General features: G+C 47.4%; 2 protein-coding genes across 2 annotated transcripts in view; both read right to left on the reverse strand.

Moving 5' to 3' along the window:
- Positions 1–1,922, reverse strand: part of LOC8029388 (cytochrome P450 2J4) — a 7,369-nt gene extending 5,447 nt beyond the window's left edge. Inside the window, exon 1 of the mRNA XM_029976810.3 lies at positions 1,789–1,922. Coding sequence (XP_029832670.3) covers positions 1,789–1,894 — 106 coding nt within the window. The 5' untranslated portion in view covers positions 1,895–1,922. The remainder of the gene's footprint in view (positions 1–1,788) is intronic.
- A 19,874-nt stretch (positions 1,923–21,796) lies between these two features.
- On the reverse strand, positions 21,797–42,732 carry LOC121835923 (cytochrome P450 18a1-like). The gene is made up of 6 exons (XM_042290472.1): positions 42,687–42,732; positions 41,956–42,256; positions 39,469–39,698; positions 38,404–38,528; positions 22,501–22,607; positions 21,797–22,135 (listed from the first exon to the last, which is right to left on the reverse strand). The coding sequence occupies exons 2-6, from the start codon at positions 41,989–41,991 to the stop codon at positions 21,797–21,799; spliced, it is 837 nt and encodes a 278-aa protein (XP_042146406.1). The 5' UTR covers positions 41,992–42,256; positions 42,687–42,732.
- Between the last annotated feature and the right edge of the window lie 29,357 nt (positions 42,733–72,089).

The following is a 72,089-nucleotide window of genomic DNA, read 5'->3' on the forward strand; positions in this document are numbered from 1 at the left end:
AATCCCAGCATTTCGGGAATCCTCTCTTCGCTGGTCGCCCGGGGCGGTCGACAGTGGTCTAGGGCAGGGCACCACCGCATCACATGGGGGGCGTCCTCGCTTGATTGCCCGCCTCACTCGCACGGGGATAGATGGCGCCCAAGTATGTCGTCCCTCAGAGCAGTATATGAGGTGAGTTTGGCCAGTCATTGTGGCGACGAAGGTGCCGAAGAACAGAAAAGTGAAGAAAAGGGAGGAGAGCGCCGAAGGAGCTTGAAAGAAAGAAGAGGTCAAAGAGAAGACGACCGCCAATTTGACGCAACGCTGTCGGCGCCTAACACTGTTGAGGCTACGCGTCGTCTGTTACAGGCGTATTTCTTTTTTGCCTTAACAAAAGTTTGCGTTCAAACGTGGAGAAACTTAAATTCATGCCATCCATACATCCCTTGCATTTCGCCGGGCAAATGAATGAAAATGGCGGCCCTCCCCGCTCAACTCGGAGAAGCCGGGAGTTCACGCGCATGAGCTCACGCCTCTCGCTCTGCGCCACGGGCTGATTGGCTCACTCGGGAGCGGGGCTTTACGGTGGCGACGCCATAGACTGGCAAACTCTCCGCATACACGACTCTGGCGTCTCTCCCAAACCAACTCCTCCGGTTGTTCGTTTCAGCGCTGGTACCGTATTCCCTCGCTCAACCCTTCTTGTTGTAGCTGACCTCCTGCACGCCGCCACCAAGTCGCCAGAGTTCGTAAAACTTTGTTGTCTTCTTTCTTTTTCTTCTACTTCTTCTTCGGGTTAAGGCTCAGCTTCGTGCACGATGGTGGCGCCTGTGATCGGCACAGCAGCAAAGCAAAACACGAGTCCAGCCACCGGCCGCATACCCATGCCACACGACCCCACCGCGAAAAAGGCGACCACGCAACGCCGCCGACACCATGGCCGCCGAGGAGGTATTCCATACCGCAGCGTCCTCCGCGGCGGCGTGGAACTAACTACTCCTGGTTCGAGGCTAGCTCCGAATACCATCTGGTCGCTCGCTCCCCGCGGGAAGAGCGGCCAGAGTCATTATTTAAATGTGTTTCTTCCACGGTGGACAAGGCTCACTGCCCATGCAAGGTCGGAGTGAGACAAGGTTCATAGCTCCTGAAATAGGTCCGAGTAAACCCCAAGTAATACAATAACCTCTAGGCCCAAATAAGGCCCATGTAAAGCATAGTTCACAGCCTATGCAATAGGTCCGAGTAAGGCCCAAGTAAAACGAAGCCCGCGATCCAAATAAAATGTCCAGTTACGAGAAGGAACACAGGACATGTAATCGGCCCAAGTTGAACAGAAGTATGTCTCATGGTCGAAGTAAGACAAGGCTCGCGGCTTAAGAAATAAGAACTAGTAAGATCCAACTAAGAGAGGGTTCAAGCTCCAAGTAGTAGACACGAATAACGTCCAAGACAAGGTTCAAGGCACAACTAGTAGGCACAAGTAAGATCCAAGGAAGCCGAATCTCCCGGTACAAGTAATAATTGCACGATTAAGACAATGCTCAATGCACAAGTGATTGGCACAAGTAATCTCAAAGACAAAGTTCATGGCACAAGTATTAGGCACAACACAGCTTCAAGCAAGACAAGACACCCGGCCCAAGTAATAAGCCAAAATAACACAAGGTTCAAGACCCAAGAAAACAGGCACAAGTAATGTTTAAGACAATGTTCATGCACAAGTATTTGGCACAAGTAAGACGAGGCTTAAGGGCCAAGCAATATGCACATGTAGCAGGCACAAGTAAGGCGCAAGTAAAAAAGACTCACGATTGAAGCTTGCGTTTCCACCGTTATTCTCGTTGATTTTGTTCCAGTAAGCACCCATCAAATCTTTGCTAACATTTGCATTCAGGGCATTAGAGCGCTCTCGCATCTGCTCACTTTAAGTGAAAAGGACGATGCTCGATCAGCACATCGGGCTAAAGAGTTACTAAGGTACGTGTGTGTGTTCAGTTCCAGACATACCTGACCTAGTTATGAGTCTCCTTTTGTGAAAACAAAACACTACATGTAACTACAAAATTTGTGTGTGCGTACTGTCGAGGGCAAAAGTTTGGATAACACCGTAGCGCCGACCAAATTTCATCGCCGCATGCTGTTGTGACCCTTGCGGTTCGCACGCGCATCCTCGCTTATCTATTGGCTTGCTCGTTTGCTCGTTTCAACACGATGCGCTGCGGCCAGACTGAATCGGCGATGGACGCCACTTCAGGGACACTAAACTCGTCAAACACAAAGTTGGGGTCGAAGTTCACGTAACGTGCCGATTAGACTATCTCGACGATGACTTCGCGCTTTTGTCGCCGGCGTTCCATCGGCACGCTCCGCGATCTTTCGGGTACACCTCTGTGCTTGGCGAGTTTAGGTCCCCAGCCGCCGTGACTCCACAAACTTAGCTCATCGCTCTGGACAGTGGCCGCGCGACGGAACTTTCGTGCTCCGTGGCATGGGCAGTTTACACTTAGCGACCAACAGTACCATTTTTTCCTTGCATTTTTAATTCTGGATTGTAAAAATGGTATACAATTGTCCTGCGTTGTGTAGTGTCCTTGATTTAGCGTAATCGACTAAACGGATTGGCAACAGTGGTGTATCAGAAAATGGCGGATTAAACGAACGTGAATTACCATGCTGCAGTCCTCAATCCAAGCAATCCCTAAATACTCCAACACCACAATGGTGTCAGAAGTGCCGTCCGTGGAAACAGAAGACCCCTCGAACCCGTGCCCCACGAAATCATCGGCGAGCACCGCAACAACAATCAACGGAACGGGTCGACAAGCTGCGCAGCGGTCCTAAGCTTTGCAGCAGCATCGAATCTTGGTCTTGTTCGAATCACATACCAAGTCGAAAACTCCCCAACAGAAAAGTCGATCGTGGAATCATTCCCTAACTTGTTCAAAGGAGTTGGCAAACTCAGGGAGCAGCAAATCCACCTCTTCGCGGATGAAACTGTTCCTCCCATCGCTCAACCGCACCGACGCATTCCATTTGCAGTGCGAGCACTTGTGGAGACAGAACTCGACCGTTTCCTGTCAGAGGACATAATCGAGCCAGCAGTTGGACCCACACCATGGGTGTCTCCAGTGGTTATTGTACCGAAACCACACATCCCTGATGAGATCCATATCTGCATCGACATGCGCCCTGTGAACACTGCCATTTAACGAGAACGACATCTGTGTCCAACAGTTGATGACATCATCGTAGCTCTCAACGGAGCGACCATTTTCTCAAACCTTGACCTGAAAAACGGCTATCATCAGCTGGAACTGGACGTGTCTTCGAGACGACGAACAACATTTTCTACGTACACTGGTTTGTTTCGGTACAAACGTCTCAACTTCGGCATCAGCAGTGCAGCAGAGATCTTCGAGAACACAATTCGCTCAGTGCTAAACGGCATCCCAAACGTCCTAAATGTCAGTGATGATATTCTGGTCTTCGGAAAGACGAAAGAACAGCATGACACCGCTCTAGATGCAGTCCTACGTCGACTTCAGGAATCAGGACTAACGCTCAATGAAAAGAAGTGTCACTTCCACCAGCTAGAGCTGACCTTCTTCGGGCTCATTTTTTCATCAAAGGGTGTTAGTCCAGACCCTAAGAAAATCGAGGCTTTCCTACAAGTAAGAGTACCAGAGTCTCCTCAAGAGGTGAAGAGTCTTTTGGGAATGGTCAACTACTCAGGTCGGTTTTTATGAAACCTTGCTGACCTTACTCAGCCACTGCGTGAACTGACGCTAAAGAATGCAACGTGGGACTGGACGGAACGTCTCCAGAAAGCCCTCGACGAACTGCGGCGCGTCATGTCAGACGCATCTACCCTGTCCTACTTCGATCAAGCCAAGCCGACAGAGCTGGTTCTAGATGCAAGCCCACACGGACTTGGTGCCATATTAACACAACGAGATGGTGCACAGGTTGCAGTGATAGCTTATGCAAGCAGAGCATTAACACCAGTGGAAAGCCGCTACTCCCAAATCGAGCGAGAAATGTTGGCAGCAGTATGGGGCATGGAACACTTTCGGCTCTACTTGTGTGGTGCAGACTTTGTTTTATTGACAGACCACAAGCCCCTGGTGAGCATCCTGGGAAACCCGAAATCTTCACCATCTGCCCGCATAGAGCGCCTTGCTCTCCGCATCCAACAGTATCCATTTGACGTACAACACACTGCAAGAAGCAGCAACCCCTCGGACTACCTTTCAAGACACCCAGTGCCACTACAGGAGACAGGCACTCGCATCGCCAAAGCTCCTGATGAGTATGTAAGCTTCATCCAACGCCAGTGCATCCCAAAAGCCTTCTCGGTCGAGGAAGTTGTGGAACAGACTAAGGCAGACCAACAGCTGCAGCTACTGGTGAGAGCCATCCAGCATCCTCTACGTAACGACTAGCTGCTACCAGAACTAAAGCCATTTGCAGCTATGAAGGCAGAACTCACTTTAACACCAGAAGGTCTCATCCTTAGAGGGACACGCCTTGTGATTCCAACTGGTCTCCAGAAACGTGCAGAGCAACTCGCACACCGAGGTCACCGGGGAATCGTAAAGACGAAACAATTACTACGAGAAAAGGTATAGTTTCCGGGCATAAACAACCTTGTGCACATGCTGGTGAAGAGTTGCCTTCCATACCCCGGTACCCCAAACAACTCAAGAGCCACTTGCGATCACCGAACCTCCCAGCAGTCCCTGGGAAAAAGTATCCCTCGACTTTTGTGGTCCATTTCGAGATGGGAAATATGCAATGGTGGTAATAGACGACTTTTCGGGATACCCTGTGGTACAGCTCCTCAATTCGACAAGCGCACGCAATGTACTGAGCGATCTCCGAGCAGTGTTTGGCCAGTTTGGCATCCCAGAACAAGTGAAAACGGACAACGGGCCACCGTTCCAAGGCACAGAGTTTGCTGAGTTTGCCCAAGAGCGGGGATTTCGACACCACAGAGTCACACCGCTATGGCCTCAGTCCAACGGTGAAGTGGAGCGATTCATGAGGACATTAGAGAAACAGGTGCACACCAGCGAACTCGAAAACAAGGACTGGAAGGCTGAGCTAGATACCTTCTTGATGTCTTACAGATCTACAAAACAAGGCACAACAACAAAAACGCCTTACAAATTGCTGTTTGGAAGACCAATGAGGAATCTCCTTCCCCTCTATGCAGCCCCAACCCCAAGAACAGTGGACTCCGGAGGACTGAGGTCAAGGGAGCTCGCAAGAAAGGCTTGCAACAAGCATCGAGCTGACACACGGAGAGGCGCTCGTCGACATCGCTTCTGGGTGGGTCAGCGAGTCCTGTGTAAACAAGACCAACACAACAAGTTTACGTCGTATTACCGATCCGACCCCTTATACCATCACCAGCATTCATGGATCTCAGATCAAAGCATCCCAAGGCAACCGAATTACCACACATAACGCTAGTTTTTTCAAGGATGCCTCCCGGATCAACCGAGTGCCACGCAGAGCAGAGACCGACATAGATGACACCATGCCACCGTCATCCAGCACGGACAGTCGCACCTCAGCACCTGGGCCATCAGTGCCTGCAAGACTACAGAGCCCCCTTCGTCGACTCTACCCCGTCAGAAACCGCGGCATCTTGCTGACTTTGCAACATAATCCCTTTTAAATTCTTTGTGAAGAAGAGTGAACTATTACAAAATGAAAGAACTCATCTCAGCAAGTGTTCAGCTGAATATCGTCAGCATGTAATTTAGTTAATTTTGTTTTGTTACTTTGCAACATTTTATTTGATGTATTAGATACTTAATTTCACCTTCCCACAAGGAAGGTAGCTGTAGTGTCCTTGATTTAGCGTAATCGACTATACGGATTGGCAACATTGATGTATCAGAAAATGGCGGATTAAACGAACGTGAATTACCACGCTGCAGTCCTCAATCCAAGTAATGCCTAAATACTCCAACACCACACGTTGTATCTCGGTTTGTGCTTCAGTCTTTTATCACACGTGTATCTAAACCAATCTAAACTATCGATCGTTCGGAAGGAAAGCGTCACCAAGTGACTTCGCTTCAGCATTCCAGGTTCGCAATGATGTAAGAGCTAATAGGAGGTATTCACTGGACGCCATATTTGAGGGCGATGTTTAGAGCGCATGCTCAGAACGAGCTCATATCAATAGGCTGCTGAGGCCGCCACTCTCGATGGTGCGAAGTGCACGTTGCAAAAGAACTGCGTAAGCTCGCCATCTGCACGCGCAAAGAATTCGCGCACACAAATATGGCCGTCAGTGAATACTTCCTATATTCCGATCTCTGTGAGCGTTCCGAGCATGCTTGACACCGCCATAACTGTAGTCCGCAGGAGGCAGGCGGCAGTGCATAAGACGGTTTGTGCCGTCTCGTGCTCTCCTTCTGCAGACTTCCATCGCGGTCGTCATGTGAGCCGAAAGACTCCAGTGCCCACAATTATACTGTATGTGGAGGCGTCACGAAACTGGCTGGCTAGAGGGGTCTATGCACCGAGAAAGTGTGATAGAGGATGAGACAAGAGCGGGCGGGTCCGTCAGAACGCCGAGATCCGATTCGAATGATTAGTGGGTAGACTTAAAGCCCGCTGCTTTTGTATCCACTGCATTCGACGAACGCGTTAGAACAAGGAACGCCGGCGTCCGGTGTCTGGCCATAGCCTCGTCTATACTGTCAAAGCCTGGCAGAGCGCCACGAGACTCGGCCGCGGAATGTGAAAAGGGAGAGCGGAAGACAACGGGTGAGAGGAGAGGAATGTAACGGGCGCCTCGCTGCCGCGAGATGCCGAAACATACTTCTCCCGAGCGATGGAATGTCCGCTCGTGCTCGTCGCGTTCCTCGGGCTACCGCTTCTCTTCTCCTCGGGCTGTATAACCAGGTTCCGGGTCCACGCCGCTAAAAACGCTGTGCGCTGAATACGAGGTTCACCGAGCAATGCTCTCTGCTACCATATCCTCGCGCTCTAAATCTGCGACCGGACACTCTATGGCTGTGTTCCAAAATTTACTCGATCCGACTCCGGAGTAAAAGTTTCGTACCGTGTCGTTCCAAAACTTACTCGAGCTTACTCGATGACGTCAGAACTCGCGTTCCAGAAGCGGGCTGTTTACTCCGGAGTAATTACTCGCGCTACCCTCCTCGATCGGGGGGTAAAGTCGGATCAAATCGAGTAAATACGTCACGTGATCTGTTCGTCGTCTGCTTTCTGCGCCGACAGCCGTCAAAGCTCGCTTGCTCCGTTGGTTTTGGTGGCGGACGTTCGAAATGACAAAGAATTAGGTGCAGCATGTGTGCTTATTGCGATTTGCTGTTGTCAACGCAGGAATTGACTGCATTAAGCCGGGAACACATTTGCGAAAAAAAGCCGAATTTTGTGCGAAAACCGCACACGAAAATCGCACGGCAGCTAGGCTCCTCCCCTTTTCCGAAAATCGGGAGCGGTTCGAAAGATCTGCAGCGCCAGATATTTTCGCACGGCGCCTCCGAATTCGGGGCGGAGGAGCTCGGTGAGCGAAAGCCCGGAACAGGACGGAACGAAAAGATACGATCGGCTCGCAACATGGCGGCTCACGCAGCTTCGGAAGCAGCGCAGGCAACATCGTATGCCATCCCTGCGTTCTCGTCTCAACCTTCTTAGAAAACCCCTTCTGTCTCTATCAAAGGGTGGTGGTACAAAGGCTCGCGTGGCATTCAACGAGCTTTTAATAGCTAAAGTTTTTAAGAGGCGCGAAATGCGGGACGCCAGTTCGCCAGACTACCGCACAGCCTCCTAAAGTCGGAGCTCCGCGCCGCGCATTCCAACTGATGTGGCTCGTCTTCCGAAAATCGCAAGCTACGATTTTCGCAGCCTCCGATTTCTCTCCGATTTTCGGTTCGTTTTTTCACAAATGTGTTCCCGCCTTTACATCCAGACCGTCCACCTTCCCCGGCAACGTGTACTTGTTATTATCTGAGTGCGAGCGTAAACAGGAGCTTCTCCGCATCCTCGCCCTCGGCGTTGGGGGAATGCCGTAATCTCACGTTCAAGGCCGAAAATGTTTGAACTCGGTATATAATAATGTAATATTGTCACGGGTGGTGACTAATAAACAAGAAATAAACAGGAACAAATAAACGTTTAATGTGGCGAACTTGTGCCAAAAATAAAGGAGACAGAAGAAAGCAGAGCGTCGCGGGCGTCGAAGTCGGCGTGTCAGCAGAATCGAGCGCTAGGGCGAGACTGACTCGACAAGGTCGCGGGCGGCCTCTTATCTAGAGTGCGCCGCTATCTCGAAGATTCGGCGAAAGCGGTTCGAGCGTCGCGTGATCGGGGCGAGAATGAACACGTACTTTCTAGAAAACAAAAGCAGGGATAAATGATAGAAGTTACGTGCGGTACATGAATAAACGGGAACTTTCTGGAGGACCGTGACCGAGCGTTTCTTTCTCAGCCTTGCGCGCGGCATTACTCCCCCCTTTAAAAGTGCATCGCCCCGATGCAGTGTAAAACAAATCAAAATAAAAAAGAACGATAAACTAAAGAGTCTTTTGGAGCACAAAAGGTCCACAGTCCTATCGAGCGTAGTACGGCTTCAGGCGCACGACGTGGACGACCTCAGGTCGTGGTGGGCGGCGTGACGATGTTCGTGTTCCGTCGGGCATCACCTCGTAGTTCAGCTCGCCGAGGCGACGAAGTACCTTGTATGGTCCAAAGTACCGTTTCAGCAGTTTCTCACTGAGGCCGCGGCGACGGATGGGCGTCCAAACCCACACCCTGTCTCCGGGCTGGAAGTGAACGTCCCTGCGACGAAGGTTGTAGCGGCCCGCGTCGGCGCGTTGCTGGTCTTGAATCCTGAGTCGGGCGAGCTGGCGGACTTCTTCGGCCCGTTGAGCAACCACCTGGGCGTCGTCGCTCTCACTGTCAGCTGGCTCATGGGGCAGCATCGCGTCCAGCATGGTCGTTACTTTGCGCCCATGCACCAGTTGAAAGGGTGTCACTCCGGTGGTCTCTTGTACGGCCGTGTTGTAGGCAAATGTGACGTAAGGCAACACCTCGTCCCATGTCTTGTGCTCCACGTCGACGTACATGGAGATCATGTCGGCGATGGTTTTGTTGAGTCTCTCCGTCAGCCCGTTGGTCTGCGGGTGGTACGCCGTGGTGCGACGATGGCTGGTGTGGCTGAGACGAAGGACTTCTTGCGTCAGCTGGGCCATGAATGATGATCCACGGTCTGAGATCAGGACTTCGGGAGCGCCGTGCCGGAGGACAATGGACTCGATGAAAAACTTGGCGACTTCAACAGCCGTTCCTGATGGAAGGGCTATTGTCTCGGCGTACCGCGTGAGATAATCGGTTGCGACGATTATCCATCGGTTTCCTTGCGTCGACGGTGGGAAAGGTCCGAGTAAATCCATACCGATTTGCTGAAATGGGGCAGATGGCGGCGCAATAGGCTGAAGAAGTCCTGCCGGTCTCGTCGGTGGCTTCTTCCTTCGTTGACACTCGTGGCAAGATCGGGTGTAGTGGTGTACTGTCTTCGCAAGCTTGGGCCAGTAGTACTTTTCGCGTATCCTCGCAAGAGTCCTGCTGTAACCAAGGTGTCCCGCCGTCGGGTCATCGTGGCAGGCTTGAAAAATTTCTTCTCGAAGACTGGAAGGGATCACCAACAGCCACGCCGTGTTGCTGTCGCTGAAGTTCTCCTTGTACAGTACGCCTTGTCGGATGGAGAAGGTTGGCAGTGTTCGAACAAAACCGCGGGGAACGGCGCTTTCTTGCCCCTCTAGGTGTTCGATGAGTGCTCGCAGCTCAGGGTCGTCTCGTTGGAGTGCTGCCATGTCGCTTACATCCAGAGCGCCGAGGAAACACTCATCGTCGTCCTCTTTGGTGCAGGCAGGACCGGCCTCGACTGGGGCCCTTGACAGGCAGTCGGCGTCATTGTGCTTCCGGCCGGACTTGTACACCACGGCCATGTCGAACTCCTGCAGTCGTAGGCTCCACCGAGCGAGGCGTCCGGAGGGGTCCTTCAGATTCGCCAGCCAGCAGAGCGAGTGGTGGTCTGTGACTACGCGAAAAGAACTTCCATACAAATATGGGCGAAACTTTGTTATTGCCCATACGACAGCGAGGCACTCCTTTTCGGTCGTTGAATAGTTTCTCTCCGCTTTAGACAGCGTCCGACTTGCGTATGCGATAACTCGCTCGGCTCCGTCCTGCACTTGGACTAGTACCGCACCGAGTCCGGTGTTACTGGCGTCGGTGTGGATCTCGGTTTCAGCAAACTGGTCGAAATGGCCAAGAATCGGGGGCGTCTGGAGTCTTCGTTTGAGCTCGTCGAATGACCTCTGGTGTTCTTCTGCCCACTCGAACTTTACGGCGTCCTTCGTGAGGTGTGTCAGCGGTGCGGATAGCTTGGCGAAGTCTCGAACAAAGCGCCTGTAGTAGGCACAGAGTCCGAGAAATCTTCTCACGGCCTTCTTGTCAGACGGCGGCGTAAATGCAGCTACGGCGCGGGTCTTCTCGGGGTCAGGTAGAACACCCTTGTTGTTCACGACGTGGCCAAGGAACTTTAGTTCCCCATAGGCGAACCGACACTTTGTTGGCTTGAGTGACAGGCCGGCGGTCTTGATGGCTTGAAGCACGGCTCGAAGTCGTCTGAGGTGTTCGTCGAAATCTCGTGAGAATACCACGACATCGTCCAGGTAGACGAGGCAGCTCTGCCATTTCAGACCTGCCAGCACGGTGTCCATGACGCGCTGGAAGGTGGCTGGTGCTGTACAAAGTCCGAACGGCATCACTTTGAATTCTTATAGTCCGTCGGGAGTGACGAAGGCAGTTTTCTCCCGGTCACGTTCGTCGACTTCAATCTGCCAATAACCACTCTTCAGGTCCATCGACGAAAAATATCGGGAGTGGCGCAGTCGGTCTAACGTATCATCGATGCGGGGGAGCGGATAGACGTCCTTCTTTGTCACGGCGTTCAGTCGACGATAGTCCACGCAGAACCGCAGGGTTCCGTCCTTCTTCTTTACAAGGACGACTGGGGACGCCCATGGGCTCCTTGAGGGTTGAATGATGTCGTCGTCGAGCATCTCCTGGACTTGATCTTGAATCACTTTCCTTTCCTTTAAGGAGACCCGATACGGCGACTGGTGGACAGGAAGTGCGTCGTCGTCGGTAACAATGCGATGTTTCGCCATTGGTGTTTGGCGAATCTTTGATGTCGTGGCAAAACAGTCACTGTATTCGGCAAGGAGATCAATCAGTTGCCGGCGCTTCGTAGCTGGGAGCTCGGGGTCAATGTCGAGCGGCGGCGGCGTCGTGCTTTTCTGCTGTGGCGACGAGGTTTCCTCGGAGATTGCGGTGACCACCGCTGGCGCTTGAAGCTCCTCGACGTGGCCCACGGTGGTACCCTTCGTTAAGTGCTGCGGCTCCTCTCGAAAGTTCGTCACAAGAACAGTTGTACGTCTTTCTTGGAGATCCGTTACGCCTCTTGCGACGCCAATTCCTTTTTCGAGGAGCAGTTGGACGCTGCCTTCCACAAGAGCTTCACCGTGCATGGCGGCGTCGGCCATAACGGTGACGAAAACACTCGACCGCGGCGGTAGGTTCACATGGTCGGCGATAACTCGGATCGCGGTTGATGTTGTGTTGGTCTCTACCGGCGGTAAAACAGGTTTCCGCAGCGTCAACTGGTTTGCCCCGAGGTCGATGACGGCGCCATATTCGCAGAGAAAGTCCATTCCGAGGATAACATCCCTCGAACAGTCTTGCAGAACGACGAACTTCACAGGGCACGTTTCACCGTGGCTCTCGACGCGAGCAGTGCATCTCCCGACTGGCGTGATGAGATGTCCTCCGGCGGTTCGTATTTGGGGTCCATCCCACGGCGTCATGACTTTTCGCAGGCGGCGAGAGAGCCTCCCACTCAAGACTGAGTAGTCTGCTCCGGTGTCCACGAGTGCCGATGAGTCGAGGCCGTCAATTACAACGTTTAAGTTGTTGGACACCGAAGCAGGAGCGTCGTTGTGATGCGTATCGTCGGGAGAGTGGGAGCGCTCCGTCGTTCGTGGAGGCTCTTTACGTCGGTCGTCTTCGGCAACTCCACCTGCAGGGGTTGCCGCGCCTAGTTTCCCCGGCGAGGAGCGAGGGGCGACAGGTTTTCACGTCGGGGTCGGTGCATCGGCGAAGCTGGACGTCGCGGTGACGGCGACCGGAACTCTCGGCGGGACGCAGGCTCGGGGGACTGAGGTCGTCGCAGGTACTCGTCGATCTCCCGAGGGCGTTCACCATACCGGGGGCGCGGGTCGCTTGGGTGGAATCCGCGCAGCCCGAGTCGACGGTATGGGCATCGGCGGTAGGTGTGGTCTTCCTCCCCGCAGTGGAAGCACAGAGGGCGTCGGTCGGGCGTTCGCCACACATCGGTCTTCCGGGGTGCACGGGGCTCCTGGCTGGCGTACTGGGGCTGGTCGTCGTGGCGTCGGTCGTGCTGCGGCGCAGGAGACTGGCGTCGGGGCGGCGCGACATAGGCGCTAGGAGGAGGCGGTGGCCGTCGGGCCACTGCGGCGTAAGTTAGCGCGGGTTCTTCGGAGACTGCTGCGCTGATCGGAACCTCTGGTTGAATGGCTCTCTGCACCTCTTCCCGCACGACCTCAGCGATGGAGAGCGAAGCTGGTCGGTCCGCGGCGGGTAGTAGCTTTCGCAGCTCCTCCCGGACGACGTCGCGAATGATCTCGCGAGTGCTTGGGATGCTGGACCCAAGGTCGCAAGCGGACGGCGGAACCGCGCTGACGCCGGGTAGCCTCTGGTAGTGGCTGGCTCGGGCTTGCAGGGCACGCTCGATGTTCGTTGCCTCGGCGACAAAATCTTCGACAGTTGTCGGAGGGCTGCGGACAAGGCCACCAAAGATGTTTTCTCTCACGCCCCGCATGAGGATTCGTAGCTTCTTCTCCTCTGTAGCCCGAGGGTCGGCGCGGGCGCTCAGGCGCAGGACGTCCTCTACGAAGCCGGTGACACTCTCGTTGGGGCCCTGGGTTCTGGTTCGCAGTAGGTCCTCGGCTCTCTCTCGGCGGTGGTGGTTGATGAAGGTAGCCTTGAGATCGTTCTTGAAAATGTCCCACGACGTCAGGGAGGACTCATGATTCTCGTACCAGTGCTTGGCAGTCCCCTCAAGCGAAAAATAGACATTGTGTAGGCGCTGCTGGTCTGTCCAGCAATTGTGGCGGGCAACGCGTTCATACTGGTCAATCCAGGCTTCGACGTCTTCGTACTGCTCGCCGTGGAATGGAGCCGGTGTCCGAGGAGCGACGGGTAGGTAGACGACGGCAGGAGCGGCGGGGGTCTGCGACTGGTTGGCCATCGTCGGCTGCCTGGTCCTGGGTGGTAAAGGTCCGTATTCCGGGTGTAGCCCTTGGGTTCGGCGACTTGATCGAGTCTCGATCTGGTCTTCGTTGGGTCCTCGGGAGCTTGGGTTCGGACTTGCAGTGCGGGAACTTGGGGGGCTCCGCTGCACGAACATGCGGTACCCCGCACCTCCACCAAAATGTCACGGGTGGTGACTAATAAACAAGAAATAAACAGGAATAAATAAACGTTTAATGTGGCGAAGTTGTGCCAAAAATAAAGAAGGAGACAGAAGAAAGCAGAGCGTCGCGGGCGTCGAAGTCGGCGTGTCAGCAGAATCGAGCGCTAGGGCGAGACTGACTCGACAAGGTCGCGGGCGGCCTCTTATCTAGAGTGCGCCGCTATCTCGAAGATTCGGCGAAAGCGGTTCGAGCGTCGCGTGATCGGGGCGAGAATGAACACGTACTTTCTAGAAAACAAAAGCAGGGATAAATGATAGAAGTTACGTGCGGTACATGAATAAACGGGAACTTTCTGGAGGACCGTGACCGAGCGTTTCTTTCTCAGCCTTGCGCGCGGCAATATTTTTGTTTCCACCAGAGTGTGTGTAATGAGAGAATAACGTTTGTGAAGCAGTGAAGGCTTCGAAAATTTCACTGTAATCACATTCGCGTCAAAGCGAACGTGAGTTTTATATCATTCTGGAGAAAACACCCTCGCGCTGTACCGCTACACCGTGTGGAATATATTTCCGCAAAACATAATCGGTGCAAATTACAGTGCGTGGAATATATGCGTTTAGGGCACCGTGACTAGAATTGCAGCGATCGCGCTGATTAATAAAAACATTTTTTTATGTCTAGCTGTAAGGAGTAAGTAATTTTGATCTCAATATACAGCTCAAAACGAAGGTGAGTAAAAGGAGCTGGTGGATCCACGTCAAAATACACCGCGTCGTCATTAACATTACCGTTCTTCGGGTGCTTTCTCCATGATCAAAAGGATCGTCTGCTATTTTCTGCCATCGCTGCTGTTTTCTTTTTGCCGTCGCCCAAGACGAAGCCAATCCGCGTAGTATCCAGGTGATTATCCTGGCCGTTCCAAAATCGACTCGCGGATCGTTTACTCGCGATGTCACGTGGTATTATTCGCTGACGTAGGAGGCAGGTTACTCGGGTAAGATTTGGAACATAGCCTATGACTCCGTCGTGGAACTGCCAGGCTTTGTGAGTATAGAAGAGGCTATGGTCTGGCTCTCGCATTCAAACGCGTTAGGCGAATGCAGTGGAGACGAAGGCTTTAGCTCTACCCACTAATCGCTCCAATCAGAGCTCGGAGTTCTGACGTCCCCGCGTGCACTCGTCTCCCCCTCCCCTTACTTTCTCGGCGCATTGCGGAAGGTAAGTGTTCAAAAGTATGAAACGACAGTGTTGAAAGGGGCCGTGAAACGATATTCGTTTGGGATGTCTTTCACTTTAGACAAGCACTAGTGGGACCCAAGTACAGTCGCACGCAACGCCACTTACCATTACCATAGCCTCCTCTATACTGACAAAGCCTGACCTGGCAGATCGCCCCGAGACGTGGCCACCCAGACTAAAAAGTTAGAGCGGCAGACGATGGATGAGAATCGAGTCATGTAACGGGCGCCCCGCTGTGGCGACACGCCGAAACACACTTCTTCCGAGCGATGGAATGTCCGCTCGTGTGCCTCGCGCGCCTTGCACTATCTCTTCTTTTCACGTCGCTTTTGAAAAACATGTTTGAGGTCCTCGCCGCTGCAAAAGCTCTGTGCTGAATACCAGCTTCCCTGAGTTGTGCTCTCTGCTACCAGATCCTCGCGCTCCAAATCTGCGATCGGGCACTCTATGGCTCTGTCGCCGAAACGCCAGTCTTTGTGAGCATAGAGGAGGCTATGCCAATCCACTCCTTTGTTGCAGTGTCATTTCGAGCAGAAGAGCGAGCGTTTTCTTTCAATCTCTACATTGCAAAAGTTGATGACATGGCTGTGGGATCGCAGTATCCCCCAGCGACGATATTTGAATGTGGCTCATATACTGTGCCCGAACATGGCTTTAGCTCCCGATTTTGGGTAAAGCCCCTCTACCCTGGGAAAAGTGGTGCTATTCATTGTTGTGGAAATGCTCGAGACACGCGCCGCGCGCCACTTCTGGGAAGAACTCGGTGTCTGAAATATAGCTCAGTGTAGCTAAACTCGTGGAGCAAAACATTCTTCGCTTTCTGACGTAGCGGGGGGAGTGACCAAAGAAACGCCACAAAGTTTCCTCCTCCCTGCGCACGCTGAACTTCGAAACTTTTGACGAAAAATCCCCCGCGATCTCTAGGCGGTGCACGAGAGCACGAGACAGCGCGGGGAGGCGAGCGTTCACGCCGCTCGCTGGAAGTTGTCCTTGAGCTCTCTAGCGCCGACAATCCCGTCATGCCTAGCCCAGGCGAGGAGCGAGAGCAGACGACGAGAGTTCATCTGCTACGATGCGGCATTCGCACAGCGAAACTGAAAGAAAAAGTGAGTTTTCTGCCCGAAATCGAGTCCCGCGGCCCACAAACTCAAACGCGAGCTTGAATTGTAAGCGTCTGATATTTCACAAAGGAAGGAATCGACGACCCGTGTTTTATTTGCAAAATTTGAGTCACCTTGTTGCCGTATAGACGCTGAAACCTACCAGTGTGTTATGAAAGGCCCAGGACGAACACAGAGGCCACGAGATCTCGCATCATCTGTGTGCGGGTGAAAAGTGGAACATTTTTCGACAAAGCTCCCGCAGCAGAAACCTGTGACGCATTTACTCAGCGTTCGGGAAGGCTAAACATGAAGACGTTGCCCGAGGCTAAAGCAAAGCCTTATTTGAACGGCAGCTATCTTGCCCCGTTGTATTTTGTTTGAGAAAGCTCTCGTTCTCAATGCCCTCACCAGGGAAATAAAAAGTCTTACGAAACGTATTGCTAGATGCTCCAAAAAACTGGTTTCCTCATAATACTATGCTTAAAACGAAGCAAGCTCTTGCGCGTACAGTGCCATAATTTTTCTCAAGTGTATGCTGTTTTGCAGTCAGCTGGTTTCGGAAACTTACGCCGTCTGTAGTTATCTGTGACAGACGAGCTCCTTCATTGGAAGTCATTGCAAATATAAGTTACACGTTGCAGCAACCAACGTTCATAGATAAACGATGGCAGCGACTGACGCTCTCGCATTCCTACCCATCACGTCGAACAAAAAGGCGCTAGTTTCGGTTTAAGGTCGGTACTTTTCTACAACAACTATGGCGACAGCATCAGTCTGCGCTCGGTGCATTCGGAAAGTTCGTTCGGGGCCTGTTCTCTGTGCAGCACTCCGCGGGTGCAACGCATTAGAACTCTCACTGCGCAAGTCTGGATCGCGGATCGGGAACCCGTCAGTGGCCTCACCGGCGTCCATTTCTTGACAACAGGCAATACGCCGCGCCCTGTCTAGTTCTTCCTTCGTGTTCGTATTTGTTGTCTTGGCGTATTACACCATGAGGCAATACACGCAAGTCTAAGGGAGAAACACGCAAAAATAGGAAGCTTTTACGTGGTGCTCGAGGGCGAGTATTTTATGACGTGCTGCGATGATTATGTCCGGTGCTTGGAGATCAAATAGACATTCGTCAAACGTTCGAACATCGATTTAAAATTAAAAAAAATTGGCCGGAGCACCACCGACTTTCCCGACGTCGCAACTGCTTCGGCTGCTAAATAAATGGCACGTTCAGCGACTGAACGGCACGCTCCGAGTTTCAGTTTGTCACGGAAGCACTCACAGCAGTTCAAAGAAAACGCTTTCACCATGAAGTACTATGTACATGCGGTTCAAACGATGCGAATGTCCCCAGTAAAGGCCTTCTAACTTATCGTTTGCTGAGCTCTGATGACTCCGAGATCAGGGATGACTCCACAATAACTCTCGGTAGCCCTTGTCTCATTAAACACATCACAGTTAACGCCCAACAAAGTCGCCCTCGACTCCTCAACCAGACAACATTTATTTAAAAAAGATTAGCATTCTCACGCGTTTAATATTCTTGCCCACAATATTAACTGTTGTTTGCGGAAACACGATAGAAGTTTCATGATCGAGAACAACCTACTAACGTAATAAAAATTGAGTTTTCCCGTTTCTCCTATAGCATTCATTAGCTCGTGTCAAGCGATGACTGCCGGTGGTGCCGCTCGACCCCAGCAATACAGGCCTCTATCCGCGATCCAGCTTACTAAGAGATCAGTGGTGCCAGGGCTATTAGACACAAATCGTTTATTTGCATCGGTACACCCATACCTGCCGGATGTCGGGACGAGGCGCAAAACAGTACATCCGGCCAATATTGAAGCCGGTTTTCGGCCGAAATTGCATTGACACTCGCCAAGAAGCGACGTGCCGTTTCGGGGACTCGTTCGTGTAATTTGTTTGTTCACTCATTTTATTGGATCCCGGACCACTTAGTACACCCCAAAAAAGAAATGTACTGTGGCAATTACACCTTGACGAGAAGCAGACTCGTAGCCAGGATTTTGTTTTCGGGGGGGGGGGGGGAGGGGGGGGGGGCGGTCCTTATGCTCCTCGCCTCCTGGCTACGTTCCTGGCGAGAAGGGGTATTGTAGTTTTACATCTTTATAAAAAGGTGTAGTGCATTATCACACGTTTTAAGACAGGTGTTTAAAAAATCGCACATTTTTAAAAGTGTGAGGCTTACATTTTTTTATGAGGTCTATTGATACACTTATTGGTGTCTTAGTTATGGGACACCCCACTTGCATGTATAAAGGTGTGAAAATGTTTAAAGGGGCGATAAAACAATTTTCGTACTTTGCGCAAATACCGCTTAGAACGGATCCCTCACGTTAATGACCTATAAAACAAGAGTTCGTTATTCACCCCACGCAACAGAAGTCCCAGAAAAAAATCAAAGGAAAACGGGCAGCGTTCAACCCCTCACTTCGCAACCAGAAGAACCGGCCACGCAATCTGGAGCCGATTTTCAATGTTGATCATAGCCACGCACTGGGGTTGGCCAAGCACAGGACAGGCGCTGAGTTCCAGACATTGTTATGGCTCGGCTATTGTCGTCGTTGCAGCGATTGGACACGGGTCACTACCCGAATGCTTCTCGAGCTAGTAATTATCCCGAGCCCAAATTGGGTGACCACGCAATGCTCGGGTTCAATCTATGAACCGCATTCAAATATCGTCATTGGGGTGCGCTGCGATCCCCACGTTACGTCATCAAATTTTGCAAAGGAGAGATTGAATGAAGATGAGCGCTTTTGTCCTTGAAATTACACCTCAACAAAGGAGTTTCTTGGCTAGTGACGTAGCGTGCGAGTTCCTTCAGTCCCACTAGTGCCAGTGAGCACTAGTAAAGTGAAAAACATTCCAAATAAATATCGTTGCACCGCTCCTTTAATGTGTATATACCTCTAACGGAAGAAAATCTCTTTCATGTGATTACATCACGTGCCGATGAAACGATCTGTAGATGACACGTCGTTCGATGAACTGATTTGACCGCCAATGAGTGACGACTGCCAGTAGAATTTCGGAGAAATAATTTTGCCGGCTTCCGGGAGACTCCACCCTACCCAAAAGGTACCCCGGTTTTTGTTTGTTTTCCAACATTCTAAATTGTATACCAGCTTATTAGTACCCCTTCGGATATTACAGAAAAAAACGATGGCAGCCGCAAAAACTCTGACCGCCCGGCTCACAGTCTTGTGGGAGACTGACAGGTGCTCGTCAGTCGCCACCATGCCTTGAAAGCTACCAGTTCCGAAGAACCGAAGCGCGCAGAGAACTTGTGGTTCCACGGTCATGGTAGACGCGATTGTCCGCCGCCTCGAAGTCCGGGCGCCGAACGAAGCTCGTCGCAGACTCAACGCACAACGGCTTCCGATAGCCGGTACTGTCGCCGAAAGTCGTCGTCGGGGAGTTGAAAGGCGTCCCCGGTGGTCTCGGTAGCGACGCCTACGGTGGCGGAAGATATGCTCGACCGCAGCGTACGGCACCGCCATGTTGACAAAGTTTAACTTCGCCTCGATCCGAAGCGAAGAGCTCGAGCTCAAACCACGGCTCTCGCAAAGCTCGGAAACGTCACTTTGACGTCACCGACAACTTCGACAAACGAGGTTTCTAATCACTTTTTTTTTACACAAACTTTGGAGGGATGTGGAGCGTCAGCAGGTTGCCTAGGGACAATCTGGAAAGCATTAATTTTAGCTTGGCGTAGGGATGTAGGGACAAACGGGCGCTACGTCATCGGCGAAGCCGTTCAATCAGCGGGCTCCTCGCTACCCTCGCGCGCTGCACGCGCGCCTCGATGAACTTTCCAACACTCTGCCTCTCTGAAAGAAATGAGCGTTCAAATGATTGACACCTCGCTCGGCGCGACGTCAGCGTCGCGAGAGTCCAAATGGCGCGTTCCGGAAACTTCGGGTGCAAAGCTGTGCTTGACGAGTTCAGCGACCCAGTGCTGCGCTGTTCCGCCACGATCTTCACAAGGGCTGCACGTCGCACGTGCGTCGTGCATCGACGCACCTTGCGCTTCTTCTGAAACATGAAGGGGCTTTAATTTTGTGACGTGATAATCAATAACTCGACAAGCATTCGGGTAGTGAGCCGTGTCCCATCGGTGCAACGACTACAATAGCTGAACCGTAACAATGCCTGGAACTCAGTGCGTGTCATGTGTTTTGCCGATCCCAGGGCGAGGTGATGAATAACGTTGGTGGAATGAAATTGATTCCAGACCACGTGGGCCACTTGTTCCGGCTGCAAATTAAAAACGTGACGGCCGCTCGTTTTTTTTTTCGTCTGGGACGTCTATTGCGTTGGGACGTCTTTTCGTATGTCTTGTGGGAGCAAGTCTCCCACCTCGGCCAGAGGCCGCTGCCGAATGCCCAAAGTGGACAACGGCCGAGGCGCGCAATAGCGCACGTATAGGAAAGCACAAAAGCCTATAAAAGAAGGCACACGCCCACAGAGAAGGGATGACGGACCGTGGCCACGGAGGCGTGCAGTTCGAACGCTCCGGCAATGTTTTACGTTGAACTTGATACTAACAATCCATTCCTGTTACTTTAATAAATGTAGTTTCTTGTTTTTGGAAACCCCGGCTTCGTGTTGTTCCTCCCGGATGGGCATGCAACAAGGCAACCCTACCACAGTCTTTAAAGCGATTCGTTCTAAGCGATATTTGCGCAAAGTAAAAAAATTGTTGCATTGCACCTTTGACTCGTTTATCGAGTCGCGCGAACTGCCCGTGCCGCACGGCACGTGAGCTTGGCCACCCGGCCGCTGTCCGGAGCGATGAGCAAAGATTGTGTAATCTCGGCTGCCGGAGCGGCGCTTATCGCTGTTCCAATCAGACCGGAGCACGTCGTGTTGAGTTGAACAGGCTAGCATATAAGCAAGGATGCGCGTCCGCACTTCGCAGATCTGTGCAGCAGGCGGCGCGCCATCAGGGAGCGTGGCCGTGCAATTTGGTCGCCGCTCCGGTGTTATCCAAACGTTTGCTCTCGACAGTACATAGTAGACGCCATGCCATTAACAAAAATAAATAAATACATCGCACGTTTGACATCAAACAAGGGTTTCATTTTTGCAATTAAGATCCTAGCACAAAATTTTAAAACAGAGTATTTGGTGAAAAAAAAAATAAACTGTTAATAAGGAAAAAGAAAAACCCTACAAAACATTGTTCTTGCACTCGATACCGCCAGTCTTCTTTCTGCTCGGCTACAGCCGTACAATCAGGACAGAATTTCGCTGAGGGTATGACAGTGTTACCGTGCCCTTGTTTACGTACAATGAGATGATAACATCAACAAAAAAGTGAAAGCCGTTTACAACTCCCTGTAACGCCGAATTCGAGCGCAGCTCTTGAGGAGGAGGAGGGAAGGGTACTGAGGGGAGGGTAGACCCCTCCTCCTCCTCCTCCTTCTCCCCTCATTATTTAATATGCTCTGGGGGGTCACCTGACCTCGGGGGGGGGGGAGGGGGTCACGTGACCTCGTGTGGGGGGGGGGTCACGTGACCTCGGGGAGGGGGGCCACGTGATCTCGGGGGTCACGAGACCTTGGGGGTCACGTGACCTTGGGAGGGATCACGTGACCTGGGGGTCACGTGATCTAGGGGTCACGTGACCTTGGGGTGACCTTGGGAGGGGTCACGTGACCTCGGGGGTCACGTGACCTTGGGGTGACCTTGGGAGGGGTCACGTGTCCTGGGGTTCCCGTGACCTTGGGGTGACCTTGGTTACGCCGACGGCGACGGCGACGGCGACGCCGACGCCGCTCAAGCCGGAAACGGGCGCCTAAGAGCTGCGCTCTAAAACAAAATAATCGGGAGCCAAGTGGTCAGCGAGCACGTAACAAAATAGTTGACCGTACCAAGTCCGACATGAAATGTCAAGGGGGAACTTCATCCGGTCACGTTAACTGCCGAACACCGTACTTGCCTGATGAAATCGTGCACATCCTTTAGTTGCTCTTCGGCGATGCGAATTTTCGACGACGGTACGTACGAGACGAGCTTGCGCAGAATGGGCAGAAAGTCCAGGGTGGAGACAAAGCTTGCATTGAGGGCAAAGTTGACCAACCTCGTGTCCAGAAAATGACGCCTGGGGTCATCGTAGTGAAATCGCTCTCCAAACACGAGCGCCGTGATGTTGTTCGAGATGCTCGACGTGATTATGTCCGTAATCGCTTTCGGCTGGCCGCCCCAAGACTGCAGGACGTCGCAGAGCTGAGCTACCTCCTCCTGTTGCCGGTCAAAGAAAGGCTTTTTCGAGACACACTCCCTCTGCTCACACATCATACAAAGCGCGCGCTGTTCGCTGCAGACGTTACAAGGTTCTAAGCGAACACAACTCATGCATGTTCCAATCATGTTTTCTTCATACATATGCGCGCATCGAACATTTATGCAAACAGTTATTGCATAAATCATGTGATCGGACCGCCATACAAGGGGGCCTCCCACAGTGTTTGCAGACTCTCTTTTGTAAGACGTATTTGCAGTGTCACCGGAATATTCGAGTCTCTTCCGACAAAGCGAGTAAACGACGAGCAGCGGTGAAGACCTAGCTCAGGGTTCTCGAGAAAATATTGAGTACAATAGCTTACTGTGATGTGTTGTTCCATGGACTTTCTCCCGAATCCAAGATCCCTGAGCACGTGCAGACAGAACCTACGGTTATCCAGCCACTGTTGCCCGTTCATGGTAATGACTCCTGAAACGGGAGTTCATATGCTGAATTAAAAGTGTGATTTCGTGGTCCTTCGAAAATGACACGTAAGGGTGGGAAAATTACCGGTCAATTAAAGCGTTGTGAACCCAATTAGCACAACTCCATGGAAATGTATTCGTGTCCCAGCAATCGCCTCCTCAGGCGCCACCCAAGTGACTGATCGAGACTTATATAGAAGTACATCTTCACCCCAGGCCATATTTGCCTAGTTCAAGCCTAGTCGCTGTTCGAAATCGGTCTAAAGACTGGAACATAAAATTAAAAATGAGTAAAGCAGTTTTTATATGCATTGCTAATATGAATATGTAGCTCGTATTTTCAATTGTCATGTGCCACTTTTATTTCCTTCCTGCATGGACATGCACGGTAATCGGTATGAAATATATAAAATTAAACAACACGCAACAGTTTCCCGGAATGCTTGTCTTGAGCAAAAATTGGAAAGTTAATGAAAAATGCGTTCTTAGACGTGTCTTTTTGTTAATTTTGGTTATAGCTTACGGCTTGCGGTGTATCATCGGAAGATGTACAATCGTCCAACGACGACACGTACTTCGTATTCATCCGCCGGTGTAGTTATCATCGTTATCACTTTGGTTCTCTTCTGCACCCAAAGTATCAAGCTGCCTATATAAACGCGTGCCCGATAATAGACCGCGCTAACAACCTACCATGCCTTCTGCCGTTGATCGTAGCAGTGTCGACAATAACGAGTCGACGCGGGTAAAAAAGACGTGTTGCAGCTGTCGCGCAAACATGACTTTCCAGGTGTCACAGTTTGACGATGAAAAGGGCAAGTGGGCCTCCTACATCATCCGGATTGCAGCTTACTTCGAGAGAAACGCCATAACCGACGACGCCAAGGGAAGTGCCCTTCTCGTATAAGGAATTGGGTCAAGGACAATCGAAGTGTTCGGTGGCCGCTGTTCTCTAAGGAAGGTGAGCGAATTAACATGCATAGGAGTCCTGATAACTTCGGAAGAGTTTTAAGCGCCACCAATCAGAAAGAAGAAGAGTTGGCGAAAGAGTTAATAGTGTAACTGAAAAAAACTACCCAACAAATGCAATTTTAGAACTATGCTAGACACAATGATTTGGAACAAAATTGTGTGCTGCATTCGAGCAACGGACGTGAACAAACTGTTGCTGGCACAACCAAAACTTACATTTAAAAAAAAAAAAAAAAAAAAAAAAAAAACGAAAGATTTTGCGGGCCGCGGAAACAGCCCCGCAAGATGTTAAGAAAATAAAGCATTCGGAGTGTCTTAAAAACCCAGAATTGAACAAGCTTCCCGAAAAGGTGCGAAAATGCAAGTTTGAGAAAATGAAAAGACATTCATGAGGGCTGACAAACTCATGCGGAAGATGCGGAAGCTCAACACACGCTACAGGAGCCTGCGGATTCTTAAACGTGAAGTGTTTCCAGTGTGGCCGGAAAAGTCATGCAGCCTGGATGTGCCGTTCGGAAGGCAAGAAACAAGTCAAGGCGTGCGTTGTAGAACCAGATTCGAAGATCTCTAGTGAACAACTATTCATTAAAGGTACACACTGAACGTCACTTTGCTATAAAGACACTTTTGAGCAGAAGACGCGTTAGCCGCGTCCTTCCTTTAGAAGGACCCAACACAAAGGGACCCGAGCCACACACCGGCCACCCAGAGATTTCCCAGTTGTTCTCGCATCTGGTCATAAAACACTACGCCGACCACGTAGACTAAAGACTCTCCGAAAAACTCCCCATCCCTGATTCAAGTTTCTAAACTCTGTCGCCCCCCCCCCCCCCCTCACCCGCCCCGGCTCAAGTGATTTGTGGTATACGAGTCAGTCGACCGAGGCGGCGCGTGAAACTCTATACGCAACAGCGTGATTAATATACGGCCTCGAGCTCAGCAGCGATGATAGCGATATGTCTCTGCGGTTGCTGAAATCTTCTTCTGCCACCAACGACAAGTTGGTCGCACCTGTTCGCAGGAATTTTTGCTTGCGTAGTGTCGAAATCGTCATGAAGGTGGACACTGGTCCTCCTGTAAGCGTGATCTCAGGACCACTTGAGGCAGTGTTCGAAAACACCACCTCAAGTGGTCAAAGATGGAGCGTTCAGACCTGAAGTTATCGCGCTACCTGGAAAGGTTACCGGTGGCATGTAAGGTGACTCTCAAAGTCCGGTACTGTGGTCAAGTGATAACTACGACTTTAATAATTATAGACTGTGCGGGGACCATGTCTTTGTGAACACGACTTGATACAAAAACTCAAGTTTCTGGAGACGCCACTTTTAAAGTTAACTGGTACAAACTAAACGACGCAGAACGAAGAGCTAAAAACAACTCTTCCCCGAGCATGTAGAGCTGTTCAGCGACGGACAAGGGTTGCCAAAAAGGGCCTCCAACGCATCTAAATGTGAAGGAAGGCACCGTACCAAAGTTTTCCAAAGCCAGGTTCCTGCCATACGCGATGCGAGACAAGTTGCCTACCGAATTGCACAGCCTACTTAAAAACGGGATTATCTCGACTGTTCCTCATGCTGAATGGGCAACGCCCATTGTTCTTGTGCCAGAAAAAGGACGGGTCTATAAGAATTTGCGGAGATATTGAACCTGCAGCACCGAACGGTATCCACTACCAGTAATTGACGGCTTGTTCGCGTCACTGTACTGGAGTGAGAGATACAGCCTTCGAGATGCATACCTTCAAGTGCTACTAGACGAAGAGTCCAAGAAGTTTACACTAATCAACATCCATCGCGGCCTGTTTTGGTACACCCAGCACCTTTTCGACATTTATTCTGCTCCCGCCATCTTTCAGCGAAGAATGGAGACCCTGCTGCGAGGAGTAGATGGCACACACGCATATCTCGATGACGTCGTTGTGTCTGAGAAAAAGGATGACAGTCTAAACCGTCTTAAGCAAGTGCTACAGTGTTTCCAGGAAAACGGGATCCCCCACGCTGCACAAAAGGAATGCAACTTTTGGCACTACAATGTCTGCCATCTCGGACACCGCATTAACAACGATGGCCTGCGTCCTTCCGAAAACAGCTTTGCGTCCTTAATAGGAGCAAGGTGTCCGACCAACGTAAGCGAACTGAAAACTTTTATTGGGCTGCTCTCATATTACGGAAAGTTTTTACCATTTATGGCTACCCTTTTGGCACCATTGTATGAACTTCTAACGAAGACTAAAAACGGTTTGTGGGGCGATACAAAGAAGGATGCGTTCAAGAAGGCTAAGAAAGTTCTAGGTGAAAAAGACGAACTCACACGTTTTGACCCCTCTAATGATTTGCGCTTTGAATGCAATGCATCGCCTTATGATATTGGGGTATTGCTGTTCCACCGTTTGGGGGAAGCGGGGGCACATTAATAGACCGGCAGGCGGGCTTCACGTCACGGAGCTCCGGAAGCGCTGCAATCGCACCGGAGCCGGGATGTGTGGGCACAAGGGCGCGTGTTTTGCATGGTGGTCATAGCATTTCAGCATGACGCAAAGCTCTGGAGCCGTTAATTGCGCCAAAAAGTACAGGAAACGTAGCGGAGTGAGTTTCCCAAGTTCCCGGCTGATTCTAAAAGGCGCTGAAGGCGGATAATATCGGTGGATCGGAAAGAATGGTCGCCTCACGCGGAAGACCGTTCGTGCGGCAAGCACTTTTTTGAAGGCAAGTGCGACTTCCATTTCAATCTCCGTCCCGAGGCTTGGTTATGTGCAGAGAAACAGTCGTCTGATCGAGACCACCCAGATTTTGTTTTCGTAGTGTTCGCGCACAAAGCACCGGCCAAGCGCTCGTCGGAGGCTCGCTACGCCCGTGCTACCAAGCGTCAGGAGATCGGCGACAGTGCGGCAGTGCTGTAGGCGTTACGGAAAAAAAAAGTAACGATATACGTTACTCCTTACTTGAAAATAAAAGGAACGCGTTACCGACCATGTTACCTAAAAATGAATGGAACGCGTTATCGTATACCTATAAAAAGTAACGCAGGTTACTACTCTGTCACTTTTTAAGTTATGTTTACACGTTTTATTGTTTTGACGGTACAAGTATGCATAAGCTTATGTATAAAAAAACTTTGCTCATGCAGAAACTATTGAGAATTACTTTATTTTTACGGTTTCATCGAAATTCTCAGGAGAAAAATGCAATAAACAACGCAGAAAACTCAGAAATTCACATGGCTTGGCGGCTAAAAAGGCGGAAAAAAATTAAGTGTAATTTTTTTAAGACTTGGGAAGAAGTAGTAACGGGTAACATTACTTGAATAAGTAACGTTACTCGTTACTGTGTCGAAAATGTAACCAGTAGCTTACTACGTTACTGAAAAAAGTAAAGCGTTACCAGTAACGCCTTTACTTGTAACGTGTTACATCCAAGGCTGCACAACAAACAAAGCGTTCCCGCTTGCAATGCCTTAATTCTGGTGATGAGGATAAAAAAATATTAGACGTTGACTTGAAGACGCTGTGCGTATTAAATCAATTAATAATAACACTTCCGGAGACCCACAGTCTGCTGATCCCGCCGGCAGTGCGGAAACCGGCTCGAAGTAATCGTAGGCCTCGAGAGACTTGTACGCCTGCACCGTGTCGGCGGTGAACTGGCTTGGCGAAAAAACTAAATAAACGACGACGTGAGCCGTCGATGTGGGTGGCAGCAACTTCACGTCGGAAGTCCAGGAGGCTTTGTTTACAGCGTACGGATGGACGAAGGCAACGCCCTCCACGCACAGTCTGTCTCGATACCGCTGCCATCCAGGCTCGGCTAGTGAGCTCAAATAGTCGGGTACAGCATACGACATACGTAGTCACGAAATAGAATGCACTAATAAACTTAGAAGCGTCCCTACAACGTCAACAATGGGCGCGCACCACACAACGCAATGGCGAAAACAGGGAGAGCCTGGCCGCTTTCGCCCACACAGCTTCCGCACATGCGCGACCTTCCGGCCGTGTTGGTAAGCAGAGCCGCTCCGCGTGTCGGTCTATGGGATTTAGGGCACGAGCACTTTCAAAAGTAGAAAGAAATTATTCGCAACTAGAACGGAAATCACTAGCCCCAGTCTTCCGAATGACGACGTTCAAAGACTATTTATGAAGACGAGCATTTACTGTCGTAACTGATCACAAGCGTTTGGTAGTACTGCTGAAAGAAGGTCGACCAACACTTGCGATGGAAGCTGTCAGAATTTGGCGTTGGGCTTTGGTATTAGGCACACTCATAAGCCGTGGGTAACCCAAGGATGTCTCAAGATGGTTCGGATAGAAATATACCATACCATAAATTCCTAAATACAAAGAAGGCTAGCGACGTAAAAAGTTCAGGACACATAGAAATAGACTGACTCAAATGCTCAGGCAAGCAAAGAAAAATTATTCGCACTCTACATTTAATGAAGCCTTAATGTCAAAAGAGGGAGATGATTGTTTTTCTTTATACGACAAGGTCCGGCGCTCAGCTTAATGTCAGGAGAACACGGAAAATAGTAAATCAACTCCTAAATCAATCCCTTGTGTACAATACCATTTTGGAAATTAAAATTGGCGATAGAATGTTCCGCGGACAAGAAATCGCGAACTCGTTTACCAACTATTTCGCTAACAATGTTCATAGCAGTCAGATCCCTCTGTCAACAAGCTACCTAGAAACCAGGGTGTCGAACCGGAACCGAACCGAACCGAAAACCGGAACAGAACCGTTATTTTTAGCCGAACCGGAACTGAACCGAACCGAAATCTTCGCCGCCATCTTGGAACTGAACCGGAACTGAACCGGAAAAAAAATATAACGGTAACCGGTTCAAAACGGTTCGCGGTATTATTTTTTTTGTTAGTATTACAAATTTATTATTTGGGAATAAAAAAAAAACTGGCAGCTGTATTTCTATATTGATCAAATCGTCATATACAGAATTGCAATGTATAATAAATCCTGGTTTTCTGCGACGCTTTCTTATTGGCACTATGATTAGCCGTGTGTCACATCGTCACGTGACGTCATGATGTCAAGACACGCTGTCAAGTAATGTCACATCACGTGACCCCATGACGTCACGTGACTCACCGCGCAGATTCAAATTGAGGACGTCCCTGGATCTATTAACGTTGTTGATACCGTGACGTCACATGACATCACAACTTCGCACTGAGAGTGACGTGACACCATGATGTACCCGATTGTAATGATCCCGAGTTGAATGCTCTGGTTCATGACAACCAGCATCGCCAAACATTCGGGTGACGGCTCGTGTTCAACTCAAAGATTATGATGGGCCCGAGTCCCACTAGAACTAGAAACAGAAACAAACGACAGCGACAAGCCTCAGACACATGCAGCATGTTCGCGATGGTACCTTTATACGGCTTTCAGTTGTTCGGTGCTCGCGAAGTTAGCACGAGCGTTTACAAGCCTGCAAATGGTACCATCGTGTGCATGATACTCGTGTTTGAGCATAGCCTTCTTTATTCTACAAAGCCTGTCAAATCGCGAAATACTCTGGTTTAAGGCTAGCCGCTGTTGTTTGTTTCTGTTTGTCGCTTTAGTGGGGCTCGGGCATTGTAGCCCAACTAAAACTATATCTGAAGATCAGCCCATGCTCTCTGCTTTGCCAACCCTGCGTATGACTATGATAAACACTGGCGGTGTGTATATTAGGATCAGATCACGTGGCTGATAGTTCTAATTGCGAGTTGAGGAGGGGAATGCTGTTTCATTTCTTTCTTTCGACTGTCTGCCATTTCGCGGAGGGGAAAACTAATGGATGCTTTTGTAAGTTATCAACGTCAGGGATTACATCTTAGCGGTATTTATTGAACTTAAGTTAAAAAAAAATGCTGCACGACCCATTTTACATGTATGCACACCATTGAGGCTCCCAAACATGTTTTCGTTATTGCTGAACTGCCTCAAAAAGTTGTCCCGAGAATGGAAGTGTTAAAGGGTCTATATGTGACGTATTAGTCCGACGTTACATGGAACTATCAGTGTGTGCGAGAGGGATCCTAGTGGCCTCAGGGGGATAGCAGCCGCTCTAAGTCTCACAGGAGTGTCGTTCTCAAGTTCTCCAAGATTCGACCGCCCTGTATTTTGTTTAAACTTCACAGTGTGGTGCAAAGTAAAAGCAAGGAAGAATTACTGTTAACAAGTGACACAAATATAATTGTCGAGTGAACACCACTCAATACGGGGCAGGCAATCCCTGAGGAATAAAAACTATCAAGGAGCAACTAAAAAAAAAAAAGGGAGTGGGAAGGGGGGTAGTTTTAAAACATACTGTGTCGTAAAGATTCCTCTGCACCGCATTTTCGGCGCAGACTAGAAAGCGTGGCTTGGAAACGGTAGTGACAGATGGATAGTTGGTAAAACTTTTATTTGTAAAAACACTCTTGCCAGAAAGCACGTTTTCGTCGTGCGAGTTACTCGCGCCGTGCCTAACGACGATGCACCAACAAGAAAAATGTGTGCTTCTCAAATACACAGCTTGCACTGAGCGCGAAACTTTTGCAGCGTGCATTTTGCCCCACCGGATTTGATATTCTCAGCAAGAACAACTCGCAATGACAACCACTATCTAGTGCGATTACGTCACGTGCAAACCATGTTAAATACTTCAGCTTTCTGGTGAAGTGCGACGTTTGCAACACCAGCAGTAGACGTCCAAGGTGTAAAGTTGTGTAGTATTTATAGCAGTCTCGCAGATGTTGGAGCACATGACTGATAAAGAACAGAGTCGTGAAGTAAGGTCCCAAAACAAGTGCACGTAAAACCTAAGGTAACATTAGCCTTCCGAGGTAGTATCTCGCGACGTTTCGAGCTGAGGCAAGCTGATGCCCAAAAGTGATTTATATTAGGATTTATAAAATCTTCGTTTGGCCTGCGCGGAATCTATGTTTAATTAGGAATATCATTTTATGCATTTCTATGCATCTCTTTTTGCAGTAAAGCGTTGTGTAAGGGATTATTTAGGAAAAATTGCGTGTCATCTCCATATTTCTGCCCATTTCGTGTATTTGCCTTCCGATATATCATGTGACCACGGTGTTTTTTGGCATACCCTGCAACCCAGTATTTTACACTGCAAAACAGCTAACAAAAGCACGTTGCCGAAGACTCAACAGCTGGCGTATTTTCGAGTGTCGTCCTTCCGTGTCGGTCTCAGGCGGTTATGTGAACTTCATAAAGTCAAATTTATCGACGATAATAAAAATATACTTAATTCCTGTCTGAATATTTGGCAGCATATATAGGAGATCCTCACCTCAAAGATATATAAGTAAATGCACCTTTAAATTATCTGAAAGATGTTCTGTAAATCTTTTTTGGCGCTTTTATCCTCTATAGACACGTTAATTATAGGTGATTTGGAAAAGCTTTAAATATTTTTTTTTATTTTGAAGCTAATTTAAATACCTATATGTTCCTCACGCATATATAACTTCTCAAATATATAGAAGTTTATTATCGCCTTTTTTATGTTTTTATTATCGCGTTTTTTTTTACTGGAACGAATGCTGGAACTATGACAATTGCACACTTAAACTCTCAGAAAGTGTCCGATTAAGTAGCTTCCGAATTGAGTAGAGCACGAAATACCACTTTGTTCTATTTAACAAAAATGATAAATTAGCGAGAATGATGCTCATTTGCAAATTAAATTGACCGGCATTTTGTCAAGAGCAAACCTCAACATCCAGGCTATGCCAGTTTATCCAATATAAGAAAATGTACACATGGGTAAGCACTGTTTTAGGTCAGATTCGATATCAGTACGAAGGTGCTCATAGATTAGAGTGAACAATTTCAGCCACTCCTTTTCGCATGATTCGTCGCCCGCATCATGGTGCTGAGAGCAAACAATGCTAGTTAGAAAAACAAGCATTGCGATTGTCGCTTAGTGTTTCTATAAAATATAGACTGGAAGGACTTGTCCCGTGACTTTCGTGACATTTTGAAAATTATATTGCCTTAAGCTCAGTCGTCTCGTCATCATATATATATTGTGAAACGTATTCCGTAAAACACATTTTATGGTATATATGGCGACGAGGTGCCGATTTCATGATTTTAATCACTGTAATTAATTCCTTAGTTCCAGGGCAAAACCCCGATTCAACATCTGATACTGCGATACAAATTTGTACCAATCACGGGTATTTTAGGCAACCAACTTCACTTCGCGAAAACATTTCGATTCAGGTACAATGCATGTGACTCTGGAAAACGAAGGGATGTTGAGTCGTATAGACTCGACGTTTTGAATGTTAATGTAGATTTTCTTTTCTTGTTGTGTAGGAATAAATAACAGAATTTTATAATTTTGGTACCTGAAAATAAAACTGGATTGAACAAACGATAAAAAAAAAGAAAACTATACACTGTAAACAACTTATTTTTCGTGGGCTCAATATTTCGCGATTTAGGTCAAAGCTGAAGTTTTGGAATAATTCGCGGGTTGTAATTTTCTCGACCGCGGTGGAATCTCAATATAAATTTCAATCTGTTTACATTTTACCGAAATTGTTCGCGGGACCCATTTTCCGAGAATCGTAGGCGATTCACGAAATTCTCAAGAATAGGTCCTCGCAAAAATCAGATCGTTTACAGCAGTTAGTTTCACGGCCTAAATAGTTGCTATTGACAGAACAACGCGGAAAATATATTCTCAATTTAGCGGTTCAAACCGGTTCGAACCGGTTCGAACCGGTTTGAACCGTTATTTTTTGCTCCCCGGAACTGAACCGGAACTGAACCGAAAGCCGTGAACCCGAACCCGAACCGAACCGATAAAAATATCGGTTCGACACTCTGCTAGAAACTCGCAATGAAAGCAGTGCCTTTTTTCACCCTACTGACAAATACGAAGTTTTCAAAACATTCAATTAAATCCAATATAGTAAAGCGAGTGACATTGACGATATTCAAATTAGGCCTTTCGAATACGGTCTGGCTTCTTAGCACCTGTATTATCTCATATTTACAACGTTGCGATATCTCTCGGTACTTGTCGCGTCAAATGCAAATGGCAAAGGCGGTACTTATTTTTAAAGGTAGCGACAAGAATGATCAATCCAATTACAGGCCAATCTCTATTTTACTCGTCGTCTCTAAGTGTTTGGAAAGACTCATCCACACCAGAATTACTTCGTAATGCAACCAATTCTCTCTTCCGACCCCCTCGCAGTCTTACTTTTGAAAGGGGCGTTCAACTAAACTAGCCTTGCTACGCCAGAAAGAAATAATCTTGAAATCCTTTCAAGAAAATCGTACCACTCTCGGTATATCTGTGAATGTTTTCAAAGGCGTTTGACAGCGTTAATTATACCAATCCACTTAAAAAGCTTCAGTTTTACGGATTTCGTGGGGTAAGTTTTAAAGTTGTGGCTTCATAGTTATAAATTCGTCAACAATGTGTTGTCATCGACAAACCGCGTTCAGGTTTACAATCACTTACTGTCGGTGTTCCTCAGGGAAGTATATTCAGTGCTCTACATTTAATATACATGCATATATATCTCTCTCTCTCTCTCTATATATATATATATATAATGTCAAAATTAGTACGAAGGCAACTTATGTCAAATATGCCGATCAACCTAGTTTATTTATTTTTTTGCGCAATATGAGGAAAACTTTGCGCAAGTCGCAAATCGTACACTTCACCCACGTCTCAGAAGGAGGTTCGTAAATTTACTCCACATTATTACTTACAAAACTAAGGCAGTGCATGTTAAACCGAGGAATAAGTCTATTGTTTTCTACTACAACCTCGTTATTGGCCCTTTATCATTGCGATAGTACCTAGTACTAGAACGCTGACGTAATTTGCAGGAAACTTTGTTATTGCAATTTCATATTGTAAGTATCATTCGCGAGAATTCGAAAGCCATTGGCATTCTTAAAAAAATGTTCGCTTCGACCTTTCAGTAAAAATGAAACCACTTTTATACAACTTTATTTTCTTCACACCTGAATTATTGTCATCTGGATTGGAAAACCACAATATTAATCAACATAAACAATCTTCATGTCCTCCAGAAAAAAGTCCACACGGAGTATCTTCAATGTCTCATATGATTCTCATACACAGCCCCTTTTTAAGGCTCTGCATATCATTCCAGTTACCCACCTCTATGACTACACAGTAATTTTAACATGCGCAGTGACCAGTAAACTGTACAATCCTTTCTTTGAAAAAATCGCTGGTCTAGCACGAAGTATACATTTTATATTATAGTAAGGGTGCAGGCGAGCTGGAGAATGTTAACCATGTTCAATAAACCTAAAACTGGGGCAGAAGTGACCATGCAAATATGTTCCAAAAGACAGGGGTAGTCATATTGAAATGAATTTCCACTGGCTTAACACAACAAGAAAAAATATATGACAACAACACAGACGTTTCGCCACCTATCGGGGTGGCATCATCAGTATGAACTGGCCCGTTGGTGGTGAGAGTCGAAAAACCAGTCGACTTTAATCTAACAAGTCCCAGTAAACGTCCCGTAGGGGGCCCCGGTTTGTGTTGCACGCCTTAGGATCCCGGCGGAGAAACCACGATTCCACGAACTTTCTCGTGCAACACAAACCTGGGCCCCCTACCGGACGTTTACGGGGACTTGTTAGGTTAGAGTAGACTGGTTTTCTGACTCTCCCCACCACCGGGCCAGTTCATACTGATGATGCAACCCTGATAGGTGGCGAAACGTCTGTGTTGTTGTTATATTTTTTTTGTTGTTGTTGTGTTAGGCCAGTGTAAATTTATTTCAATAAGAAATGAACATATAAGTTGATGGAACAGAAAAGAAGAGGACGACGTCTCAACTCAGCAAACAGAGCTGAGTTTGAGACATCGTCCTGTCCTTTTCTTTTCCTTCGACTTATACGGTCATTTCTGCCTCAGTGTCAGGTTTATTTAACATACTATACATTTTATCCCACTCGTAGTGAGGATGTCAGGAAGGTACCATAGAGCAGAACAAGCTATGGGACAGAGGTGTTGAGACACCACCTCCCACCATTATTAAATAATCTAAGGAGCAACGACTTCACCGTAGAAACACAAATACCTCGTGCCTTGAAACATATGTCTTTGCAGCTCAATTATGTTTGTCTAGTGCCTTATGATACCGGTGTTTTATTCACCGATTACAAATTCCTGCATGCTTCTTTCACTCGTCTTCCTGCTCATGATTATTGATTTTTTTTTTACATTTTGTGACACTTTGCTTATCCGCCTCTACCAAAAAACAAGGGGTGGGGCCCTTCAAGCCAACATGTGTTGGCTTTTTGCCCATGCCCCTGTCATATGTACATATAGATGATATAAACAGATTCTGATATCAATACAAGATTGATTACAAGATGTGACCTTAAGGCCAGAAGGCCGATGCCCTTAACCGCTTTCCAGTAAACATTCCCGAAGAAGAAGCTAAAGAGTTGCCAAAATATGCGCGCTCGCTTAAACAATTAGATGAAACCGTCCACTCCGCTAAAATACTGCAGGGACTGACTTCTGAGGATCGGCTGCTGTCGATGGTTAAAGCCAATATGTTAGACGGGTGAGCAAGGCAACTAGAAGATTACGATCCGCGGATGCAACTGTATTTTTACAGGAAGCTGTAACTGGTCGCGGCCCAGGACTCGCTCTATGGGGACATCGAGTCGTCGTACCTCTGGCTGTCCAGGGCTCCAATTGCTACACCAGACCCATCAAGGATCCTCGGCAATGAAGGCGGTCGTGCGGACGCTGTTCTGATAGCTGGGCCTCGACGGTCCGATCGAATAGCTTTCGCAACAATGCAGTTAGAATATCCAGGCACAGCCTACATTGCTGTCAAAGATCCTGTCAACTTGTCGGAGACTGGCGAGAAATGGTCACGGGTTCACCTAGACTATGCGGGGCCAATAACTAAGGTCATATTGGTCGCTGTGGACTCGCACTCCAAATGTATAGAAGCTATTGCCATAAGAAATTCCATCGCAGGTTCCACAATATCTTCTGTACGCCAAATGTTGAGGCACTTCGGAATTCCGAGGGCCGTCGTGACAGACAACGGAGCCCAATTTACGGCAGAATTGTTCTCGCTGTTCCTCTCCCCCAAAAGAAAGGAGCAAACCGGGACAAAATACCCGAAGTTAACTCCGTTTTCTTCCTTTATGCCCCTTCTTCCTTTTTCCATACCAGCCACGGTCTAATGGCCTAGCGGAAAGAGCTGTCAGAACGATTAAGGACGGCCTGAAAAAAGGTCAAGCAAGGCGGCTTATCAACGCGTCTGGCAAAATTACTATATGCATACGGACGGACACCCCTACCAGACGGCACTTCGCAGTTACCGAGACCTCTGGGCTTCCAGATTATATCCCGTGTGGACTCGTGCATGCTGCCCCCTGTCAATTCATCCACGCCTTTGCAGGAATCACACTGCAAGCTGGTCGGAGATCTAGTATGAGAACGAAGCGTTGGAGAAGGGCAACGGTGATTATCAAGAATCGTAACTACAACAACCGGCGGCCGGATGGTCCTGGTGGACACACCGCTGGGAGATGCGCAACTTCGCACAGGTCAGAGCCGTTCTCGAGAGCTACCAGCACACCAAGCATCAGACACGACGCAAGAAATATCCCCCGAAATTCGTGAAGATGCAGCGGATGATCCAACTCCTGAACAGCCAACTACGGGTATAAAGCAACAGGAGGAGCTGCACAGATGTACCAGAGCAAACAAAAACGGTAGTGCGTTATTCACCCTAGAGGGAAGAAATGCTGTGTTGTCGGAAGCTGTATCATCTCCGAATGACAATATGTACTTGCAATCAAATGCCAGTGTAGTTATCATCACTATCACTTTTGTTCTGTTCTGCTGCCAATTTATAGGGCTGCCTATATAAACATGTGCCTGATAATAAACCGTGTTCACAACCTACCACGCCTAAATGGCGTACGTCGTAGCAGTTAGTTCCTCACCCTCTTTAGATGTGGAAAAGGAATGGTGTTTCAAGTTCGTAATAAAAGCTAGATTAAAAGGTATAAAACTACAAAAATGGCTGTGGTGCTTTTTTTTGAAAGCCACTTAATTGGGCCCTTGTACCTCCTAATGAAAAATAGGCCAATCCGATAAGTTAAATAGAATAGCCGCCAAATTAACCACTATTTCAGTTCCTAGAACACCACACGTAGCGGAATTGATTAGCCCGTTGAACGGTCCTCACCCTTTTATCTTATCTAAGTTAGTACTTACCACTATGTTGGTTCCTTGATGTTTCTACACAGCATCGCAATTATGTTACTAAAACGTTTCCCAAAAAACGTTTTGGGCCCCGCCTCAAGATATCCTGCAATATAAAGTATTGTTTCCGAGAAAAAGAAAACGCGACATTCGGTGTTCATTATTGACCCATTAAGTTAGTACTAAGTGATCAAAATGTCAATCCAGGAGGCGCTTCTGTCTTAAAGGGGCGATGCAAATATGTTTTTACTTTGCGGAATAGCGCTTAAAAAAATCCCACACGTTAATGACCAATGAAACACGCGTTTGTCTTTCTCCGTTCTTCGTGGGGAGAACGTGGGGAGAAACGTCGTTTTTCTGCCCAAGCGAGCAGCGTTAACCCCCTCAACTCGCAGCCAGGACAAGCGGCCGAGTGAAAAAGATTCGATTATATGCCGCCAATTCTGATCATAGCCAGGCGCTGGGGTTGGCAAGGCGCAGGACACGCGCTGAGTTTGACTATGTTATTGTTCGGCTCTTGTAGTCATTGCAGCGATTAGTTACGAACAACTATCCGAATGCTTCTCGAGCTATCGAGTATCCCGTGCCCAAATCTAATGCTCACGCAATGCTCGGGTCCAATCTATGATCCACATTCGAATATCGCCACGGGAAGATACTGCGATTCTCCAGCTACGTCATCAAGTTTCGCGAAGAAGAAATGGAACGAAAACGCTCGCTTTTGTCTTTGAAATTATACCGCAACACGAGTTTCTTCGTCAGTGGCGTTGCGTGCGAGTATCCTTAAATCCCACTAGTGCCACCAAGCTCGAGTAAAGCGAAAAATACTCCAATTTAATATCGTTGCACCGCCCCTTTAAAGGCTCTCCACAAAAAACACGGTTAGTGCGGCTCTCTACAAGAAAAAAATCAATATAGTCCAATTTTCAAATAGGTTATTCCATTCGGCACGCGTGTACTATTTCAGCAATGACATGAACCGCGCTGTCGGGCGCGAAACAGGCCGGTTTTTGTCTTCGTGGTCACCAACATCTCCTCCCTTTTCCTAGTTTCAGGAAGTTCCGGACGCATAACAGCAACCGGGATCTCGACTGGCAGAACGTGTGAATGCTAATGACTCCGCCCTTGGACCTACGCCATGAGCACATTTCAAGGACGTAGTCGGACGCCCGCTTTTTTCTCAGAAAAAAAAAAAAAAAATTTACACTGGACCGGAAGCGAAAGAAAAGCCTTCACCTCTGTCCGGCACCAGTCGTGGACGACAAAAACCCGGAGCGAATCCAAATCCTTTGTGGACAACACTTGAAGTGTCAGTGGCACCGATAATGCAACATACAAAAGACAATCTTCGGTCACTGTCTGAACCGTATTTGTTCCTTGTATGTCGGTCACATTGGTTATAAAAAACTGTCTGCGGACATCCATGAAACATACGAATGAATAAAAAAAATCATGCTTCGAAGTTGGTTGAAGAGTATCAGCTTATACTTGTTGTCTTACATGTCTGCCGCCAACTCTGTGTGTTTTGTGTGATGTATGAAGAGTGTGGCAGCTGTTCTACTCACCGTCCATTCCCATTCTTCTTAGAAGAAAATACGGCGGACGAGCCAGCACCTCGTCCTTGTTTAATCCTTCCTTTATTGACTGTACGTCATGCAGCACGAGTACGTCTGTTGACCCCATTTTGACCCTGGAATGGTATGGCAGGACATTATCTTTATTTCTTTATGGACAGAGCCTTTGCCACGAGGCCTCGTTGGGTGCCATTTATAGCATACAACAAGCGGGTTTGTTGAACTATGTTATCCTACGTCGGCGTAGGGCTAATAAAGATTAGCGAAAACGCACGTGGGTCGGAATTCTCGTCATTCTAATAAACTTTAAAGCATAGTGTTAGGTCAAATGTGCTGCGAATGTAGCGAATTTGCTTACGTGCATCTACTGAGATCAATCCGGTGTGCAAGCTCTCACATACATAAGCGTTTCTGACAAACGGCACTAAAAAAGCAAGCTAGACTTTTTTATTGTTTTTTTTTTGCTCTTGATGCCGAAGCATCACGGAGGAGGAAGGGGGGGGGGGGGGTGTTAAAAGGACGATGAAAACAAGCATACAATGCAGGTGGTTTCATATCGAGGATTGAAAACGGCGGATTTTAACGCGGCAGTTTTGGCGATTGAGACAATGGAGGCGCAGAGGTGGTTCCAATTGGTAAACGCCATGTGCAAATAAAGAAAACAACCCAACTTGGTATAATGTTTAGCATCGTACGCCAGAGGAGCGCAAGGAAACCTGGGAACGTCCTGTATGCTTTTCCTTACTCCAGCAGCGTGTACCGCATGATGCTGAATAGAGGGGGGATAAGAAACAAAGGGTAGAGCAGCTGCCAGGCTACGGACCCACTCGCCTCCGTTGCTTCCGTTGTCTACAAAGCCGTTCGTGAAAAGCCGCTTTCCAGATTACCTCTCGGCGCCGGAGGAGGACGCTGCTTGTTTTTCAAAAATATCAGTGCACAAAGCTTTCTGTGTGTTGTGCCTGTAGGCGTTAAATCTTATAGGCGAGCCTTAAACCTATTCGACAATTTGCATAGACATCTCTCGCAGATGCTGCGACCACTTAAGAATGCGCTTACCTTACGATCGGTCCGTAGATCTTGGAAAGTTCTTTGTATTTAACGTGGGGAGTGGGTCCAATAAATGGCATGTACCCGAGGATAGGAAGGCCTTTCGGTCCAGGAGCTAATATTTTGTTCTTGTCAGTAGCCCTGGACTTATCCTTGAAGAGCAGGACTGAGAGTATCAGTATTGCCACCATGGCAAGGATGATGTCCATCGTTGAAACGGCGTAACCGTAACGGATACCCTTGAATAAAACGACAGCCTTAAAAGGGGTTGCAATATGTGGTACCTAGAGCCGCTAAAGCACATACGCAGTGATCTCAAAACTCATCTGAGGGGGGGGGGGGGAGGGGGGGGGGGCAGATAGCGCACACCATTAAGGTCGAGGGCCAACGCAACACCGGGGGGAAGGAGGGGGGGGGGGTTCAGAAGATTTTAAAGGGAAGAGACCTCGTGTTCTATGCTTTTTGTGAACTCACAATTTTTGCCTGTGACATTTTGAGACATTTTTACATTGAGGCCTGACCTCATGTAATAAAAGGAATTAAAATGACACCACCCGCCAACGTGCTGATATTTTTAATGGAACAAGAGAGCAAGAACTCTGTCCTTCCCGTTGCTCAATTAACCCAGGAATTGTCCAAGCTAAACATGTCTTTAAAAAAACGATCAGTTTATTCGAGAGTTATTGCTTTCCTCCCGATTTTTATTAAAACGCTGTGGACAGATACTTGTCTTTTACTGGTAATATATTTTTAAAGGCTAGAATCCCGAGCGCTTAGCTTTATCTTTGGTAGCTACTGTTGCTGATTAAGAGTCCGCGTAGCCCGAGATGCATCCTTCAACGAATAGTTCGTGCTTTCAGCAGTAGTAGAATTGTTGTACATTACAAAAAGCTGGAAAGCAAAGAGCTAATCGAAACAAAGGGCAAATGAACACAGATAAGTATAAACTTTATGCGAATATGTTAACATACCAGAGCTATTTTTCAAGCGAAAATGAATCGACGAGGTGAGATGACTATGGCGCATGCTATTTCTAGCGTTCGAGACATGGGAACTGGGAGTTGTAGCCGGTTGCCTGCGGGCCGCGTACCAGCGAATCGCGGGCCGCATGCCGCCCGCGGGCAGCGTGTTTGAGACCCCTGGCTTAGAGTATCAGCACTCAATCCTGCGATATTTTTGTGCGCGCCGCCATTTTATTGGTTATTAAAGATAGGGTGCAATTGGCAATTACTACAATTCCAGAATGCTACTTCCTCAGAGTGAGTCATGGTGTAAGGAAAGAAAGGCGACATCATTTTAACGTGTTGCGGACTGTTTTAACATTTCGGTATTACGAGTAACCGTTTCCTGTGATTTTGGAGAAAGCTTCAGAAAACTGCCAACAATAATTTAAAGCTCCAAAATGGCGGAAGTCTCGTTACTTTGAAGCGGCATTCTGTTAGGGGTTCTAGATGGGATCACAGTGAAGCTCGTAAGGTGAGCCGACTTTTGGTCATTGAACCTACAAATAGCTCGTGTGATTTGAAGAAGCTTCCGGAAGATAACATCTCACGTTTTAACGTTTAACGTGTGTTTAGTTACGAATATAAGACGTTTCACGCCTTATATTCGTAATTAAACACAAAGGGGACTCAGTTCCGGACGCACTTCTTTGTATCTTCGAAAAGGGCTGGCACTTGCATACGGGCCACGGGGATAGTGTCTATCTACCGGGCGTCCCAAATAGCAGGCAGGCTCTTTAAATCGACCTCAAAATTTGGTTTCTTGAACTATCGTGCTACGATTTTGTGCTGCGTTGCCCACTGATGGCCCATATCTTTTGTAAAATTTGCAAAGAGCGAACTTATATGAAGAAAAAGTAAAAAAAAAAAGAAAAATCTTCACTTGTATTGAAATACAGCGAAGGCAGCGCTCATCAAACAATAGAAAGCCCTATTGTTTGAAGACCGGTGGCTTCGCTGCATCTCCACAAGCGTTAAGACTTTTTTTCTTTTTTTCCTTTTTCCTCAGGTAAAGCCTCTTTTTGCAAATTTTTACAAAAAGATGCACCATCTGTGTTCAGCGCTGCACAAAATCGTAGCGCGATAGGTTAAGAAACCAAATTTTGCGGTCGATTTAAAGAGCCTGCCTGCTATTTGGGACACCCCGTAGATTAACATTCATAGCTATAGCACTGTTATTTTTATTTTATTTAATTGCTTCGCTATAAAAATGTCGAGAGCACAAACATGTCAGACAAAAAACGTAAAAAAAGACCTGGTAAAAACAAGCCAAATCTCGCTAACGCTAAGAGTCAAGGCAAGAAAAGAAAATGTCCCATGGTCGACAAAAGTTATCATAAGACGGACGTACACAACCACTATAAGGACATTTTCTAACTATCAATTTCCAACAGTTGCTTATTATCTGCGAATACGGACACTTGAAAGAGCTTGACTTGAAGTTTCCAACATATAAAAGCTTACTCAAGCGAAAAATCAGCAAGTGATGACTTACCTTCCAAAGAAATTGCGATGGAGGAGAACTGGACATGGCCACGTCACCAACGCAAAAGACAAAGAGCTTCAAAGGGTTCCAGCATAAAACTTCGCTCCAGCTTCAATAACGCTCAATTACCTAGAAGCACTTAGAGGGCTGGCGTTTGCAAAATTATGAGCATATACTTAGCATCGCGACAGGGACTCCCGCTATATTGATATAAAGGGCTGGTATCACGCACTGGCTTTATCCACTCCAAAGGGACAGAAACGTCAGTCCGGTGGTGTTGCTGGAAGCCTCCCCTTTCCTCTTGTCCGTCCTGTTGAGATAAAAGATTATCGAGGGTAGTCGGGACAATAAACGGTGGTTGTAACCAAGACAAACGGCGAAGACTACAATTTTATCTGTTTTTTTTTTTCGTCGCTGATGTCTATAATATATTAACTTTCCCCCAAAAAACGTGCCCTAAGTATCTTCCCACTAATTCACATTCTCACAACCACGCCAAAAGATTGGAAGCCGATTTTCCATGCTAGATATGACGTTTTCGATGTGACTCGCTTGTTTGAAAAAGAAATAAAAAAAAAGATAGCTTTTAGGTTTGCAGGGTTTTTTTTTTTCTCCTAGAAATAGCTTTTAATTGAGGAAAATCAGAGACCGAGTGTGTTGGCACATTGCAGCTCGAGTCATATGAGGCGAAAGCTCCCGCTGGAGAACCCAGGAATCCTAGGTTCAATCCCCAGGCTTACCCGTTTCGATCTAAATGAGCATCGTACCGGCGTGCGGTCGTGTATTCCTAGTGCGTGGTACACGTCAAGGACCCCAGGCTAGTGGTTTGTACAGCGCTGGCTAAATTTCTCATCTACAGTAGGTAACAATGTCGCCATATGCCGGCAGACTAATTTCAGCGCTGTTTAAACTACTACCGACAATTTGTTTTGTCTTGGATTGTAAATGGCCCTCCGTGTTTACGGGTACAGTTCTCAAAAATCGTAGATGATTTTATTCACGGGGCTTATTTTTCATACGGATTCAATGATTCCTCTTTGTGTCGGAGAAAAAGATCTGTGTTGGGCTTGCACAAGTCTAAGACGAAAACAGGTAAATGTTGGGGGGTTGTATTCCTCAGCCTCCGGAGATTCCGCGTCTGACCCGAATACTGAGAAACCGTCCCGGTACCAATAAAATAAAGATAAGAAGAAGGAGGGGGTGGTCGTTTCCCAAGAAATAAGGGCCGACGCGGAATGTTCAGTGCAAGCGGTGCTTCGGGTCTTCACAAAATAAGCTTTGTACACATTTTTCCCCCCGCAGGGGGCACCTGTGAAAGCAGGTGTTTGGAGAGTGGCGTCTCCACGGACCCCGAGCTCCGCAGGGGGCGCTTGCACCTTAGGTGCTAGGTGCTTGGTCAGTAGCGTCACCACGGACCCCAGTCGCGTGGGCCACCATACCCGCACGCAGGGGGCACCTACTTTAGTAGGTGCTTGGTGAGTGGCGTCACTACGAACCCCGAGCCATGTGGATTCGCCCGCCCACGTCTGGCTGTGCGTGGCGTACCCGTGTCCGGGGAAAGGGGGACCCTGGTGGTTGGGCTGAGCCCGGGGTATGTTTGGACCCTTCGGGGCCCCCCGGGTGAGGCAATACACCGCTTCGACCCCTGGTTCTCGTAGACGGGTGTCCTGGCTTGGCCCGACCAGGATGATTCTGTCAGTCGCCTCTTCTACCCTCTTCTTCCTTCTTTCACTTTTCCTTCCACCTCTTTCTCTTTTCTTCTGCACTCTCTTCCTTCCTTTTTCACCTTCTTAGGCGGCAAGGGCTAACCTTGAGTGGATACAGGTTCTGTCCCTGCAACCACACTAGGGTATAGTGCCCGGGCAGCACTGGTAGAGTAATTGTGTCAGCCAAGCCTTTCTTGTTATGGCACATTACCTACCCCCTTGTTGGGCTCCGTGGTGGGCGGTGCACGCGGGCACTGAACTTCCTTTCCCATTTTATGGGTTCCCGTGCTAAAACCGTCCTCGATCGGCCCCTGAAAAGGGTCCGCACCGAAGTTCAAGCTGCAAAGAAGACACCACCGACATCTGCCAGATTCCCCAAGTTTTTAGTTGTTCACTCCGAAAGTGACAAACAGCTTTCGAAATTATCGCCTTTCCTTGTCGCAAAGACACTCGAGGGTGTGGTCGGCGAGGAGTTTAAAGCAAAAAAATGCCATCTGGCGACCTACTTGTCGAGATCAAATCAAGCGAGCAGAGTACTGCACTACTTAGTTTAACATCTATTTCTGGATATGACATCTCTGTCTCTCCCCACCGAACATTAAACAGCATTCAAGGGGTTATCTCAGAGGATGACCTTCTTGACACCTCTGAGAGTGAAATTGTTGCAGGCCTTTCCGACCAATGTGTCACAGCTGCAAGGCGGATCACCATGCGTCGTGACGGGAATGAACTCAAGACCAAACACGTTGTACTCACTTTCCAATCGACAACCCTTCATGAGGCTGTGAAGGCTGGGTGCCTTCGCTGCAGGGTTCGGCCTTATGTGCCGAACCCCCGTAGATGTTTTAAGTGCCAGAGATTCGGCCATGGCTCTCAGAGCTGCCGTGGAAAGGCCACCTGTGCAAAGTGTAGCAAGACTGACCACGAAGCTGATGCATGTACTAACAACCCACGCAGTGTAAACTGCTCAGAAGCTCACCCAGCATATTCCAGATCATGCAAAACATGGAAAAACGAGAAAGATATCCTCACTTTGAAAGTTAAGGAAAACCTTTCTTTTCCTGAAGCACGCCGTCGCTTTGCATTCGTGCAGAAAGGTGGCTACGCCCAAGTGGTGCAGTGGGGACCTGCACCACTGAAGATTGCAGTGGCAACCCAGACGTCCTTTCTGGACTATGGGAAGCCACGGCAGTCCCCCACGCCCCAGCTGAAGATTCAGCTTCCGGGGCGTGAAATCTCGGCTGGGCGGTCTTCGGACCTTCCAAGCCAGGGTGCGAATCCTCTCGCTCCAACAGGGCAACAGCCTGTGTCTTCTCAGGCTGTTTTCCAAACCCAGTATGGGCCGGTAGCTCCCGCAACCGTCCCTTTTTCGCGATCTCCTTCCAGGGAGAAAGGTCGACATTCTCGCCCACACTCCCTGGAGAGACCATCACCAAAGGAGCGGCATGGCTCTCGTGCCGCACCTGCAATGCCTAAGAGACAGGAACGGGTGGACTTGAGCGACGCTTCGCCCAGTACCTCGTCTGCCTCTTCGGCGGGGGCTGGTCGCGGGCGAGGCATGGCGCCCCGTTCCCCGAAACTGAACAAATCTGCAGAAAAAGCCTCGCCTCAGGAAACTGAGGCCATGGATGAGTGTAGAGAAGTCTCCACTCATACGTCTGACCAAGACGATATGGAGTGGCAGACTATTAAAAAAAAGCAGAAAAGCAAAAAACCGGTAATCCCCCCAACGTGACATTGCGAATTAATTTTTGCCACATGCGGCAGCTTTAGAACTTTTATTTATTCTCCCAGTTTTTTTTTCTTTCTTTATTCATATTTTAACTCACTTTTAAAACAATGACCAACTTCCACTTTATGCAGTGGAACTGCCGTGGCCTAATCAGAAATATTGATGACGTAAATTATTTTATGGACGAGCTGAGACCCATTGCACTCAGCCTCCAAGAAACACATTTAAGTCACACTAATACGCAGATTTTACGTCAGCACCAGGTTTCTAGAAAAGGCAGAATTTCCTCAAACTCGTCTGGAGGAGTGGCACTAGTGGTGCAGAATGGTGTTGCTTGCTCTGAGGTCCCCCTTTCTACACCCTCAGAGGCTGTAGCGGTGCGCCTTCTTGTTCACCGTTTGATCACGGTAGTTTCTCTTTATCTGCCTGCTAACTCTCCGCTGCATATCAGTGAACATGAGCCACTTGTAAAACAATTACCTCAACCTTTTTTTAATTTTAGGCGATTTTAATGCCCACCACCCTTTGTGGGGTAGTGCTCGCCAAGATTCACGTGGAGGTGTCGTAGAGCGGTTTTTATTATCATCTGGGTTGTGTCTTTTTAATGAGAGGGAACCTACATTTTTTTAGTGCAGCACATCAATCGTTCACATCTATTGACCTTTCTATTGCATCACCAATTTTACTTCCATGCTTTTCATGGACTGTTTTAAACAACCCTTTTGGGAGCGATCATTTCCCTATTGTTCTTGAGAGGACGATGCCAATACCTTCTATTCCGACACAACTTCCAAGGTGGAAATTGGAAAAGGCTGATTGGTCTCTTTTTTGTTTGGAAGCATTTATTGATTCATCTGTTCTTGTAAACATGAGCCCTGAAGATGCTACGCTATGTGTTACTGAAGCTATTATAAATGCCGCATCACGCTGTATCCCCCAGACGTCTGGACGACTCCCCAAGAGGTGCAAGCCCTGGTTGAACGATGACTGCACCACAACACGCAAGTCGCAAAACAAGGCATGGTGCATCTTCTGACGTTATCCTACTTCTAGGAATTTACTTGAATTCAAGAAAAGAAGAGCCAAAGCTCGCTGGACGCGAAGGCAAGCGAAAGGCCGGTCTTGGAAGAAGTATGTCACCTCTTTGAGCAGCTTTGTTTCTTCAAAGGAAGTGTGGGGTCATCTCAGGGAGATTAGGGGAGACTATCGGTCTTTCAGGATACCCCTCTTTCCATCAGCAACATCCCTGAGGGAACAAGCAAATATTCTTGGTGAACACTTCCAGGAAATTTCTAATTCAGCCAACCATAGTGAATCCTTTAAGAGGTTTAGATCAGAAGCAGAAAAACAAACTATTTCTTTGTCTGGTGGTCAGGGTGCTCCTTATAACAAGCCATTTACACGGTGTGAGCTTGAGTTGGCTCTCGGCGTCAAAAAGAAATCTGCGGCTGGGCCGGATAGGATTCAGTACGAGACGCTAAGAAGACTGTCGCCTGAATCCCTAAGCAGTTTGCTCACTTTTTTTAATTTATTGTGGGATGCTGCTTGTTTTCCGGACTGCTGGAAAATGGCACACATAATCCTTCTACTGAAACCCAGCAAAAACCCCTCTTTACCGACAAGTTACCGCCCAATTGCTCTGACAAGCTGCCTGGGCAAAACCTATGAGAGACTCGTTAATCGCCGCCTTGTACACTTTTTAGAGGCAGAGGGTGTTTTTGATAGAAATCAGTGTGGCTTCCGAGCAGGCCGCTCCACAGTAGACCACCTTGTCCGCCTGGAGACTTCTGTTCGGGAGGCATTTGTCCATCGCCAGCACTGTGTCTCTTTCTTTTTTGACCTGCAAAAGGCTTACGACACGACTTGGAGATATGGAATCCTTCGAGACTTGTACTCATAGGGTGTCCGAGGTCGCATGCTTCGCTGTATTCAAAGCTTCTTGACGGGTTGGACCTTCCAAGTGCGTTTGGGCTCCATCCTGTCGGATGTTTTTCTCCAGGAGAATGGCGTCCCTCAGGGTGGAGTATTAAGCGTTACACTTTTTGCCGTGTAGATTAATAGCCTGGGAAAGGTTATACCACCATCTGTATCCTATTCAATGTATGTGGACGATGTGGAGATATTGTTTTCCTCTTGTAACTTGTCCAGCTGTGAACGGCAACTGCAGCTCACAGCCAATAAAATGAGCAAGTGGGCTGATCAAAATGGCTTTAGGTTCTCCCCCGTAAAGACAATACCTGTTCCCTTTTCACTCCACCATGGCCTGTTTCCAGATCCAGTGTTGCACTTGAATGATGTTGCTATATCTGTAAAGGAGGCCCACAAGTTTTTAGGAATAATATTTGATAAAAAGCTCACTTTTATACCCCACTTGAAAGAGTTGAAACATAAATGCATACAATCTTTAAACATTCTCAAAGCGTTGTCGCGTACAACCTGGGGGTCTGACAGACGGTGCCTCTTGCGACTTTACAACTCCTTGGTACGGTCCCGCTTGGATTATGGCGCGATTGTTTTTGGGTCGGCGCGTCCGTCTGCCCTAAAGATGTTGGACCCCGTCCATCATCTGGGGCTCCGACTTGCCACGGGGGCATTTCGAACATCACCTGTGCCTAGCTTTTATGCTGATACACATCAAATGTCTCTGGAAAGACGAAGGCAATATTTGACTCTTTGTTATGCTTACAAGATATACAGTTTTCCTCAACATCCCTCTTTTGATGCCCTCCAATCTGCTACACCCCTCCGACTCTTTGAAAACAAGCCAAGTATTGTTCGGCCTCTGAGTTTCAGAGTTCAAAGCATGGCAACATCACTCCAGCTTCCCGTTAGTGAAGCTGCTTTGCTGAAGAGCAATGAAAGAATCGCACCTTGGGACCTTCTGTCAATCTACTGTGACTGGTCACTGTCCAAGTACAGAAAGAAAGCTATTTCTTCACTCGTTCTTCAGCAGGAGTTTGCGGAACTGGAACAGAAATACAAGGACTACTCACACTTTTACACTGATGGATCAAAAACATCAACTTTCGTGGGGTGTGCGGTTTACTCCATTGCCTTCAAAAAAGTTAGACAACTCCATACTCTTGCAAATAGTTTTACTGCTGAATTGTATGCCATTTCAATGGCTGTTGAGTACTTACTGGAGAACAATATCATGAAAGCAATTCTGTTTGTCGACTCCCAGAGCGTTCTTCTAGCCATTTCGTCCTTAATAGACAGTAAGAACCTTCTCGTACAATATCTTCAGGTACGGTTAAACCGAGCACTTCAGCTAGGACACTTGATCAAATTCTGTTGGGTTCCTAGCCACGTAGGTATTTCCGGCAATGAGAAAGCAGACGCTTGCTGGCTCTGCAAAAGAGTCCCCTAAACTGCCTCTTGGCTTGCCACACCAAGACCTGAAACCAATCATCCACAAATCAATTATGAAGTCATGACAGTTGGATTGGGATATGGAAAATGAGAACAAGCTTCATGTTATCAAGCCCTAACTGGGAGTGTGGGAGAGTTCCTCCCATAAAGACCGTCAGGTTGAAGTTCTCCTTTGCCGCTTACGAATCGGTCATACCCGTTTGACTCATTTGCACCTGCTCTGTGGTGAGGACGTTAAACTCTGCGACAACTGTGGGAAAGCTATGTCTGTTTTGCACATCCCGTGGCATTGTAAATCTTTAAACCAAGAGCGGCGATCATGTTTTCCAGAACTTTTTCGTGGTCACCTTCCCTTTCACCCATATTTTCTGCTCGGCGATCAACCATTGGTACCATTCAATCGAGTTTTAAATTTCCTTCATAAAACTGGCTTTTTACACCAGCTATACTTTTATTATTCTTTTAAGCTTTTATACTTTTATACTTTTAAGCCTCTTGGAAAAACTTTTGTTTGGCGCAATATGGCCTAAGTTGCTCTTGCGCCAAAAAACCCCAATCATCATCATCATCATCATCACATTTTTTCCCCGAAGCTTGCATTTTCTTGAATCGAGTTATTTAAATTCTAGATTCTTAGGTTTTTCCAAATTTTGACACAACCCACTCGGGATTTACTTTTTGGGTATTTTCGGTAAATACCGAAAGCACATAGCAATGATCATAAATAACGCCGCTGAAGCTTTAGTTTTTGATGGGTAAACGAAAAACAAGTTTAGCGTGTGGCATCTAACATGTCAAGGAAGAAGCTGCTAACCGTCCCTATGATATATTAGAAGGTTGTAATATATCGTTCTGACGATTCCGATAACAATGCGTGATACCCCACCTCCGCCTTTGCGCAAACATCTTATCGTTATCGGGTGTCGTTATCGGGGGTATCGAATGCACCAGAATGATCTATTACAACTTTCTTTATCGAGCTGTATAGTCAATAGACGCTTTGCAGCAGGTGTGCATGAAGGCGCCATTATGGGGTTTCAGTTTGTGTTTCCTCTTAATTTGATCGCTTCACTTCATCGTTAAAACAGCAGGACAGGTTATTGATATTTGAAATTCGATTGTGTCTGTGTACGCAGCATGGGCCTTTGTGGAGGCTCGTCAAGGCCCACTTCCGTGGCTTTGTACCTTGGTAAGACAAGACAAGGTCAGCAATGGCGGCTGTAATCTGGCGCTACTGCGAGGCGTATCGTACATAATGAATTGTCTGTTGATCGATCAGCTAGTGCACTGAATTAGAGCGCCAAATATTGCTAGTCCCTTCTTTGCGAAGGCCGTGGGCGCAGAGCAAAAAAGGAGTTTTAGAAGAGCGTTTTACGCTCCGACAACGATGTCGCGTACCAATACGATGCATTTGCAAAGGCGCCAGTAGAGCAATAGGAATCGTTATTGCAGTTATTGAAGCTATGGACTAAAACATTCGAATAAATGACATGTGCAATTCTACAAAACAACTTTATTTTGTTTTTATTTCTTTTAAGGAAGCTCTGTCAATGAATCGGCACTGTGGCATCAACCGGAGTCTCTTTGGCGGAATAATAAGATGAAAGCCTGGGCTGCAATCCTTCCCTTTGTTGCATAAGGCCGTGGTCACAGCGGCCACTCGACTATAGCAGAATGTGGTTTAGTGCCCTTTTAAGGATAAATGCCAAGATCGGAAAGAACCCATGTACATATAGGGTGGCACAAGCGGATCAGGTGCTGTAAGGCGACCTGGAAATATCGGTGCCTGCACTTCGACAGTTAGAACTACAACCGAATGTGCACTAAGCAGGTCAGTTTTACTGTGTGAAATTTCAAGGACAAATAATAATATTAATAATAATAATATTAAGAATATTAATAATAGTAATAAAGCCTATTTTATGTTCCCCAAAACAACCACGCGGGTTTTCACATTGGAGTACACAAGATAAAAAGAAGAAACAAAACACACGCTTAGAATCAAATGTGAAAAATTAACATGACTAGAAATAGGTGGCACATTTAACAGAGAATGTAATATAGTTTCAACTTTCAACTAGACTTGTCAAGTTCCGGCCAAAAAAAAAAAAAAAGCTTCCGATCTGTGAAAATGTCCAACCTAGAGGATACGATTCTATATAAATCAATTTTGCATACGAGAAAGAGGCGAGTTTAAAAAGTGGAAGCCGTTTACAACTCCCTGTAACGACGAATGGGAGCGCAGCTCTTGAGGAGGAGGAGGGAAGGGTACTGAGTTGAGGGTAGTAGCTTCCTCCTCCTCCTGCTCCTCCTCCCCTCATTCTTTAATATGCTCCGGGGGGTGTCATCTGACCTCGGGGAGGGGGGCCATGGGACCTCGGGGGGTCACGTGAACTTGGGGGTCACGTGGGGGTCACCTTGGGGGGTCACGTGACCTTGAGGTGACCTTGGGGTGCCCTTGGGAGGGGTCACGTGACCTTGGGGGTCACATGACCTGGGGGGCCACGTGACCTTGGGGGGTTATGTGACCTTGGGAGGGGTCACGTGACCTTGGGAGGGGTAACGTGACCTGGGGGTTACGTGACCTTGGGGGTCACGTGGCCTTGGGGTGACCTTGGTTACGCCGACGGCGACGCCGACGCCGCTCAAGCCGGAAACGGGCGCCTAAGAGCTGCGCTCTAAAATGAATTCAACGTAAAAGACAGTAACATTTCTGGTAACTCCAGAAGGAACATGCAAATCGACAGAATTCAGAAGTAGGTCAGCATCAGTCAAGTTAACCATTTACCAACCTGTGTAAAATTATCAGATCACGCTCAAATCTTCTATTTGAAGAGGACCTAAGTAAAACACTATTAAGAAACAATTAAGAATTATAACAAAAGCGACGCTGAAAGTGTCTGTCATATAAAATGCGTATCATCCTTTTTGTGCTGATTCAATGTTTAAAGACTGTGTACGTGTTTGATAATTCGAAAGCACAGAGGCAAATTCAAGCCGTGAACGAACTAAAGCACAAAATAAACGAATCATACAAGCAAGGCGTCTGAAATTTTGAGTTATTCGAGATATAATAACGAGAGTTTTCCTCGCACGGCCAAACAATAATAGGAACATGATCATTGAATGACAACGCGCTATCAAGGCACACACTGATGTCTTTCATTACAGTCACGCGTTTGGTTGGAGTTCGTCCCAAAGAGTGAGGAAAATGCATAATAGTGTGTCATCTGCTCAAAGGAAGAACCTTAGTTTTGATAGGATTCAGGAGCAAATTATTCGCCAAAAACCAATAAAGTATGTTATACACTTCGTGCTGAAGAGCATAACAATCAAGAGGAGTAGCGACGCGCATAAAAATATTAATTTCATCCGGAAACAGTAGGAGCTCAGCTTTTTTTTATCACGTGAGGCTATATCGTTAACAAATATTAGAAACAGAAGAGGCCCAAGAATAGACCCCTGGGGGACACCTGAAGTTGAGTAAAATAGTTTAGAAGGGACACTAGAAATTCGAACAGGATTCGTACGACATGACAAATAGCATTGAAACCAGCGAAGTAGTTCAGGACAACAACCGCATAACCACAATTTGTGGAGCAATAGCTCATGATCAACTTAATGGAATGCTTTAGACATATAAAATAAATCGCATCTGCCCGTCGCCTGTTCCTAACAATTGGTGCAGTGAAATGTAAAAAGAGCACAAGTTGGTTTCAAATGACCGTCCCGTAATAAACCCGTGCTGCAAAGTCAATTTTTGATGAAAGTAATGAATTAACTATTTATGAATAACTTTGTCAAACAGCTTAGAAAAGCCGCACAATATAGAAACAAGCCAAGAATAAACCCGTGCTGCAAAGTCAATTTTTGATGAAAGTAATGAATTAACTATTTATGAATAAATTTCTCAAACACCTTAGAAAAGCCGCACAATAAAGAAACAGGTCACATATAACTGGTGAATCGCCCCTTTAATACTGACACGATAAACCTCTTTCTTTAATAACGATGGGAACACACGAGAGCGACAAGTTGAAAATGTGTTTCAAAATCGGTGCTAGCAAGTCACCACAACCTTTGACTATAGAGCTCGGAATACAATCTACTGCAGTAGATAACTTCGGTTTAAGGTTTCTTAAACTTCACTATTTCATCCGTATCCACTCTAGAACCCAATAAAACATCCCAGCAGTTTACTTTTTTGTCAATAGTCACAATATTTGGCTGACCAACTGTGTACCATTGACTAAAATAATCTGAAAAACGATTTTGCAGCCTCTTGTACGGACGAAAATTACTTAGTGTTTCAATTAGAACCATCCCACAGTGAAATTTTATGCGCATTGTTATGAGTGTCCTGCTTTGCAAACTCCCAGAAAATTTCTGGGCGGCGTTTCAGACTGCACCGACATCATCAAGATGTAACTTTATATCGCGCGAGTAAAATTTTCTGACGAGAGAATGATCAGTACTAAATTTAGTGTACCAGAAGCTACAGCCTGTTTTTTTTCCGAAAATTTTTTTTTTTAAGGTGCATTTTTAAATGTTTGGAAAACCAGTCCTGGAAAAAGTAAAGTTGAAAATTGCGTTTTGGAACAAAAATGCTGATCGCATCTTGCACAACTGAAGTAGACGCTTCTGTTGCGGGATTGGTGCCATCTATTGCAATAACAGCCCTTCAGTTATAATTATGAAAATATTTATAGATTCCCGAAAAATCTCCATTGGGGTAGCAGTAAGTAGAGGGTCTGTTCAACACTTGCAAATTTCTTGCAAGCCCTATTTGAACATTAAGAGGTGGATGATATCCATCCAATTGCACTATGGGTTGAAACAGTACTAACTGATTCGATTAGATTATTTAATAACACTCGGTCAAGAACATTACCCGGGAATTTTTCGAAACTGTTAAGCTGATTCAGCCAACAAAAATGTATAAAAAATAACAACCCGGCTGCCTTATTTGACGTGATTAAGTCGCCACCATTTACGACGTTGAATGACCAGTCTATTTCAGGAAGGTTAAAATCGCCGTACATTTGAAATCTCTACCCATCGAAGTTTACTTGTTGTTCAAGTGTTTCAAGATGTTCAATAAAAATTGAAGGATTACATCGCCGTGGAAAGTAGTCGTTTCCAATAAGGTAATTAAAGCAATCGGCAGTTTTAATTTCTCCCCATAGGCATTCTGAATACGATTCCAGGTCAAACCTTTGGTGTGACTTAAGGGAAAAGTGGAACGCCATTGATATGCCACCACCTTGTTTTCGCCTCGTGACTATATGGTCTCTCTCGCAGCGGTACACATTGTAGTTAGATGTAAAGTAATTCGAATTCGGAATTCCAATGCAGAGCCACGTTTACGATAAACAAATAACGTCAAAGTCGGCAGCAGGGATGGGCGAAATACATGCAAATATGTATCGAAATACAAATACAAAATGCTTCGTCAAAAATGTATTTATTTACAAATCTAATTACCTTTCCAAAAAGCATTTAAGCACAAGATAATTATACAACCAAGTGTGTTTGGTCTCCTGCAAATACTTTTCCAAATACATTCCTGAAAATTTGCGTCAGCGACTTCAGGGCACCTACAACGGGTTTCTGGGTATCTCATTTTAATTTTGTATTGCACACTCTCGAGTTAGTGTGCGAGGCTCTAGTAACGTAATAGAAATATATTCACAAAAAAAAATGTAATCAACTTGGACGTAAGAGGCGAAAAAAGTACAGAGCTTCAAGCAGCTTCTTTTGTCGATCACAATTTGGTATAGACCAACAAAGAACCGAGACGACCAAGACGCGCAGCACTGGCTAGAGAATTTTTTATTGTTGTAACTCGCACCAGTTACGAAAATCTGGACGACCCGCGCATTTAGAATGTTCCAGGCAAAAGTATGGATGGAAATCAGGCTGGAAAGCATCACAACTTGTCACAGGCACTTATTTAGCAAGTCTGCCTGTGAACGTCGATTCGGTCACTGTTCTTGCCCTGGACTAGCACCGTAATCACAAAGTCAATAAACACTTGTGCTTGATTGAGAGACACTGCATTCGGTGCAGAACGCAGTTTTCTTCCTGCTCTGGGCACGTCTTAGGATGAGCAAATTGAGTCGTGACAATAAATCTGAGGGATGTATTTTCGCCCACAAAATTGTATTTAATGACAATTGTATTTGAAATACCCACGTTTTAGTGTTTAAATACACACGTCAAATACATTACCCAATTTGTAATTAAATACAAATGTAAAATACACAAAGTATTTGAAATACTGCGCATCGCTAGTCGGCAGTAATAAGATTTTATATAAACTCGTCAGCTTTTGTGCGCAGTTCTGGCAAATTTAAGTACGAGCATGGTCAAACTGGCCAAAAAACTGACAAACATGCCGCCCTCCGGCCAAACTTCAGGTTTGTGAGTGGCGTGGAACACGGCCTGGTGACAACGCAAATGAAAGAGAAAATACGAGGAAATTGTGTTACCATTTTAGAACGGACAATTCACTTCCCGTTTAGGACCGGCTCGACAAGCACCTGGACATCGAAAACTGACGTATCCGGTCGAAGTCGAGATACGAAAAGTGTCATTCGGCGCTGGGGCCTAGCAAGAGCCTGCACCGTGTCAGATTTAGCAGTGCCAGTAGAAGGCCTGGCACGTCGTCGAAGCTTGACATCGGTGAAACCGTCACTCGTCAAGCGCGCGAGATACGGAACATCCCCACCACGAAAACCAGATGGTTGAGGAAGAAGGGCAGGTTCCACGAGAGTCGTCAAGTTCGAACGTTGAAGAGAAGGCCAGTTGTTCGGGTGCGCAAGTGTGGGTGGTACAAACGAAGCCTTGCTTGCCGCTGAAGAAAAGTGGGATGTAGGGGTGGTAGCAGTAGCATAAAGATGTGGCGGTGGAGACGGGATTGGGATGCGATTCATTAGGTTCTTGCTGCACTGCGGAGCGAATATGTTTGTTTTCAGCTTTGAAGCATTTGAACTCTATGTCGGTATATTCATTTGTATTGTCATATTGTCGATCACGCGCAGTAAACCAGCGGGGACGTAAATGTCGTCCTGTGCCGCCGCTGGCTCTTCCATGGAAGCGTTCGTAAAGTTGTCATTTGGGGTATCTGGTAAGTCTACCTGGTCTTTTGGTGACTTAGTGTGACGCCGGGTGCAACCCGTGCATTTGAAAGTGCGTGTTCCAGGTTTCGTGAAGATGCTGCTTTGGGTAGAAACAAGCTGCACAGGATCCAGATTGATATTTTAGTGGAGCAGTGGTTGGCGCGTCCTTTGCAAAAGGGGCGCCCATAACGAGAAAATTAGCGAAAACTGGTGAAGTTCTAACTTACAGCAGAAGCATAAGAAAATGTTCCTTCCTATTCAAATCGTCGTCGTCGTCTTGAATATTTCATAGTTCTCTTTCCGTAAATATGATTAACAAACTCTCCAAAATCAACAGGACGTGTTCACAGACGACTGTGTTGGCGACGTTTATAACTTGCGGCGCCATCTCCCGATATGTGTAGCTAGCAGACTTCGCTAACTCGGTCGTCTGTGAACAGGCCCTGTTGACTTTTGAAAGTTTGTCACTCATTGTTTAGGGGAGAAAAAAGCTATGCCTCAAAATTTCCCCTGGTGAAACTAACCTGCGCATTGCACATTTAATCAAGGTGTGAGCCTTCTGTGCGCGGGTGTAAATTTTTCTGACTGGCTAACATCACGAGATCCACCTGTGCCGCCCTACACAGCGGCAAAGTCGTACTAAGCGCCTTTCATAGACATAAGTTGTGACAAACCTAGCTATCTACCGCAATAGGAAGGACCTACTAAAAGCACACGGCCAAGACAACGACTGGCGGGGCCGTGGCACGCACTATAGCTTCCGACGGGAGCGACACTCAATAACGCGGCCAAACTGAACCAGTGCCCCGCACTCACAAAGCACACCCCTTCCCTCAAAATAATGAAAACAAATTTAGAGCACGGGCAGCACCTCCCACCAGCTGCCACCTAAACCACATGCTCCGAGTTGGCATTTCATTTGCTGCAAGCCTGGTAAACATTTGTACTAAGCATTAATTAAAGGGGCAGTGCAGGGATCCTAACGTCTAAAGGATTTGCAGTTTGTATTTTAATAGTTGTTTATCTTGGCACAAGCGGCAGACAATGTGGCACTGCCCCCCCAAATGCCACGTAATTAAGAAGGAAAAAAGTATATTTCTCTAGAGATCTGCAGGTACATGTGGGGGTCATGGGAACAACGGTAACATTATTCGGAGTGCACAACCTTTTTTGGCACCGCCTATCTGGAGTGAACACAACCACCACTTCTTGGTCACTACTCTACCTATTTATTCCCGCGGTAAACAAGCTTGTCTCTATTGCTTGCTGCCGCTTTCAACGATTCTAAGTAGCTGGTCTATTGTAGCCGAATCATACCTTGAAATATCAACAGGTGTGGAGGGAGGGCTGGGGGCTCTGAAGATGGAATTAAACGTGGCGCTCCGAGTGATGTCACTGTGCATAGACCTTCAAAATGCTTTCTTTTTTCAGTAAAAGCTGATGCACCTAAAAAATAAATATTTTATTTTTTTCACTTTATAGGTAACGTAGCGATTCCTGCAATTAATTTGCCAAAACGGAACAATTGTTGCACTGCCCCTTGTAACATGAAAAGGCAGAAAAATACATCGAACTGCGTTTTTAATCCCATTTTCATTCCTATTGCAGAACAACTCTCTTCTTTTCAGGATAACGTGGAGTGCTATGCTTTGTTATGCTCCTTTGTTTGCCTGTAAATATTATCCCATTAGTATTGCAAAAAAAAACCTAAGCCGTAACAGATCTAAGTTTTACTGATGCGCCTAATAAAAAAGCGGCAATATTGGGGAAAAGCCCGCACCCCAAGCGGCTGCAGCAGCGTTCCGCTTGGGATCGTATCATCCCATCCCCTGAGGAGGTGCTATTCTGTAGCCATTTCGACCTGCATGAACAAGGCATTCACTGTGTACGTGTCCAGCACCTGCTCAGCACAAAGGCCGAAGTGGGTCCAGCTCGCATCCTCTGCCGACTGCTTTCAGGAGAGATCCAGTCTGTTGCACTCCGCCGACATCAAGTCTTTGGGCCTTCTGTTGCGTAAACACGGAGCTCTCAGGAAAACAAGCTGGAGAGAGCACCCCCCATAGTTTGATCTCCTCGCCGATAGCACGAGCCTCAGAAACATGCGGTAAGCAGTACCAGCGGAGCAGTGCTTTGGGTAAATCCCAAAGTACTTATGAGCAAATGATGTCCGCAGATGTATCACCCAGCCAGCAGGGAAGCTCTGGGCTGGAAGTTTGTCTTGGAGCCACCCTGGCTGCCTGTGTATCCATGCACGGTCACTGTGAAATTATATAGTCTGCAATAAAATGACTCATTTCTTTCGGTTTGGAATTTATTGGAGGGCACACGTGAAGTACAAAAAAGTAGTGGCATTTATCACAGCAAGACCGTGGACTGAGTGGTGCTTTATGGCGAAAAAATTAAGGCTATGATGCGCCAGATGCAGGCTATTTCAGAAAAGGTTTCAGAGAGGAAGGAGCTTTACAAGATGTCAATAGATTAAAACTGTGTGCATGGCTTGTAAACAGGTATGGGCATGATGTTTGAATATAAAATCATAACCGGTGTAGAAGATGAACATCCCTCACAACAACATAGAGAGAACATTGAAGGTGTTCAAAGTACAAGATATAAATTTCCTTATCATAAATAATGAAGGAAACGTTGAGGTAGCTTGAAATACAAAATGTAAATTCACTTATCACAGCAAAAGGTAGAAAATATTCAGGTAGCTTGAAGTGCAAAATGTGAATCCACTTATCACAGAAAAATGAAGGAAACATTTTGAAATGCGCAATGTAAAGGCACTTATCACACCAAAATGGAGCAAACATTGAGATATTAAAAAACAGCGGAAAAAGGACGGGACACAAAGTAGAAGAAGGATGCAGGACATATGCTGACCACCAACCAAAGATTTACTAGAACTTCCACGCGCGCACAATGGCAAGTTCTAGTAAACCTTTCGTTTTTAGTCAACGTATGTCCTGTGTACTTCTACTTTGTGTTACGTCCTTTTTGTGCTGTTTTTTTTAATATGTCGTTCAACCAACAAGCCCAGCAAGCTATCCTGTTACGAAGCATCGACATAGTTCACAAACTCTACTGAACGTAGCAAACTTATGCAAGTGCAGAGTGCTCAGGAGCAAAATTTACAAGTATAGGTTAAAAAATTTAGATACGAAGCAACGTAGGGAGTGCACTGAAGCTTTTCCCAACGGTGCCTTTCCCATACCCGAGCTCTGCGAGTTTAAGATTCTCGAAACAAAGGCAAGCGAAGGAAAACTTGATTCTTCCAATGTCGATAGAAAAACTGAAATAAAATGGCCGGACACATGGCAACCCATGGAAATAAAATATGAAAGCTTTGAGATGAACAGCCAAAAGCAGATAAGAAAGAGTGTGGCACCAGTTGCAAGTACCCGCATCAACTACATTGTTCGCATCAACTTTCCCCTCTTGTGCATATGAATAGCATGTTTTTTTTGCATAACTTTACAAAAAGTTACTTACAAATTATTAGTATGACAGATGTTCTAACGAAAGACGCTTTTGTTAAGGGTCCATTGCCATATGTACAGAGTGGACCACTTTTGAAGGGAACACCAGAGCACGTTGCCAGTGCTCCGCACTGTGCTGGCTGCCGCTACGTCATCTTAACTGGTTCGTGCAGTCGCGCCGGCCCGTGTCACGGGCACAAACAGACTGCCACTCACTGCAACACCGCCTAGCGCGCGGGTGTTCGCACAAGTCCGCGATACGACAGCCGGGGCAAAAAGGGCTAGAGCTAGCCGATTAAACGTTCCACGTTAGCAGCCCCTCCGAGGTTTCCAGTCGTCCTTTTCTCGGTTACTTCAGTGGCGACGAGGATGGGTATACCGGCTCTGTAAGGCGCGACCGGTTCCTTACGCACATCGAGATAAGGTTCCGGAGGAAATTAATCGCTTATTAAAGGAATGAGTGCTCTTCCCAATCCGCACTTTGGAGTGGGCCACACCCGCCGTGCCGGTAGCGAAGACAAATGGTGACATAAAGCTGTATGAAGATTTTAAGGTGACTGTAAATCCGGCGACACACTTGGAGCGCTATCCTCTGCCGAAGATTGACGATATCTTTGCGTCGCTCTAAGGAGGAGAGGTCTTCAGCACATGGGATTTACGCAACGCGTGCAATCAGCTTCCTCTCGACGAGGAGGCTCAGAAGATGGCAGTGCTGAACGCACACCAGGGCCTGTACTGTTACAACCGACTGGCCTTCGGCTTTGCGTCCGCCCCAGCACTCCTGCATGGACTGCCTCGTGTTAATGTATACATGAACGATATCATTGTCGCCAAGAAGGAGAATGACACCTCGACGCTCCGACAGGTGTTTGACCGAGTCCGGATAAATGGACTCAAGCTCAACCAAGGCAATTGTCGGTTCCGGGAGAAACAAGTGTCGTATCTGGGACATAACATTGACGCGAAAGGCCTTCATTCTCAGCGGGACAATCTCGAGGCGGTGACAGGGGCACCAAGGCTAACATCTGTGCGCCAGTTGAATCTTTTTGGGGGCTAGTGACCTATTACGCGAAGTTTTTGCCTAACCTTTCAACCGCGCTAGGTCTCTTTCATCGACTGCTGGCCAAGGGAACGCAAGAGAAGTGGGGGTGAAACAAGAAAGAGCCTTCCAAGAGACGAAACGTTCCATGACAGTGGCTACTTTCCCGGAGAAGAGGATGAACAAGAGCATGACGAGATCACCGAAGAGACCTCGAGCACTAGGTTGTCACTCCAGGAATGCGCGTTTGGTCGCGGCAGTTTCAGCCAGGGCAAAGGTGGCTACCAGGGACGGTGATATCGACCGAAGGAAGGCTCATGGTCACCCTGGATACACCTGGTGGACAAGAGCGGCGTCACCTGGACCAACTGCGTCGAGGGGGTGCTACGCACCAGGGTTGTAATGTACCTAGGTACAAGTAACTGAAAATCGGTATCTAGGTACTTTTGTTGTACCTGAGGTACACACCTAAGTACTTTAATTTCCCGGTATCTGTATTTGTATCTTAGGTTCATTTTCCAATAACTTGTAACTAAGTGAACCTACTTTTAACAGGTACTTTTCTATTCACTTCGTCAAAATGGTAGAAACTATAAATGTTGAAGTATTAACACACTACCATGTGGCGTGATTAACATTGAGTTGGGTACGGCATTGGAGGCACTGACTTGATCGAACGACGTTTTAGCGAACGAAGCCCCGCCTATGAAGTTTCATCGAACGATACACTTCAGTGAATGTAGGTGTTCACCAATTTATTTAATCGCTTCGGAATTTCGTTTAGGGAAAATAGCGACCTGCTTCCTTCATCTCAAACTGAAATCGACTTCATTGCGTGTTTGAAGTTCCTTTGACAGCTATACAAGGAAGGAGATAACTTGAACGATGTGTGCAGTTTCTGTTACCTGTATCTTGTCCTGCTGGTGGCACTGTTCTGCCATAAATACAGTATAAAATATAATTGCAAATAAATTATAATTACAATCGTAAAGCAATGTAACATTGCGTATATAATTCAGTTTCCACTCAATAAATCGGACTCACATTTTGCAGTTATCAAAACTGAGAAAGTTCCAAAGGAAAAAAAAAAGCTCATTTTTCTTTTGACTAACGAAAGAAAAAATAAAACGAGGAAACTTAAAGCCTTTCGCTCGTCGTCGCGAAGGTTAGGTGCATATGCACTCGACTCATGCGTTTCTTCATGCGGCCGACGTCTTCTTGGCCCGTCGGCGTCAGCACCGGCTCTCAGGGCAAGAACGTCAATAAGCGAGTTTCGGCGGTTTCTGTGTGACATGGTAAACACTGAAAGCTGTGGCCTCGGTGAACCAATTGGAGCGTGGGAATAAGGCACATGAGGACTCAAAACCGATGTGGACATCGCATCGACACCAATAAAGCACATTTATTGAAATCGTTTTTGAGTGTATCCTTAGTATAAAAAGCTTTACATCCAATATATTTTAACAAATTTGGAAAAATAAATAAAGACAGTATCTTTAAAGTAACTGTACCTCTACCTAGGTACATCTTTAAGCAAGTACCTAGGTGCGTACCTAAGTATCTTTTCGTATGAGTAACTGTAACTGTATCTTAGGTACATTTTTCAAGTAACTTTTACAACCCTGCTACACACCCCACAAGAGGCCGAAGGAAAGGTGGAGACAGGTGAGCAGGAGGATATGGGGGCCACTTTTAGTGACGGGGCTGATTACGAGCACAGTGACTTCGGGCCAGTTGAGCAGGCTACACAGCCAGCTCTGCCCAGGCGTTCGACACGCAAGCGGAAACTACCGGACATATTGAACTTATAAGGGGGGAGGGAATGCTACGTCATTGCAACACCGGCTGCGCCGGTGTTGCAGTGACGTAGCAGCGCGAGTGCTGCGCGCACTCGCGCCGGCCCGTGTTGCTGGCACAAACAGACTGCTACGTCACTGCAACACCGCCTACTGCGGGGGTGCTCGCACGAGTCCTTGTGACGACAGCCGGGGCAAAAAGTGCTAGAGCTAGCTGATTAAACGTTCCACGTTAGCAGCCACTCCGAGGTTTCCAGTCGTCCTTTTCTCGGTTACTTCAACTGCTGGCACCCGGTGATGCTTGGTGTAGACGCAGCAAGCACCTCAGGCAGTTCGTGTCGCGCGTTGTCTACTACTGCACGCTACGCCGCAGGCGCAGTGAGTGAAAGAGCGGTTCAGTCAGAGACCAAGTGCTACACGCACCGCCTCTGGGGATCACTGCGTCTGCACCAAGCTTCCATAGGTGCCAGCAGAAGACATTCCACACCTCGACATCAGCAATAACATACCTTGCTTTTCCATACCATAGGTTTACCTATGTTCAAGTTTGGGGATATTTTCCTGGGGCTCATTTCTTCCCAAATTTTGTGGTGAACAAAAAAAAAAAACAGTTTATCGGGGCTTATACTGAAGGAAACAGGACAGGCACTCGTTTTCTCCTGGGAATATGCATGTGGACTGAATACCTGGAAAATGCACCGGTACAGATAAGGAAAGGACAAAAAAAATGAAAATGGCTCCCAGAGAAAACAGTAGCATCACAGGCGGTTGCATGACAGTGAGTTGTGTTCTGGGTAAACAAAACAAAGCAGTAGATATAGTCTTCATCCCATCAAGCTTTCGTTTTCTTATCAAGTATACAGTAGGCTCGTGATAATTCAAACTAGGATATTTCATACTTCCGGTTAATTCAAACAATTTTTTTTTAAACTTTTGGTTGTCCCGCTATGTTATAATGTATTCATGTGCCGCTTAATTTGAAGGGCGTTTTGGTGTAATTTGTTTTTGTTCCCACGGCCACGCTAAGCGCGCTTCTTTCCGAGCACTGGTGCACTGCAGAAAAGCAACAACCACGGGATTTGCTTCGCGGGTGTTGCCTCTCCGCAGTGGCCCGGTGCTCGGTGAGAAGCGCCCCATGCGAGGCTCAAGCAGGGTAGACATTGGCTATGAAAACGGACACCACAAGGAACTTTCCGCAGCAACTTGCTCGGACGCTGTATGTTGTGGCATGGCATAAGTTCACGTCACAGTATCCGCGCAAGTTGCTATGAATTCTATTTTCCGAGTCATCTACGCGTTCAGCCAGAGTCGCTAAACTATCAGTAAGGGTCGTCGTGACACCGCGGAGTTAATCAAGATCATTTCAGATTGAATTAAAATTAGAAAACTCCTGCTCTATTCGCGTAATTCTGTCAGACAGGGCGTTGACCATCTGGTCAGTGAGTGTAAGTTTGTTTTTGATTGCTTCCAGCTCGTCGAGTACAGTTGTTTGGCCGGCGTCAAGTTTAGTCAGCAACGCCATTATAGCTTCTGTGGTGACAGGGCCGAGACTTGCCTCTACATCTCCACAGAGGAGCACCAACTGCCGTACCACGGCAGTACACTCAGACACAAAGGCAAGACGACACTGGAGGCCTGGTAGCAAGAGCAAACACCTATTATTACTCTTTTTCGTATAAAGGCAGCGGAAATTACGCACCTGTACGATCAAGACGAAGGGCGAGTTAGTACTCATCTTGGTAGCGATGCCACCAGACCCACAGTCCGGCGCGGTCGATGCTTCCTCGTTTATAGGCGAGTCCGTTTCTGTCGATGCCGCTTGGCTTGCAAACTGGCCGAAGATAGTGGCACAGTTGGAAACGCCGAAAGACAGGCCAGGGGAGTTGATAGCACCGTCATCCCACAAGCAATCAGATGGAGCATACCACGCACGTGCCGGGTAAAAACCAGACACAGCCGCGGGCTCAGCGAAGGGAGCGTTGAAGATCAGAATCCGTACGAACAAGACGAAGGGCGAGCTAGTACTCATCTTGGTAGCGATGCCACCAGGCCCACATATAGGCACAAATTTCACGAGCAATTGTATTTTGTCATTTTCGTTCGCTTATGCTAGAATTGAAGGTAGGTACTGATTTCCTTGCAGTGCAACGCAGCAAACACTTATCGAGTACCAAATTTCTTGCAGAACTTTCAAAATCTGATTCACACAAAAAAGCCAGTTAACCCTCCAAAACAAAACATGGTAATTTTATAAACAAGAACGGCCGCATCCGCATCATGCTTACACACACGTTAATCGTTTCTCTTTTTATTTTTCTTTATATTTTCGTTGTCGACAAGCACTGAACGTATAAAAGAAAATAGCGGCATATATTGCTTGTCAAAGCGAACATTGCCGAGGGGGAAGAAAATAAAAAAAATTAAAATAGAACACTAGCATGACTTAAAATGGAACTTGCACTCATACATATTAAATATAATAATCCGCTTTTATTCCATCAGCCATTCCATTGCACAAGTTTCCTATGCTTACTATCACTCTTTCGCCCGCCTTCACCAACCCCGTGACCACATTTATCAGAGTCTCTCTTTTATTTTTGCGTCCCGTCGATTCCCTCGACGTCCTCCGTTGACGCTTTTTGACCATCTGCCCTATCAAGTCTGGCGTTGATATTGCACTCCTGAAGCAATTAACGACTCAGCAGGGTTCGCCGTGACCTCAGAAATGGATCAGCGTTCTCGTCATGAATAGCGTACCATCGCTTAACTATTCTGTGTCTGACTCTCCGGCCGCCCCTCACAACTCGCTCCCAGGTTCTCGTTGCAGGTCCTTAATTACAACTAGGTTTCCGTCTTTTCCAGGTTTATTTTTTTTTTAAATTTGGAGGTGTTTTATCAGGGGTTATTTTCTCCCCCATATTTTGTTTTTCTTGGTGTCCATTTCTTACGTCATTTAAAATATGAGTTTTCGGGGATAATCTTGAAGAAAGCAAGACACGGACATGGAATTTCCGAAACTCCAGCAACGCGTGATTAGGTAACCGGACAAAAACTCAACAGACAAAAACTCACCAGACAAAACGCACCGGGCAAATTCTCAACGGATACAAGCTCTCCCATTTTTTCACATACCCATACACATGCTCAGATGTCTTCTACTACCGGCATGAAAGCTCACCGGGCGAAACATATATTGTAAATAAAATATAAAAAAAATCTGTTTTATGTTTTGCATTTTGGGGTGTTGGGTCTCTTGGAACATGGCAAGTCTAGCGACAACATTAGAGAGCCCTTAGGGATGCTTAATGGCCTGGGGTTCCTCGCTCCACAGCCCGTGCCCGAAGGACTAGACTACATCAAGAGTAAAACTAGCAGCGAGATTGGGAACATTCTGAACTACTTCTGCTGCGACATTTATAATGAACTCTCCAGTGAATGTGACGATGCGCCCATAGAACCGTGGAATGTTCCCGAGGCAACAGTGCGAGACGCGGACCGGGCAAACATTGCCTGCGAAGGCTGTAACAACTGGTTACAAAAGCTTGTTGGACACGCCCGACCAAGCATTGATAGATTGATAGACGTGCTGCGCTGCGAAGTTCTACAGAGCAAACGCGTGACCGAAAATTGAAAGGAAAATGATGAGCTACATTGAGATGGAAAGAAACACAACGAACACAAATGGGCGAACTGCGCTCATTCGTGTTTGTTGTAAAAGCTTGGTCTGCTGGGCAAGTTGGTAGTGGACATTCATATTAAAAATAGCGCAAAAGAGACGGGGCAAAAAGGCGAAGAAGCACACAGGACAAGCGCTAACTGGCAACTAAACTTTATTGAAAGCTTCCAACTTTGCTATCGCCATGCACGCGCTTAGTCTCGTATCAACAGAAACAGGGCGTAACGCCAAATCCGCACATTCATACCGCCCACCGCCTGTTCCAAAAAGTCAGCAAAACAGCTACATCACCCCGCCGCACAATCCGAACAAGGAAAGGAATAGAAAAAATGCCGCGTTAATATTATCAAGTTAGATAGCGTTAATGAAACTGTACTCTTTCGGCTGCGTATACACCGATGCGACGCTTATGCAAACGTCTTTGTCACAATCATGTATTTTTGCCGCCTCCAGCAACTCTCGTTCCCTCCTTCCTTTGTTACGTCCCTCCACCTGCGCACCGTCCAGCGTGGGGGAACAACCACAAGTTTTACAATGCCCCGGTAAGTGGGAACCGTAATTGTTGCCAAGAGAAGCCGCATGCTCTCGAAGTCGATCATTTCAGCAACGTCCCGTCTGCCCTATGTAAACACAACCGCACGTTAAAGGAATCCTGTAAACCACCTCAGTGGCACAAGGCACAAACTTTGTCACGTGTTTCTTGCTACAAACAGGTTTTTTCACTTTCACCATAGCGCACAATTTTTTTCACGCTCACCATAGCGCACAATTTCGACAATCTGCACGGGCCAGTGAAGACAACGTCCACGTCCAACTTTGATGCTATCCTTTTCAGATTGTGCGACACCTTATGAATGTAAGGTAGCACTACAAAATTCTTTGGTTTCCTCTTAGGTAGAACGGAAGAGCATTTCAACTGCTTTAGAAGGGATTCCGCAACTCCCTGTATTAAAACCGAAGGAAACCCGGAGTGTTCTAAGAGAAGTGTCTGGAGGTCAAAACTCTCACTAACTACATGCGGAAAGAACTTCAACAGAGCCGACCGGAGGCAGAGCGAGGCGATGCCCCTCTTTATCAATTTAGAGTGGGCTGAGTCAAAAGCTAAAAGGGCCTTTTTTGTGCGTGGCCTGTACATCCAGCACACATGGTCAAGGGAGTTAAAAGACAACCGGACATCCTAAAACTGTAAAAAATCTTCCAACGGAACTTCGAAAATGAAATGTAAATGCTTAGAAGATTCGCTAAAACTTCCAGAGTAGTCTCGATGAAAGAGACCAGGCTTTGCTCTGCAGGAACACTAACAAAAATAATAAAATCGTCGACGTACCTACAAACCTTCACAACCGGGATGTCAACCAACTCATGCAAAACCGAGCGGTCAAACTTGGCAAGAAAAACCTCACATAGTACAGGCGCCACACTAGACCCGATACAAATGCCACGCCTCTGCACATACACCTTGTCCTCAAAGCAAACAAGCGTTGAGTTTAGGTAGCAGTCCAACACTTCCAGGAAGGCATCAGCCGTAACCCCACACGCCTTTTGAAACGCAAGAACGCCCGATGTCTCAATCAGTTCCCGAACAGCAACTAGAAGTTCGTCGTGCGGAACCGAATAAAACAATTCATCAACGTCCAAGGAGAAAGCGTTGTTGACTCCAGAAAGGCCCTCCCGTAGTACGTCGATGAGGTGGTCCGAACTGCTCACCTTGTAAGGGTCTTCTGGGATGAGGTTACTCAGGTGCAGCTGCAGAAACCTGCTCACCTGGGCCTGCCAGCTGTCTCTCTCTGTGACGATGGCTCTGAAGGGGCACTCAACTTTGTGGGTCTTCGCCGCAAAGGACATCTTCAGGACATCCAGTTTGGAATTTCTCGCACGCTTCGCCAAAGCCTCGAGGTTCAACTCCTCCAGCACCTTGACCGCCCTAGTCTTTGCCCTAGCCGGTCGTGTGTCTGCTAGTTTGAAGTTCTTGTTGATGGCCAGCATAGCTTTCTCACCAAATAAATTGTTTGGGAGTACTGTGAAGCTTCCTTCTTTATCAGACAACAGGAGCGAAAGGTCCGAGTCGTGGAAGTGCCGGACAACCTTCCGGAGAACCGACTGATTGTCCTTGCCACCTACGTACCTCCTCTGCAACGACTCCACTCCTTCCGAAACACACGGCACCTTTTCCTCTGTGGGAGTCTTATCCGCAATCCTGTGGACAGCTCCCAAGAGTTCAAGTTTGTCCGCAGACGTTTCAAGACTAAACTTTGGTCCTCTTTCCAGCACCCGCTCCACGGCAGATGGGACCGAAGCACCACCCAAAAAGACCACCGGAGCAACAGAAACTGTCGTCTTCGTACCCGGTTTTGGCAGGTTCTACTGAGTTCTGGACCACCGCCAACCTACGGTATTCAGCCAATCGGGTCGCTGCAGCTTGGCCGTCCCCGCACCACTTGAAGCAACTGACTCTCAGCCAGTCGTGAAAGAATCGAACTTGCCGCCAACACTCCGACTTGAGGGTCTTGCAAATTCTCTTCCAGTGCCCGATGTACGGACCCAAGGCACCAAACAAGGAAGCAATGTCCGGAGGGCACTGTCCTTTCCGAAGTCAGTAGTCAAGGTACCTGGCCTTGCACGTCGAGATGGCGATGAGACTCGTGCACTGTGCGCACTGCTCACATAGTGGAAGCTTACACAGAAAAGAGCCCAATCAAGAAGAAATGTATTGTAAAACTTGTGGTTGTTCCCCCAGGCTGGACGGTGCGCAGGTGGAGGGACGTTACAAAGCAAGGAGGGAACGAGAGTTGCTGGAGGCGGAAAAAATACATGATTGTGACAAAGACGTTTGCATAAGCGTCAGATCGGTGTATATGCAGCCGAAAGAGTACAGTTTCATTAACACTATCTAACCTGATAATATTAACGCGGCGTTTTTTCTATTCCTTTCCTCGTTCGGATTGTGCGGCGGGGTGATGTAGCTGTTTTGCTGACTTTTTGGAACAGGCGGTGGGCGGTGTGAATGTGCGGATTTGGCGGTACGCCCTGTTTCTGTTGATACGAGACTAAGGGCGTGCATGGCGATAGCAAAGTTGGAAGCTTTCAATAAAGTTTAGTTGCCAGTTAGCGCTTGTCCTGTGTGCTTCTTCGTCTTTTTGCCCCGTCTCTTTTGCGCTATTTTTAATATGAATGTCCACTATCAACTTGCCCAGCAGACCAAGCTTTTACAATACATTTCTTCTTCATTGGGTTCTTTTCTGTGTAAGCTTCCACTATGTGAGCAGTTCGCGCAGTGCACGAGTGTCATCGCCATCTCGACGTGCCAGACCAGGTACCTTACCTACTGTCTTCGGAAAGGACAGTGCCCACCGGACATTGCTTCCTTGTTTGGTGCCTTGGGTCCGTCCATCGGGCATTGGAGGAGAATTTGCAAGATCCTCAAGTCGGAGTGTTGGCGGCAAGTTCGATTCTTTCACGACTGGCTGAGAGTCAGTTGCTTCAAGTGGTGCGGGGACGGCCAAGCTGGAGCTACCCGATTGGCTGAATACCGTAGGTTGGCGGTAGAGACGACGGAGTTTCTTTGGTCCAGAACTCGGTGGAACCTGGCAAAACCGGGTAAGAAGACGACAGTTTCTGTTGCTCCGGTGGTCTTTTTGAGTGGTGCTTCGGTCCCACCTGCCTTGGAGCGAGTGCTGGATAGAGGACCAAAGTTTAGTCTTGAAACGTCTGCGGACAAACTCGAACTCTTGGCAGCTGTCCACAGGATTGCGGACAAGGCTCCCACACAGGAAAATGAGCGGTGTGTTTCGGAAGGAGTGGAGTCGTTGCAGAGGAGCTACGTAGGTGGCAAAGACAATCGGTCGGTTCTCCGGAGGGTTGTCCGGCACTTCCACTACTCGGACCTTTCGCTCCTGTTGTCTGACAAAGAAGGAAGCTTCACAGTACTGCCAAACAATTTATTTGGTGAGAAAGCTATGCTGGCCATCAACAAGAACTTCAAACTAGCAGACACACGACCGGCTAGGGCAAAGACTAGGGCGGTCAAGATGCTGGAGGAGTTGAACCTCGAGGCTTTGGCGAAGCGTGGAAGAAATTCCAAACTGGATGTCCTGAAGATGTTCTTTGCGGCGAAGACCAACAAAGTTGAGTGCCCCTTCAGAGCCATCGTCACATAGAGAGACAGCTGGCAGGCCCAGGTGAGCATGTTTCTGCAGCTACACCTGAGTAACCTGATCCCAGAAAACCCTTACAAGGTGAGCAGTTCGGACCACCTCAACGACGTACTACGGAAGGGCCTATCTGGAGTCAACAACGCTTTATCCTTGGACGTTGAAGAATTGTTTTATTCGGTTCCACACGGCGAACTTCTAGTTGCTGTTCGGGAACTTATTGAGACATCGAGCGTTCTTGCGTTTCAAAACGCGTGTGGGGTTACGGCTGATGCCTTCCTGGAAGTGTTGGACTGCTACCTAAACTCAACGCTTGTTTGCTTTGAGGACAAGGTGTATGTGCAGAGGCGTGGCATTTGTATCGGGTCTAGTGTGGCGCCTGTACGATGTGAGATTTTTCTTGCCATGTTTGACCGCTCGGTTTTGCATGAGTTGGTTGACATCCCCGTTGTGAAGGTTTGTAGGTACGTCGACGATTTTATTATTTTTGTTAGTGTTCCTGCAGAGCAAAGCCTGGTCTCTTTAGTCGAGATTACTCTGGAAGTTTTTAGCAAATCTTCTAAGCATTTACATTTCACCTACGAACTTCCGTTGGAAGATTTTTTACAGTTTTTAGATGTCCGGTTGTCTTTTAACTCCCTTGACCATGTGTGCTGGATGTACAGGCCACGCACAAAAAAGGCCCTTTTAGCTTTTGTCTCAGCCCACTCTAAATTGATAAAGAGGGGCATCGCCTCGCTCTGCCTCCGGTCGGCTCTGTTGAAGTCCTATCCGCATGTAGTTAGTGAGAGTTTTGACCTCCAGACACTTCGCTTGGAGCACTCCGGGTTTCCCTCGGTTTTAATACAGGGAGTTGCGGAACCCCTTCTAAAGAAATTGAAATGCTCTTCCGCTGCCCCTAAGAGGAAACCAAAGAATTTTGTAGTGCTACCTGACATTCATAAGGTGTCGCACAATCTGAAAAGAATAACATCAAAGTTCGACTTGGACGTTGTCTTCACTGCCCCGTGCAGATTGTCGAAATTGTGCGCTATGGTGAGCGGGCCGAAAGTGAAGAAACCTGTTTGCAGCAAGAAACACGTGACAAAGTTTGTGCCTTGTGCCACTGAGGTGGTTTACAGGATTCCTTTAACGTGTGGTCGTGCTTACATAGGGCAGACGGGACGTTGCTAGAATGATCGACTTCGAGAGCATGCGGCTTCTCTTGGCAACAATTACGGTTCCCACTTACCGGGGCATTGTAAAACTTGTGGTTGTTCCCCCACGCTGGACGGTGCGCAGGTGGAGGGACGTAACAAAGGAAGGAGGGAACGAGAGTTGCTGGAGGCGGTAAAAATACATGATTCTGACAAAGACGTTTGCATAAGCGTCGCATCGGTGTATATGCAGCCGAAAGAGTACAGTTTCATTAATAAAATCTAACGTGATAATATTAACGCGGCGTTTCTTTATTTCTTTCCTCGTTCGGATTGTGCGGCGGGGTGATGTAGCTGTTTTACTGACTTTTTGGAACAGGCGGTGGGCGGTATGAATGTCCGGATTTGGCGGTACGCCCTGTTTCTGTTGATACGAGACTAAGCGCGTGCATGGCGATAGCAAAGTTGGAAGCTTTCAATAAAGTTTAGTGACCAGTTAGCGCTTGTCCTGTGAGGTTCTTCGTCTTTTTGTCCCGTTTCTTTTGCGCCATTTTTAATATGAGTGTTTGTTGTGTTTCTCCTCATCTCAATGTAACTCATCCTTTTCCTTTCAATTTTTGGTCACGCGTTTGTTCTGTAGAACTTCGCAGCGCAGCACGTCTATCAATGTACAACCAACTAGCCCAAACCCAAGTTCAAACTTTATTAACCCGACCAAGCATCTGGAGGTTGACTGAGTTTGTTTAGCAAGGTAAAGCAGTCGTTACCACAACGTTGATTTAAGTAGGGAGGGTGAGCCCCCGGTGAAGCGGGTTCGACAAACAGCAAAACGCCTTGAGAACATCTTGAAGATTATTTGCGACCACTTCCAGCTGCAAAGAAAGTGTCGAAAACGCTGAAGGCAGTACGGAAATATATTCGGTCCTATGAAGCAT

Source organism: Ixodes scapularis, unplaced genomic scaffold (genome assembly GCF_016920785.2).
Source record: "Ixodes scapularis isolate PalLabHiFi unplaced genomic scaffold, ASM1692078v2 PGA_scaffold1__304_contigs__length_218370807, whole genome shotgun sequence".
Taxonomy (NCBI): Eukaryota; Metazoa; Arthropoda; class Arachnida; order Ixodida; family Ixodidae; genus Ixodes; species Ixodes scapularis.

What these genes read in the sequence shown, in the direction of transcription:
- LOC121835923 (XM_042290472.1), bottom strand. Translation starts at nt 41,991, where the DNA reads ATGTCCAGTTCTCCTCCATCGCAATTTCTTTGGAAG. An exon ending in ATCTACGGACCGATCGTAAG is followed by an intron (nt 38,529 to 39,468) that starts GTAAGCGCATTC and finishes ATACCATTCCAG; the next exon opens with GGTCAAAATGGGGTCAACAG. An exon ending in CCATGGAACAACACATCACA is followed by an intron (nt 22,136 to 22,500) that starts GTAAGCTATTGT and finishes GACCGGCAACAG; the next exon opens with GAGGAGGTAGCTCAGCTCTG.